This window comes from Cyrtonyx montezumae, unplaced genomic scaffold (genome assembly GCF_038088225.1).
Source record: "Cyrtonyx montezumae isolate F1298 unplaced genomic scaffold, pur_monq_1.0 scaffold_16, whole genome shotgun sequence".
In the NCBI taxonomy this organism is placed as follows: Eukaryota; Metazoa; Chordata; class Aves; order Galliformes; family Odontophoridae; genus Cyrtonyx; species Cyrtonyx montezumae.
Window position 1 is genome coordinate 8,599,737 of NW_027071892.1, and position 71,486 is coordinate 8,671,222.

The window sequence follows — 71,486 nt, forward strand, 5'->3', positions numbered from 1 at the left end:
ACTGAGGTCTGGGTAAGGTGTTTTGGATAAGGGGTGGAGCTGGCCCTAAATGGGGCTCTCCTAGCTCTGTACTTTCTTCTACGAAGAGTGACTGTGTGTGCTGAGCAGGTTGGCTGGCTCCATGCTGGGAAGGCACTGTGACCCCGCAGCCACACGCACTCTGGGTATGGCTAAGGCGTCTCTGGGGGTACCTTTGCAGCATCTCTGCTGTCACGTGGAAAGTACCCTCAAAGAGCCTGGAAAAGGTAATCTGTGTCTGCAGCCATGTGCTGCTGTAGGCTTTGGGTGAGACACAGCGCAGGGTTAGTGCTGAAAGCAGCAGATTGCTATTTGCGGGCAGCTGCTCTCCCTGGTCTGGGCAGCGTGAAGCAGCTCTGGCAGCACGTGGCTGACATGACAACCACTGAGGTATTCACCTAATGCAGCAATTCCACAGCTTCAGTGGAATTCATAAAATGTGCCTCAACAGATTCCCTGAATCATCGCAGCAGGATGTCAACCCCCGTGGAGACCGCGGGCGGGGGCGTCACCGCTGCAATAATTGTGTTTCCGAAGCGTGTCTCTGCTGCTCAGGACCAGCACTGAGCAGGAGACACGGGAGGCCGGGCAGTCCTGGGGGCTTCTCAATGCTCCTCGTGTTGGGGCACAATGGTCACCCTCTGGCCCACCCATAGCCAAGGGTGGGGATGTTTGCCAGCCAGGGCTCATTGGCAGCGCTGCATGTCTCAGGGTGGTCTTCAGGAGTGGGCTTCCATCTGCACTTGTGTTTGTGGAAGCTGCTTCGTGTATCACACAGAGGTATCCAGAGGATCTACTCTGAAGAAACGAGAGGTCGGAAGCACTGAGCTGCTTTATTGGCTCATTCACTTACCAGCACATGCGGCTCCTTCCTCGCTGTTTGTGCTCAGAATGGATTTTTATTGCTTAATTCTCTGTAAGAGAAGTGCTAGCAAATTGTAGAATCCTATTGCTTAACATGTAGCATTAAGTATTGAACTAGCAAAAGAATCAATTACAGGTTTGGTCACTGATTAGCTTGACTTTTTATGGAATTTAATGTCAAGTCTCATTGTAATTCTGCTCTTTAATTTGGAAAATACAGCACGTGTGGGAGGGGGAGCAGCTCTGCCCCAGCGCTCCTCCTGCAGCGTGAGATGGGATGGCTGCTCAGCCTCGCAGAGCTGTGCTGCCCTGGGCTCTGCAGTAAGGCAGCCTGGGGGAGCTGCACTCCAACTCCCTGCCCGTGGACTCCAGGTGCCCCTCCCTGGTGCTGCCTTTGCTGACCGACAAGTGCAATTGGATTTCCAAATCACAGCAGCTCTGATTAGATTCACTCTCCTTTTCCTCTAGTCAGAAAGCCCTTTAATTCCTTTTCTTTCAATTGTGCAGGGACCCTTCCGTCCTCCTCGGACCCTTTGGCAGAATATCTTTGATGTGCAGAGGCTGCACGTGTGCCACGGCAATAAACTGGAGACGGCTCCAGCACAAACAGCGTGAGAGCGGCAGCTTTTCCCTTCCAGCACTGAGATTTTGGAGTCTCCTCGTCTGGCAGAGCTTATCCCCTTGCAGGAGGAGATCTGCTCGCATACTAATTCATACCATACCCAAGCGATCCCTCTGCATCCCGAATGAGGATGGTTTGGGAAATTAAAGTTTGTAGGAAACGCATCTTGTGTCCTCAAGCAAGACATCTGTTTCTCCACCTACCGAGGGGAGGTATCACCAGCACCGTGATGGTCAGCAGAGAAGGGAAGGATGCCTTTGCTGGCAGTGGGGGATCTGCTTGGTGCTGGCATCCCGGGGATCGTGGTGCCCGGGGGTGGGGCGGTGCGTGGCCGCGCTGCACAGCGCTGAGCTCAGCATGGTCCTGCTGCTAGGCAAGCAGTAAATAACAGTAGTGATTATGGAAGCACTGTGCATGTGCCCCTAGGGCTCTGCGAGGAAACTTTTACGCTGAAAGCCAACTGGAACATTTTCCCCCTTGCCTAATTCACAAAATATGCCCATAAAAAACAATAATTTATCTGTACAAGGGCAATTCCCTGGGGACTGAAGCCGAGACTGATAGTTTGTGACTGCATCCCATCATAGCAGTGAAGCTCTGTGGAATTCCCTGGAACTCTGCAATAGTGATGAGGCTTTTGACATTTGTGTATTCAAAAATCATTAAATGCAGTGCTGTTCTGGGATAGGTCTGTGCCACCCCCAGCTGTGTCCTCCAACCTGCTCCTGTGCTCCCTGGGCTCTGGGCCCAGCTCACCCCCAGGTTTGCAGTGCTGTTTCCTTTCTTCAGGCTTGACTTTCACATCGTGGCTTTTCAATGTGCTTAAAGCAGTGCGGTGTTTAAAATTCAGCTATGTTTGTCGGAATTCAATTACCCCTGAAGATTACACAAAGATTATCAAAGTTGTAAACAGCAGAATATGCTCAGAGATCAATGAAGCGCAACAAAGACCATATTTAACAGGAGAAATAAAAGTAAGGGCGTGCTGGCAAAGTCTGACAGCGGAGCGTAATGTCGCATCATCACGCTGAAGGTTGGGAAGTAATTGAAATCTATGTTATAGCACAATATATCCCTGTGCAGATTTGCAGTCGTGGAGCACAGTTTCAGCTCTAATATCCGAGCAATTCGTTTGGTTTAAGGAGACACGAGGTCTGGGCAGCTCTGTTAAATGCCAGTTTGACCTAAACCCTTGTTGCAAAACAACTCTGTCCTTTGCAACTTCCAGGTACATCTGTTCCTTGGCCACTAGTTCCTACGTCTGTAGGACAGTACTGGAAGGTTGCTAATGCAATGAGGAGAAAAAAAAAGAGAGAAAAAAGGAATTTACAGCTTCTGTAGAGGTTCCCTGACCTGCAGAACCTTACTTTAATGATCTGGAGGAAAAATATCGAATCTGTATGCACTTTCTGGGAAATCTTTGTGTGTGTAGTACAAATAACAGATACAAGCTGAAGATCTTTTGTGCCAGGTATGCACATTAGTAGGAACGCTCACCGTGCATCCAGCACCATAATGAGGAATGCCTGCTTCTTAGTACCGAGTTGGCCTGAAGGAGTTCATTCAGAGTTGGTCCGGAGTCAGCAGCACTCTGCTGCGGGCACCGTGCTGGGGCACGGCGCTGCCCTGCTGCGGGCAGAGCTGTGCCTGGCAGCGGGACCGGAGCCCGGCAGCCAGCACTGCTTCCCAGGAGCCGCTGCTGTGAGGGATATCTGCACACCCCAGGGTTTCAGGCCCAGCCCTGGGGCTCCTTCCCACCAGCCCTCGTAGTGCCCGCAGAGCCCTCCTCCACCCGCCGCACCTCCATCGTGTTTGTGGCTTCCCATTGTCATTCCGCACGCAACGCGGCCAGCTGATTTTTCTTCCCTTTAATATATTACCGCTATAATACCAAGTCTAGCAGAACAATGAACTCCAGAGGATGGAGATGCCTTCCTCCTGTTTTGCAAACTAAACATAATTTTTATTTGCGCTCAGATTTGTGGCTCCTGCGGGCGGTGCAGGGTGGGAGGGACGGCGGGCACGGAGCTGCGGCCCCGCAGCATTGAGATGCAGCGGAGGACTCCTCCCTTTGTCAGACACCACGGGGGCTTCAGAAGAAACCCTTCAACCCAGATTAATTACTGTTATCTGTACCCGCTGGGGCCGGGTCCACCTGCCTGCCTCTCATCTGCCGCAGCGGAACGCACTGAAATTCTCATTCCCTTTCTGCTTTTCTTTTCTTTTCTCTCTCTCTCTCTCTCTCTCTCTTTTTCCTTTCCTATTTACTTCTGCTTTAATCTGCATATTATCATCAGTGCAAAGACCTCTGAAATAACATCTGACAAATGATGCCTATTAAAAAAAACTCCGCACTGTCCTCTTTCACCGCCTTCCAATTTGGACTAGCACTATAACTATGCATCAATAGACAAGCAATATTATGTTAAGAACATGATAAAATACCAGCAGCTTCATAATGGCAGCAGCCAAATGGTAATTTCTGCTTCAGAAATTGGTCATTTATTTTGCTGGTCTGTTCTTACGTTCAAATTAGATGAAGTTTAATATACTGTAAAATTGAATGTATTCTATCCTCTTCAACAAATATGGCATGTATGAAATGATTTATGGGTCCTACAAACCTTAAAATGTTAAATAATCTCCTTTTTCCTTGTGCCTTAAGTCAGCGATGCCAAATAGTTTAAGTACAGAGGAGCAAAACTTTATTAGCTCCCATCCTGATCATCACTTTATTTTGCTGCATTTACAGAGGCAGGAACAGTATTTAACATATTAGACTGAGTTTTAGAAGCAGCCATATTAATTGGTACATTAATTTTACCCCATTAACTGTAATTGGTAGGAAAGCAATTCTTCCCGGGTGAACGTTGTAATTTGTGTTCTAAATTTTTAATGAAGTCACGGTGGCACTGCAGATGCCTCAGAGAGGCGGTTCTGGACCCGGCCCTCGGGCACTGCTGGCACTGTCTGTCCCTCTCTGTGCCCCTCTGTGTGGGGCAGAGCCGGGGGCTGCATGCAGGCAGGGGCTGCTGCAGGACGGCATCCCTTTGGCTGATGCTGGTGGGTCACAGCTGAGCCTGGGGCAGCTGCCAGTGCAGGGCTGCATGGTGCTCTTCCAAGCATAGAGAAGCTCAGCCTTGGGGCAGGAGCACTTTGCCCTGCCTGGCCTGGCAGCACTTTCACCCCTCGCCTATAGTCTGTCCCCAAACCCAGGGAAATAATTCCCAGGGCAGCTGCCCTGGCTGTGGGGAGCAGTGGTGGAGGATGTGGGGAGAGCTGAGGGGCAGGAGGGTGGCTGTCCTGCTGCACAGTGACCTAAGAGCGACTTGTCTCCTTGCCCTCAGCTCTTTTCTTCCCTGATCAGCTGCTTGTCCTTAAGTGTAAGCTCAGAGCAGTGCAGGCTCCTGCAGTCCCCTGGAGCTGCAGCCCTGCGCATCGGGATAATGGAGAAGCATTTTATTCTGTTTATTTGCTCTATATAATTTTTCCTGCTCTCGCTGACCCTTCTGGGAAGCGTTCCACCCTTCAGTCTCTCTGCTGGGTGCCAGAATTGTTGAGCCGAGGCTATATTTGCATTTCATATTCTAGTTAAACCAACATCATCAAGGTCAGAGATGCTGTTGAATTGGAACAGTCTAGAAGGCAGCAATCCCCCTCCGTGGCACTCGCAGGTTTCCAGGAGCAGCACAGAGCCCAGGAGCTCCTGCAGGGCACTGTGCCTTTGCCACTGCCACTGTGCACGCTGTGCACAGGTGCACCCAGCGCTGTGTTCTTTCGCTTTGCATCCCCATTCACCATCTCAAGGCCTGCTCCTAACCAGATGCTGGGCAGACACTGGCCCAGAAATGGACAGAGAAACAGAAAGACTGAGAAAATTCTGAAAAACATGCAGAACCCTCTTGCTTTCAGAAGACAGCAGGAATTTGTGCCCCATTTCAGAGCACAATCCCAGTGCAGAGAGGTTAGTGTGCATCCACGTGTGCACGTGTGTTCCTACAAACATACTTTAAAGGCTGTGGCTGTACAGAGCAAAGCACCACAACACAGTGATTTTTGCATCCGTGCACATGCCTTTCCTTTCATTAAGGAACGTTTCAGGCAGAAAAGCAGCTGGATTTCTGATGTGAAAGGACAACCCTGCTCAAGACTGAGAGCTGTTTGGAATAAACGCCAGACGCTGTGTGATGGAGACATTGCACAGAGACTTAATGCTGGTCACATCTCTCTTCTCTGCCAGTAAGTCAAGGATGTGTCTTTGCTATTGTATTTGGTGACTCATCTTTCAAATAATCATCTCTGGGAGAATTTTGTGCCAAGATGAAAAAATGCCAGGCTCCCAGCAGCGCGCGCGTGCCTTTCTCTGCACACAGCCCAGGAGAGAGCTGTGGGCGGTTCTGCTCCTCCTTGCACACAGCCCAGCTGGGGGGCATGGGGCTGGCACTGCCCTAGTGTGGGGTGGCCCCACTTTGGGCATGGGATGGGAGCAGACAGACTCAAATCTTGGACGAATGCGGTGCTGCCTCTCGCTGGCCCACGGTTTGACCTGAGAGCAGGGTGAGGTGACCCCAGCTTACCTGCAGAGCCCGTGGGTATGGGGCAGCTGCTGGCACTGTGTGTGCCCACCTGGAGCCTGAGCACCTGGAGGCTTCCCTCAGTCCAAAGTATGCAGATGGGCTGAGGAAGTGCGGTGCAGGAAGCTAATTAATTCAACAGGCTCACTGTTCCATAACATCAAACGTACACAAGGAGGATGTGCTGGAATTAGCTTCCCCTGGAAAATACTTCCTTGCTGCTTAACAAAAAGTTACTCAAACTTTAACACTGAACAAGAATGTGAATAGGAATGATGCTGTAGGTACCACGCTGGCTGCATGCAAGCAGATGCATGCACAGGCAGCAGCACTCCTCTATGGCACCAGGAGGGCTCCAGCAGCATATACATGCTGGGTGATGCTGCAACATGCCAGCATTTGTTTGTAACCTGTGAGAAACCCATAGTGGAAATGGCATTGGGCACCAGGCTGTGAACACCATCTCTGCCCACTGCCTCCCAGCTCTGCGTCTTCCTCCTCCAGCTCCATCCCTACTGGGCTGTAAGCCCTCCATTACCCACAGCTCTGTCTGCACCCAGTGCTTGCCAAGGGAATCCAAAGGGAACTGCAACCACCATCTGAGGGCCCCACCAAAATGACTGATGGAGCTGTAGGTGCTTTACAGAGCAGAAAACTGCAAAGCCCCGCAGCAAGAACGTTTGCTATCACCTGGGCACAGCTGAGAAGGGAGGATGGGAGAGTGCTTCAAAACCAGGAAGAAAAAGGCTCTAACAGAAAAGATTTGACAGATGCAATCAGGTCAGGAACTAAAGTAGCTGAGGACAGAGAGATGCCTTCTGGCAGAGGGAGGAAGGAAGCAGTGGTGGGTCCTCTGAGCAAACACCCATCTCCAGAAGCCCTGTGCTTCTGCAGGGCTCACAGGGACACCACGAGCACAGGGCTGTGAGTCCATCATTTGGCCTGGATCTTTGCAGATATATTCAAAATGCAAAAAAATGTTCCCATCTGAAAGCGAGAATTTTTTGGATGAGACTTCGCTGGTTTGGGAGCTCCTCCACTTCAAATAGAGCGAGGCAGAGGGACAAGCCAGTGGCACGTGCCATTCCCTCGCTCAGATGGATGGAAAGATATTTTTCCTAACAGAATCAAAGGATCTTAGGTTGGAGGGGACCTTAAAGATCACCTGGCTTCAATCCCTATGCCAACCACCAGCCCAGGGCCCCTCCCTGGCCTTGGGCGCCTCCAAGGCTGGCCACCCCCAGTGGTGCCGGGATCTCTCCACCCAAAGAATGGGGGATATATAGAACTGGGATAAAACTCACAATTCTCTGAGATTTAGAATATTTTTAGTGTGAGTCTCTGGGAACATAGAGTTGTTGTCTTTTTTTTTCCTTTCTGTGAGTAATTCTCGTATTGTAAATCCAGCAAATCTACTTTGCCACATAAGTTGTCATGCCTTGGAGGAAGACACCAGACTTATGATTTTGTTATTAAGCCTTGCTGTAAGGAAATGTTAGTTGCACCATTTCTCAACCTTACTCTGGAGGGATGTCCTCCAACCAGATGGATGAGCTGAGTGTTTGTTGCTGTATCTGCACTTCAGCTATCTAGAAACTGCAAAGCCCTCCTCAGCAGGACCTGCTCTTTGTGAACTCGCACAGATTGTGTGAACTGGAGAGTGGCCAAACTGCAGCCAGGATCGAGCCCTTTTGCAGAGTCACTAATGAACTGCCTTTTCAAATTGCCAGCATGCCAAGGGGCGGCTGTTGTGGTGCCGGTGTTTAGGATTAAGAAGCCACTGCAGTTGGCTCAGGGGGCACTGAGAGCTTTGAAACCAAAGCCAACTTCTGAGCAGTGAACCACGAGCATCGCTGGTGCCACCGGGAGCATCTTCTGGTGAGGGTGAGGCACCTGCAGGCCTATGCCACTGTCCTGGAAGCACTGCCCTGTGTGTGTACAGCTGTGCAGCCCCTTGTCCCACCTGGCACCCCACTGCCACTGCTGTGCCTCCATCAGCACTGGGTCACAGCTCCAAGTGCTCGGTGGCACCTGGTGCCGCAGTACTGTGCGTCGCGGCCCCGCGGCTCTCCAGACAGGCTGTGAAGGATGCTTACCCCATTAATGGGGGTATATTTATAACTGTTTATCTCTGTCAGTTGGGTGGAAAATTGCCAGATGTGTCATTTGCCTTCATTACACAGACATCTCTCTTGTTATCTGGATCAGTGCTTTTGAGCAGTGTGTCACCACCGGAGAAAAGCTCATTTCTTCTGTGTGGTGTTGATGTTTGCAGGATCTGCCTCAGAGCAGTGCAGAGAGCGACATCCATAGAGACAAGTCTCTGTACAGGACAAATCTCTGTCCCTGCCACTCTGGCTATTAATCTTGTGGAAGGAGAGGCAAGGAGCAGAGCTGAGTGCTTCCTTCTCCTTAGTCCTACGCAGCAGCACAGTGCTCCTGTCCCGACTGCACACACTCCTGCAGAGGCAGCTGAGCCCTGCAGACATCTCACCTAACGCAGAACTAAGGGGAAAGGTAAAGAATGGATTTAACAGAAAGAGATTGTCTCTGAGCGTAATGTTTTTCCTTGTTTCCCATGAAACAGTGAGATTTCTCTACGGACAAATAGTCAGAATAGAGTCCATTACACTGCACGCTTTTTGCCTTGAAACACAAATAGCTGCATATCATATAAGTGTTTGTTATGAGGAAATGTGTATGCGAGAGAAAGTTAGACATTACGCCATTATTTCATGCAGAAAGCTATTGCTAAAGGGAGAGGATTACTTACCATATTAATTCGGTTCTTCAACTTCCCATCTACCTCTCTGCAGAGAGATTTCAGCTGCAAAACATGGTGCTGGGGTGCCCTTGCTTCCATTCCATCCCTCTCCCAGGCCTAGTGTGGGGGCAGTGGATGTGGGACTCTGGGTCCCAGTGGGCAGTGGGGGCATCTCAGTGTTTGCTATAGCTGTGCAGAGCTCCAATGTCCCAGTACATCGCTGGGTTACAGTGGAATTCCTGTTAATCTTTAGACAAACTTTTCTGGGGTAAAGCTTTCTGATCCAGCAGCTCTATCCCTACCCTAAATGCGTATGGGAAGTGCTCAGATCTATGTGGCCATTATTCCTTGCGTTGCACCTAAACCTTCCCAAATATCCCTGATGGTGGTACAGAGCTTCAGTGAAGTGGTCATCGAAGTATTTCTTCTGAGTTCAAGTCTTCTACCTAAAGGTGGCAGAAGGCACAGTGCCAATTAGGGGTAAGTGAGAGCATCACTTTGCTTTGGTGAGCCAGCCCGGCAGCCTGGGGGTCACAGCTTTTGGCACTGGGCACAGTGGTGCTGCTGTGCCAGGTTGGTGCTGGGGGGGGGGGGAGGGGGAGGGAGGAGACAGGAACGGGATAGGGATGGGGGCTGGAAGGAGCAGATCTGTTGTGCTGGCAGCTAGAGCAGGTCACCATGGATCTGCAACTTGGCCATCAAAATGATCCTTGGATTGCTCTTTTCATGAACTTGGTGTTAGAGAGCAGCTCTTGGTTCCAGTGTGTGAAAGTCGAAGACTGGAACCCCTGCCTGATGCTCTGATTTCCTCTGCTTGCTGATGCAGGTGCAGAAGCCTCAGCGCTGCACACAGGATAGAGGAAAGCAGTAAGCAACAGGGTCTTATATCATCATCTCGTATGCTGCCTCATTCAAAGGGCTCTGTTTGAAACCTGGCACCAACATGTACAGAACATGTTGCATTTTTGCTGGTACCTCTTCAATCTGGTTTGCGAGATGTCCTGGAGGAGGTGACCTTGGACGGCAGGCAGAGAAGCAGAGCTGCATAATAAGAGCATCTCTGCATCGGTGGCAGCCTGTTGGGTACAGGGCAGTTAATAAATAATGAGGATGTCAAAGAGAACAGCAGGGAATGGGATCAGGTAGCAGCTCTGCAGCCAGCTCTCTGACAGGAGCCTGGCAACGTCCAATTACAGGGCACTGCGCTCAGCCCGGTGTGGGGCTGTGGGATCCTGCAGCAAGCGAGGCTTAGCAGAGCTGCATGGCACTTAGCAGAGCTGCATGGCACTTAGCAGAGCTGCATGGCACTTAGCAGAGCTGCACGGGTCAACCCAGAGCCTCTCCTCTTGGGAAGAGAAAGCTGCAGCTCTGAGGCACAACAGTGGTCACACAAGGGCTGTCCCAAGGGTTGGGCTGCATGCACCTGCAGCTCAGGTGTTGTGGATCTGAGCACCCCTCAGGTGTGATTGATTTTCTGATGGCTCTTTAAACATCTGGTGAGATGGGACTGCTTTCCAAACAGCAAAATCTGCACCAAAATGATCTTGATTTGAATAATAAGTATTCTGCTGTTGTTTGGTAAATACACCCAGTGTTAATGGTGCCTAATGGTGCCTGTAATTGGTGTCTAAAGTTATTTAAAAGTAAATTTACTAGAAAATAATTAGCAATTTTATAGTTCACTACTTCCTAATTTTGTTGATAAAAGTTTTCTAGCGGTTTTATCAGATGACACAAGAAGGCCGTGCTGCAAAATAGCTTTTTTTTTTTTTTTTTTTTTTTTCCAAGCGAGCAGGAAATCGTGCACACAAAATAGGATTAAAAAAAATTTCCTCCTGATTTCTTTGCCTGGCAGCCAGCCCTCTCCCTGCTTTCATTACAAACTGCTTTATCCTCCATCAGCGGCGAGGGAAACCTCTCAGGTGCTGCCGAGGGATCTGCTCCCCCTGACCTTGAGCTGGGAGGGCAGCGGGTGGCTGTCCCCAACGCAGGGACACCCCCTGCCCATAGGAACACCCCCTGCCCACAAGGACACCACACTGCAGGGCTGCAGTCGGGGCCTTCTGCTGCTGCTCTGCACTGGGGAGTCCTCACACCCCTGGGACCGGGCAGTCCTGGGGCCTGGCTTGCCCAGGGTGGGGGTCACAGGTGGGGTCCCGCCAGGCTCAGGAGGAGGCTGAGGAGGAACAGAGCACAGAAATGCAGCTGCTACACCGTTTTATTGTTTAGTGCTGCAGGTTCCAGTGTGCAGTTGGAGATGTTCATACTGTGCAGTACAGAGGGACACGGACAGACAGGGACGCGTTTGGGAGGCGGTGAGAGCACAGTGCACCACGCAGCACCAGCCCTCCAGAACAATGAATCACCCGTCTGTGTATAAAATTAAATATAATTTATGCTTCGCTAATTGAAATCAAATACAAAATTCAATTTCCTGTGTATTGTAATGCTGACATTTGAATAGGTTTTTTTAAAAAGGTATTATTAACCTGACTCTCTTTTGGCAGTCCGCTCTCTGGCCAAATAGCTGCTCTGTCAAAGCATCACACACACAGACAGGGCACAGTGCAGCCGTGTCTCAGTGAGCAGAGCACAGCCCCACAGCCTGACTCCTCAGTGCCACGCGTGCTCCCAGCCATGGGCTCAAGGTCGCGGCCGGTATAAAAAATAAAAATCTGCATATATGGCAAGAAGCATGGAGCAGGAGGGTGTGGGTTCCCTGGAGAGCCCAGGCGTTGTCATGGGGGGGATGTGATGCAGTGCCCCAGCACTCATCCTCCTGCTGAGTACTCACACCGTGTTGCACTGGGGCAGCCCGCGCTCAGGAGAAGGTATGACATTTTAACAGCACATGACACACCATGAAGTTATTCCTATTACATCCAATTATCACACAATAATCTGGGGGTCTGAGGATCGTAAAAAACGGTTACACCAGGATAGGAGCTGTTTTTAGACCTAATCCAGGCCGATAGGAACTGATGTGACTTCAGCACGGAGCTGTGCAGTGCCCCTCCAGCACAGATCACAGTGCAGATTTTCTGAACGAATCTTTCTTCTCCCAGTCCAAGGCACCAGCACTGCTTTTAATGTAATGAACCACATGACAGACCATGAAACCCGGAGCAGGTTCAGCTTTTTAGCAAATGTAACACTGATTTCATTTGGTCAGTTGGATCAACGGGGTTTTCTTCCCTCTTTAATCACAGTTGAGTCCTGGTCCTCCCAAAGCCACCTCACACTGCATCTCAGCTTCTCCCAAGGGCCCAGCACCGTGAGGCACCAGGAGCCGTGCAGCAGCCGCAGTCCTACAGGAGGACAGGAGCAACGCTTGAGCTAGAAATCACCCGTACAAGGGGAGCATTTCCACAGCAATAACTGTGCACTTTTTCTTTTGCTCTCTCTCCTGCTTTCCTCTCGATAACGGTCAGGGAAGCAGCAGCTGCTCCAAAGTGCTGCTGCCTTGCTCTCTGCTGGTCCCAGCGCGTGGCTCACAGCACGCTGCTGAGGATTCAGTTAAGATATGGGTTTGTTCCATAGCTTCTACCAGGATTTGCAAATTTGGCTAAGCGTATGACTCGGTCATTTCCACTCGAACACACACATATGTTTGCGGAGCAGTGCTCACCCTGGGAATTAATTGCTTTTTTGTAAGGGATTCAGAAGTAGAGATGAAGGCTGCTTCGGGACTTCACACAGCCCATTGGCAGCAGCCAGCAGCAGGAGCAGGTCCCGAGGTGCACGTGAGCCACAGTTCCAGGGCCATGGTGGGAGAGCTGCCCCCATGGCCGAGATCCCATGCAGAGAGCCTGGCCCCCAAGCAGTGCTCAGGATCTGCAGCGAGGCCCTGGGATGTGGGGGGAAGGCCCCGATTCTGGTCTCACTGAGCAGCCCTATAAATTAGAATGGTTCTCTCCCCATGCATCAGAATGGTTCTCTTCCATCAGTGGAGCTGCGGTCACCAGTGAGAGGAGAATCGTGCCCAGGTGTTGTGGCACTTGGTAAGTACGAGTTTTAGTGCAACAAGTAACTGGAACATCTGGTGCAAATTATGTTTCTGTACAGAGTTCCTTTGCAGCATAACTGGCTTTATTCCTTCCACACACAAATGCCAAGGTGCTTGTGAATGCACGGCCTGAATTCACCAGATCTCATGCTGCTGCGTGAGCAAAACTTTAAGCTAGGGCTAGGGAAATCAGACCTCCTGGTTTGCAGTGCTGCTGGGTTCTGCACGCTGCCTCCTGCTGCCACCTGCATGGCTCAGGGACACACCAGCAGCAGGACGTGGACAAGAAGCGCCCACCACCCACAGCTGCACTCCCACCACCTTCTCCTCCTGCCCATTCCCTGATCCCTCAGGAGGGAAGAGCCCAGGCACACCCTGGAGGTGACACGTCACCAAGGTTTCAGAGCTGGCCATGCTGTTCACCTCCAGCTGCAGCCCTGACCACGCAAGTGTTGTGCTTACAAGCCCGAGCCTTCAGCCCTGCGTGAGTTCTGGGTCTCTAACGATGATTCACATCTCAAAAGGAAAGAGCTCTCTTCCCAATTTCTTGGCTCTATTTCTCACTTTCTTCCCGCTCCCACTCGAAATCTTGGCCTGTCATTTGGTAAAACATGACATTGAATGGTTTGTAAAACTTCCGCAGTCTGTGGATGACGTCAGGGTCAATTTTGGGGTGAGTCCGACCCTTGGATTTGCCCAAGCACCGGGGAGCACTGCTGTCCTCCGGCTTCTTTAGGCAGGGGAACCCCTTGGTTTTATTAAAATAAAAATGTTTCTCTGTTACAATCCTCTTGAGGCCTAAGAAGTCCTGGACCTTGGCCATCTCTCCGGCTGGGTCTGTGATCAGCCTCTCACCGCTGACAAAGAGGATCTGGGAGAGGGGGAAGTACTGCAGCCAGTTCTCCAGGTGCAGCGCATAGATGCCGATGCGGATGGCACTCCAGGAAGCATCGATCAGCCCAAGGGTCCGGTTCTTGAAGGCCAACACCTCGAAGGTGGGGATCTCTGGCTTCTTGGAGAGCGTCTGCGTGTAGTCCGAGATGGCGCGGGTGACGGGGTTGCGCACCACCACGATCAGCTTGGTGTCCTTGGCCATGGAGTGGATGCGCCTCGGGGCCTCGTTGGTCACGAAGTAGCTGGGGGTCTTCTCCATGGTGATCTGACCATCCAGCGTCTTGGGCATCACGTCCCTGCACAGAAGCAGAGGGAGGGGGTCAGCAGCAGAGGGCGGACACCGGCGGCCCCTCCTGCCCCACAGTGGGGACATTACCCAACCCATGAGCCTGGGGACCAAAGTGCTTCTGGTTTTGTTTCCCCTCAGACCCCAGATACGGTGGGCGCCCAAAGTGTTAAATTAGCCTCGGTAATGCATTATACAGTCAGGTCGCCATAGGCATATGTAGACAAAAGTTAATTGACAATAAACCTGCACAATACCTGTCTGTTCGGCAAGCCATCTGCTTCCATTTGCTCAATTAAGTCTATTCACTTCAGAGCCTTGTACCAGAGTGGTGCAGTTAGGATTACACAAGACCTTTTTGTTATGATGACATGCTTTTAAATGTCTCAGCTAATAAAACTTAATACAGAATAAGATCCCCTGCTTCTAGTACAATAATTAAATTTATTTACTATCTTGTGTGTGAGAAAGAATGACTTTTCTTTTATCTCTAATTCACATGCTCTGTCAATAATTAATTGCTGCTGGGTTTTGAGCTTCCTGTGCAAGCACTTTTATTAGCCAAAAGGAATTTGCCTACCGGATAAATTAGCATGTAGCAAGACTTTCCTGGATAGCATATTACCATACTGTAAAATGAAACTGCAGCAAGATAGCAGCTATGTCTAAGAAAACAAAGAGGTAAATGCTTGTCCCAGTTGCCCCCATAGCAAGGCTGAAGATGTGAAGTGATGTCCCTGCAAGCATGCTGCAGCCCCTTCCCAGCCCCGGCAGCTGTCGCAGCCTCACTGTGCAAGCACTCAATACCACGGTGCGTATGCTTAAAGGTTTTACAGGCACAAGTATTGATCGCTTTTTAAGTGTGTTCCAACAATATTTTTTGTCTGAAGCTTTTCGAATACTTGTGCATATGCACACCCACACAAAGTGCAGTTTGTTTAACGTTGATGTTTGCTGATTTGTCCCGAGCATCTGCTGCCATGTGAGGATGCAGGAGGTGGGAGGATGCAGTGGGATGGGGAATGCAGCAGGCTATGAGGATGCAGCCTGGATGTGTGACCTGCCAGGTCCTGCAGTGTTGAGTGGGTATGAGGCAGCAGCATGGAGGGAAGTGCTCGGGGTCTTGCAGGATTATCCCTTCACATTCTCACTATTTTTAGTTCAAACAGATGCTGAGGAAACAATGTGAATGGCTGGGACTGGTTCTGTGAGAGCTCCTTGGGCACCAGCGACCGCAGTGATGCTGACGTCAAGCAGCAGAGCACTCAGAAGCAGTCAGTTCATGGCATTATGCAGCTGAGGGCTGCCAGCAGTGCTTTCTGCCAGATGAGGCCCAGCCACGTTTGTCTGTCACTGGGCCTCATGATTGTGCCTGCTGAATGCCAGCAGCTGTGCCTCATCCCATCCCATCCTGTCCCTGCAGCAGTCCCTGAGTGGCAGTGACCACAGCAGTGCCTCTCAAGGTGTTTTCCTTTAAGAAAAGCCAGAAGGGATTAAGAGGAAGACAGCAGCAGGAGACTGAGGATGCTGCACAACCACAGGGTGGCATTCCTGGAGGGATCCAGCACTCAGACCTAATGTTTCTGCAGGAAAGGAGCATGGCTCTGGTGTGACTCTACTTCCAGGCTGCAGCCCTTAGGATAGCACCTGCCACTGGCAGCCACATCAGCAGTGCCTGGCAGCAGTTTGCAGCCCAGGGAGATAACACTGCTCCAACAGACCAGAGCATGTCCAGAAGAGCCCACACCTGCAGGAGGGGCAGCAGCCAAATGGCACAGGAGTGGCTGAGCTGGGATCTGGGGGCAGCCTCAGGAACAGGGAGGGGACCAAGGGGAAGAACTGGAACCAGAGAATAAGGACTCTTCCAACCTTGTGAATTTGCCCAGGGCATTCCCACAACAGATTTCTATTGAACCATTAATTACCAAAATTGATGTGTTACTCTCCTGTTCCTTCCTCAACAAAATACTTATTTTATCATCATGTGCAGCTAGCAATCTCTCTGTGTTTCCTTTTTAACTGATTCTATCACAAGTTAACCACAGCCCACTGCTTCTGGCTGTTCTACGTACAGGGCAAATCAACTACAGCTGATCTGGGGGCAACTGGGGGACTGTGGCCAGGCAGTGGCTGGGAGGTGTCCTGCGTGGGTCCCCTGGCTTTGGCACTGGTCAGTAACAGAAGCAGCAGTGTGCAGAACTCCTACTATGGTGCAAATGGACTCAGACAAGTAGGGAGCCCCATTACCCCACGGTGTTCCGTTAACTCAAGACCCGTGCTGCAGCACTGCACACTTGTTTATGCTTTCTCAGACAGGATAAGCTGTTTTCCTATGCAATTGTCTGAGCATACGGAGGGGCCTGCACAGACAGACTTGGCTGCTCTAGGCTCCTCTGAGTCAGGCACGCTGGCAGCAAGCAGCAGCCTGTCAAATGTCAAAATGTGGCCATTATGAGATGTTAAAAGCTCTGTTGGCCCGGAAGCGACGGACGCTCAGACAATAGTGCTCGAGGGGCCCATTGCCCCCTCCTGGTGTGACCCTGGAGTGGCACAGGCAGAGCCCTCCCTGCCCACCCCGCTCTGCTGTGCAGCACAGAGCTGTGCGGCCCTGGGGAGCTCCCGGCGCTGCTTCACATCGCTCACGGCCGCTTGGCATCTCCTCTACAACACGAATCAGTCTGGCCACAACCACTAAATTATTGTTTCAGAGTAATACATCTTTGTATCTGGGCTCCTATCTGACAAGATGCTGTTCTGCAAATGTCTGTGGATGCTGAAACTAAAAGCTCTGAGAAGCGAGGGCTGGCTGGGCTCGGCACCCTGTGCTGATGCTGTGCAGCAGGACAGCAGGGGGCTGCTGACAGCACGAGCATTCTGAAGCCACTGCCACATTTGCCCAGGCTCTGGGGTACAGCACTAGATTTGTTTGCTTCATGTTACAGACTGTGACCATCATTTGTGGGTTCTTAGATGACAATACGTTAAAACAGACCAAAATTAATCTGAATTCAGAGGAAGCACTGCTGTTCTCCTGCACCCACGCCATCATTCCAGAGCATCCGCTGCCTGTGCCGCTGGGTGTCAGCCAGCAGAATTCCCACCCCCAGGCTCTGCGACGCAGTGGCAAAGCCCCTTTGTGGGCAGGTTTGTAAACAAGGATTTTTCTCCCCTCTGCTCTGGAGCCAGGAGGGAGCCTTAATATTCTACTTACTTTGCTCTTACTTTAAATTACGGTCTCGATAAACTATCACAAAACAAAACAAAAAGCCTCTAAGCTTTCTCTCCACAGCGAGGGTGCTCCAGACAGTACACTGGCAGCAAGTTACAGGGCAGGCACCCCTCAGCCCTGAGAGGGACCTGCAGCCCCCACTCCCCCCAGAGACCCTCCGTCTGCGGCACGGCGATGGGCACAAAGTGCATCTGCTCCCCCGTCCCCGGCGGTTGGTGGCAAAGAGCAGCGGTAAGCCCTCCTCGAAAAGCCTGCTGCAGTAATTGTTCTTAACTGCTGGCTTCAGAAAGCTCTTTATTTTCAAAGGATACATTTTATAAATTTGTGAATTTGCATGTTGCCAAAATCCCCTTGTGGTTTATTTAAATCCAGATTATCTTGTTTATTCCTTCAGTCACAGCTGTCATTTATCTCTGTGTAGGCAGCTTGTGCACGATGTTGCAGGTTTCCTGCAATCCCACTCAAAAGGAGTCTTTGTTAACGGCATTTTCGTGTTCCCAACAAGAGGAAAAAAAAGCTCACGGCAGCTCCCAGGGCTCAGAGGACTGCAGAGAAGGACACGGACCTGCACGGGGCTGTCCATGGCCAGGGGCTGCCACGGGGACACCTGCGCGTGGAGCTCATCTCCGCAGCTCCTCTGCACAGAGCAAACATCTGCTTTTGTCTTCCAAAAGACAAACACGAAGTCATTTTCCATTTTATTATTAACACATTCTGGTATAATTGCTTGAGCTGTCAACTGTGACCTGCCAGTAATTCAGCAGGCGTGGGACTTTCAAGGGGAGAGCGGCATTGCAACCGAGGGCTGCGGTGCGCATTAAAAGCAGAACCTATTTGCTGTAAGCCCCCAGGTCAAATCTCTTGTCGAATTCGTTCAAACATAAATTTACAGCTGAATTTACATAGGTTTAATGTTTTATAATCTTTTTTGGTCTGTGAATCTATATTCAAGACTGAGTGCATTAGCTTAGAAATATTGTGCTTAACACTGAAAATAATTTTAATCTCTCCAAAGTCCAATCCTCTGCACATCACTAAACCTCAGAATCCAATCCCTTCTAATAAGAGACACAAAACTTGCATCTGTCGCTGCCTAATAGATTCATGCTGCTCTAATTCAAATGGCTTGCACATGTGTTTTAATAAAAAGCATTCAACAAATCGCGAGGCGCTTTCAGAAAAGAGGGTGCTAGCACAGAGGGGGAAAAAACCATCCCTGCGAGATGCTCTGTGGCAGCTGCATGACCTGGGAGCCAATGTGAGAGAACAGGGAGACCCCAGCCCTGCACTGACAGCTCTGCTCCTGCGGATGTAATAAGGAGTGCCTGGGACTGTTGTTTTTTTTTGCAGACAACAAGCTGCTTTCCTTTGTCCCAGAGTTCATCCAGCCATGTGGTGCTCATGCAGAGTGTCCTCATGAGGGGCAGTTTGAGAGAGCCCATGTGTACAAGGACGAGTCCCTGTGCTCCCAAGCCTGAGGTTGCTCTCTTCACACCATTCGCTTCCCCACCAAGCCTCCAGCACCTCCTGGGCTGTGTGTTTCGGAGGCACCCAGGGCATTCCAGCACCACTCCCACCGTCCGAGCCCTCTCCTGTGCGACGGCGGCGGAGCGATGGAGAACGGACTCCCGTTGCCATAACAACGGAGGTGCTAACATCGTGTTGACTAACTGCAAGCCGATCTGATCAGAGAATGGAAGTATCGAGTTGCTATGGTAACCGAAATGCCAAATTTGAAATTGTGTCAATAGCAAAGTTATCAAAGAGGAACCAAATGTAAACAGCGGGGTCAGAGCCTGAGCCTGGCCCCGGGGCACTGCGCAGAGCCAGTGGGCACTGCGTGCTGCTGCCAGGCGGGGGGAGCTGCCCTCGGGGCCGTGCCCACACGCAGAGCACTGCCAGACCATCCCTGCATCTCTCGGTGGCAGAGGGCAATGACATTGGAGTGCAGGCTATTTCCAGTGCCACGGTTCATTGGCCAGCGCAGTCCAGAGCCCAACAGACGAAAGGAAACAAATTTTGTCTCCACAAAATGCAAAATCTTTAACAGCTCATTGGCTTGTGCTGGTGTTGGCCTGGACAAGGAGTGACTCCTGAGAGCCCACTGTTGATTCTGTCAGGAATTCAGAGGTTTTATAGGCATCGCTCGGGATCTCTACAGTACTTGTACCATCTTAATGGCTCTCACCACCAACAGAACTGAAAGCATCCCCCTGCACACTGGGAAGCAGCTGAACCCACTCCAGGAGACAGACAGTGCCTGGCTCCTCCTGGGAAGAGGATGCCGGGACTGTGAGAAAGGGATGTGAACCTCACCCAGGGACGTTCCTCTCCTCCTACCACTGAGCACCAAAATCAGTGGGCAGCTGGCTGAGAGCAGACAAAAATATAAATACACTCTGATTTCACCAGGACCATCTGGCTCATGCATGATAGGCGGTAAGGACACTATAATCGTGGAGCAGAGAACTAAGCTGATCCATTAAAGTCTTTTAAGCAGAAGCGACTATGGAACCCATATTAATCCAGTGATGCTTTATGAACAGACATCACAAGGTTAGATCCATTCAGTTGCAATTAAAAATAACCCTCTCTGTTCAGGCTGGCTTGGATAGCTATTACTGCCTTGTGTTCCTCAAAGACTCTTATGTATATAGATTGTTGATGTGAGCACAATGTAATCTGAAATTATGATCTTAATGCTAAATCTTGCTTTCTTCTGTTCTTTCCTCAAGTGGATCTCCTTGGGGACATGGCTGTTGCCTTGTTCTGAAATCCCTCGCCCATCTGACAGCACGGCTCACACAGAAATCACACAGTTTCAGCTGAGTGTTGCCACAATTTCATTGCCTTCCTAATGGAGAGTGCCCCCAGCTGCGGACCTCCTCACCAGAAGCCATGGCGAATGCCCAGGGGTCTGCTGTCTCCGTGAGCTGCCCAGCTTATGAACACTCACCAACATTCTGCACGCTGCTGGCAGATGCTTTGCAGAACCACTCAGCATCACTCAGCTTCAGCTGTGCAAAGCCATCTCAGTTCTGCAGATGAAGATGCACGTTTAGCACAACATTGTTTTATTGAGGATGAATGCGACCTGATCTCTCCAATTTTCATGTCTGACTTACTGTTGGTCACTGCTCAGTCATGAAGCAGGTAGTGAAGAAGCCTGGAAACACATATTGCAAACCCCACTGCAGCTGTAACTGTTTTGACTCTCACTGCGGTTCCCTACAGAAGTGCAGCAATGCGATTCGTGGGGAATGTGTCAGCACTGTCTATCAGATCTGATTACTGTATTAATCACAGCCATAGCAAAGAAGCACCAGTATGAATGCCCCCTCTTGCACATGCCACAAACACAGACTCTGCTGGAGGCGGATTTCCAAGTCAAGGTTATCTGCTGCGCTGGGTCTGGATCTGTGCTCTCCCTGTTAGATACAGGCCTCTCTTCAGTGCAAGTCCCCTCCATAACACCTCATCTGTTTTACATCATCACACAAGGAAGAGAGAAGACCTGGATGTTGATGATGTTCTCCCCGTGGTGGAGAAGGAAAGCAGCACAGACAGACAGCAGCACACAGCAGTGTCACCAACACTGACACCAACACCACTGAGCAACTCATTCCTCAGTAGGGCTCACAGAAAAGGATCAGGCCTTTGTGAGGCAAACCCCATGGGAAAATATTAGCTATGGAATGAGTAAACTGATACAAAGAAGTTTTGGGCTGCCAGAATCCCTGTCTTGGTCACTCCCCAGTATGAGAGTCCTCTGGGGTCGGGGTGCTCCTGCTCCTCCTCACTCCTGCTCCCCCATCTGCTCAGAAGACACACGTCCAAACTGCTCTGAATACTGATGCAACAAAACTGTGTAATTGAGATTTTTCCTATTTACCAGAGATGGGCTTTTCCTGAGAAGGAAGATCACGAAAGTAGAACATTAAGATGTATTAATATAGATCTATACACCATGGGGAATTACATCTTCTGGAAAATTTACTTCTACCAGGAAAAAAAAGATCCTGAAAATAATGGCTGCTTAAGTGCAAGCACTGCTGCTATATCATGCTAAAAGCTTTGCAGAGGAAAAAAAAAACAGTAAATAAATTCCACTTTTCAGATGTATCTGGATGTTATCCTAACACAGTGCCAGAGTAATAGGAGAGCCATCAACAACTAAAAGGATGGAATTGTGATGGAAGGACAACAAGAGCAGCAATATCTGCAGAAGAGGATGAATAACAGAAGTGATTGTACACGCCCTGTGCCAAGCTGTGCACGCTGATGAGCCACGCAGAAAGAAGGGCTCCCACTCCACTGACACAGAAAGGTTTGACACAAAACAGCTGCCAAATGCTGTCACAGGAGCACCAGGCTGTTCAGAGGCAGGGCAGGGGCATCTAGCTCTGTGCAATTACGGGTTTGATTTCTAGTTTAGGAGAGATGGATCTGTGCAGGCACAGCAATACTGAAGGCCCTGGCCATGTGGATGGCAGGACAGGCTCCTGCACTACAATGACCGAGGTAACAGCAGATGTGGAGAAGGCAGAGCCAGTCTCAAACCCTTCCATTTAAACACTGGGTGAAAAAAACCCTCCCCTCTTGCATTAACCTCTCACTAGTTTCAAAACAACTTTCCACTTGTTAATGTGCACAGGGAGGTGCACGCAGGCGCAGCACATCCAGCTTCCACAGCCATCACACCCCGGTCAGGAGACAAGTGAGCCCCACAGTGACTGAGTCCTCCCATAGCACTGCCAAGGATCGTACAGATCTGGGATTGCACTGCTCCCACCCGGGCACTGCTCTTCTGACCCACGAGAGAGCGATGCCAGCTGGGCTGCAGCCGAGTGCACAGCCATTGACGTGCTCGCGTGGATTATTTTGGGGTTTCAGCTCATTTATTATGTATGCAAAAATGATAATACACTGGCATCTGAATGTCTTTTAGGCATACAATATCCTTATTATTCAAAATGTTTTTCCCTCCATAATTGAATGGTTTACCTTATTATTACTTTATGTTAATGACCCAGCATTTCCATTTTTCTATAGGATGCTTAATTGTAAGCAAAGTGCAATCAGAATCAGAGATGCCATCTGTAATTGACAGCACCATAATAACAGCCAGCATCACAGGAACAAAGTACCAAAATAAATGGAAGCAGGGAGAAAGTCATTTCCAAAAATACTCATGGAGCTGTTCTTGGCCAGGACAGAAAGCCCCGTCCACACAGTATCTTCTCCCCAAGCAGTGACAGTTTGGGCATTAACGCAGATAGAGTGCTATTTATATCAGTTTGTACATTTAATCAGTTTTTTTGCAGTTTTCAGCGAGATGTGAACTATATCCCTGTCCAAGGCATTTGGTTCAAATCAGCTGAGACAGAGAATAATCAAGATTTATGATTCTCATTCTGACTCGGATCACACAGTCAGTGCGAATGGTGCAGCAGAGCTTCCTCCCCTCACTGGGCGACGTCCCCACACTGTCCTCACAGGAGCCATGTAACGTCCACCTCGGAACCTGTCAGAATGCTGCTGCATCTCTGACATCGGCGGCTCCGGGTTTCCCTCCTCCGCAGACATGCACAGACCCTTCCGAGTGAAGGGTGCTGGAGGGGCACTGCCACCAGGTTAGGGCTGGTTGGCTGAAATCAATAAAATCACACCTTGCAAAATAAAAGCGGTTTCATCTTGTTCTGCCTCTCAGCACAGCTTCGAGCAGCAAGAAGGTTGAATTGTCCGCGGTGCACCTGACCTCCCTCCCAAAAACTGGCTCTGCTGGGGGAGCAGTGCTGCGGGCTCTGCTCACACTGCTGCTGCCCAAAAATCTGCCCGTCCTGCTGCGAGGTGTGTGGGGTCTGCGGCAGGGATAGGCCCTGGGAAGGGCTCAGGATGCAGACAGGGCTGCCAGCGCTGCATCCCATTTCCAAGGGCTTAGCACTGCTCCAGGAAGCCGTTGTCTGGGCAGCACCGCGGAGCTGGGCTCCTGAGCATTACGGATAAAGGCCATCTCCTGTTGATGGTTCATGAAAACAGAGCACTGTAAGCCCAGCAAGCAGAGCTTGGCTGTGGCCGTGGATTCACCCGATGCATGGGGTGACAGCAGCTCTGTCTTAATTGTGGCAGGCAGTGAGTTTGGAAGGGGAGCACGGCTCATCTCTCCTCCTGAGGGCTTCAGGGGTGAGGCAGAGAAATAGTCTGGAAGGGAAAATAAATGCTGTTTACCTGCAACACTGAAGTCTCCATGTAGGGACTTTGTCAGTGCCGGTGCATGTTAACATTTTGGTTTCTTTAGGGTTTGCTCAGCCATTTCTTCCCATACGCACTGCGTGCAGCACAGCTCAGGCTTAGCCAGGATTCTGTCTTGAGTTCACACATGGAGTATAACATTCAAGTAGGTGGAAAAACAGACTGATTCCACTCCAGTCAATAGAGTAAACAACGCCTGGTTTGGATAAACAGAATTACCAGTGCTGAAGAGCCCTGGGCAGCACTGCATGCTCTGATTAGTATAAATGCTAAACACAAACCAATTAACACTAAGTCTGCTTATCTCTTGTTACTTAGTACTAAAATAAAGCCTAACACTAAATACACATATTGATTTAGCCATTAAATCTAACATCACTCAAAATAACTCATCAAATTATTGAGGGGGAATAAAGGAAATCACCTTAATTTTCAGAAGCTGCTCTATTACGAACAGTGACTTAATTGCTCCATCCAGCACAAGGAAGTTACTGCTGAAACTACCACAGAACGAACCTAGGGGAACCAGAGGCAGCGCAGCCATCTCTGCGCTGACTTTGCTGCGGAAGCACTTGGCACAGCAGCCTGGTGCTATGCTGGCAGGCTGCGGGTCCAGGATGCATGCTCTGCCATGATCAGGAACAGCATTACTCCTCTGGTGTCAAGACACAGGCTACGCACATTCATCAGCTCCTCTAAGAAGGAGTACAGGACTTAGTGCCCAGCAAATGGCACTAACTGCTGGTGACCCCTCGGGTTTGGCCAGGTGTCCCTCTGCAGACAAGGTTAATAGGATGTGAGAGGCCACAGCTGCCACAGAACCAAGTGAGGAGGACAGGTGAGGGACGGCAGCATTAATCAGCCGGGAGCAATGCAACAAATGGTTATCTCAAGCTGTTTGGAGACACGGATTAAAAATAAATCTCCCTGAGTTTAATATTCTGCCAGTCAGCTCCTTTTTGTAGGTGGAATCTATTAAAAATTATCTTCCTGCTAAAATGATAAAGTATTTTTGACATTCAACAGCTTGCTTCAAGCAAAATAAGCGCAATAAATACACGGGATGGCTAATTGGCTCCAGCACACCCAGCACCCTGCACAGGAACGCAGTGCCAGCCCCCTCCTCACCCCCACGTGGCTGCTCCAGCCTCTCCCCATAGCTCAGAACAGCCGGGGAGCTCCTGGAGCAGAAACACACTTTGAAGGCTTAGAGCAGCAATGGCAGTGAGGGAGGCACGTGCTGCAATTTTGTCTTGTTGCACTTTGTACTTTGAGGTACTTAGTTGGCTGTAAGATGGAGAAGGAACTGCTTGGCTATGTAGTCTTCTCAATAAAAATTAATGCTTTAACAAGAAGCCAAATAGCTACAGCTAATGTACTTCTGAATGAGATCTAAATTTTATTCATAAGCATCAGTGTCAGGACGAAAATAACAGTTTTATGGACACTGTGAGCATAAACAGCTCTGCTGATTCAAAAACAGAAACTGCACTTCTGAATGAATCAACTCATTCATTTGGAACAAAAGCATCGTTTTAAATACATGCCTCCAATAAAAGAGAAAGCCAGAGACGATATTCTTCTCGCAAGCCTGCTTCCAAGAAACGCTCTGCCGAGAAGGGAGCCCAGCTCCTGGCAAGGGGGTGGCAATGGGGAATGTGCTGGGAGAAGAGCAATGGGCCGTGATTATTTTGGATGGATTGCACCATGTTTAGGTATTTGTACAGACTCCTGAGGACCACTTGTTGAGATGATGAGATGGTGTGTGAGGGGCTGTGCAGAGCCTCCGAATGTGTGCTTACACAGGGATGAGCGTGGCTGCAAAGCCATCTGCATGGAAGGCTGTCACCATGCAGCTATGGTAAGAGGTGCAGCAAACACCAAAACACCTGTGTCTCTGAAGAAAAATAATACAAAGGAGATGAGCCTATATCTTGCCAACGTTTCCAGGCATTGCTGTACCTGATCTTTACGCCCTCTCTCCACCGGTGCTGTTGTTGTGCCTGTCCCTGTGCAGCACTGCTGCAGTGGCTCCGGGCAGGACTCTGCCATGCTGCAGCTGTGTCCCACTGTGCTCTGACCAGGGCCTGTGACATGCTGCAGGAAGGGCTCTTGAGCAGCACGGGCAGATTTTGGTGGGAATATTGATAGCACACTGGTATGCGCTCCTAGACCAACAAAGCAAGTCACAAATGCTTCAAAGGCACTAGTTAAAAATAGGGATGGTATTGGAAAATGTGGAGTGCGGTGTAGCTAACAACTCACTGATAAAAGATTTTTAGAAAAATGCGTCTTGGAGAATGTGCTCATTACAGACAGAAAAGTCAGAAAGATGTCAGAAAACAGTGGCATAAAGAAAGCTTCACAGACACGTCTGACAGGATGAGGAGATGACAGCATTCTGGACTGGTGGCAGCAGCTGCAGTGCCAACCAAAAGCCAAAACTGGGTTGAAAAACACATTGAATGTTGAGAGAAATGCGAGTGTATGACCTGAGACACTGAGCTGCATCTGGAGCAGCCTGCACAGAGCAGAGGCTAAAGAGGACACGGCTCAGCCAGGCACTGCCTTTCAGCTGGGAAAATGTCTTCAACCTGGTTATTTCTTGTGAGGAGACAACGTCAGACGTGCAGCCTGGGGGTCTGCAGTCTGCTCTCTGGGTTATTTAATGATGTTTTGGGGCTCTTAAAAGACAGGCTGAATTCTTTGCTCCTGTTCTGGGAAAACAAGTCAGGGAGTAATTGATCTTTTCCTAACGACCCCAGGCAGCAGGAGGCTGCTGGTAACAAGGCCTCTGGGTGCCACACCAAGCAGCCATGAAACGTGCAGCCCTGCTGCAGCTTCACCCCACAGCATCCCAGTCCAGGCCTGACCCCGCTGGGGTTCCTGCGCAGCAGCTGGTGATGTGTCCCAGGGACTGCTCCCTGCACACACCACACAGACCCAGAGCTTGTGGCAATCAGTGCTCCCTGGGCTGCTCTCGGGCACCTGGCTCAGTGGGGCTGCGAGCCACGCTCCCACCACCGCTGCATTTCCTGTAACTGGGGTAATATATCTGTGGCCACAAATGAAAGATCAATATTTATTTAACACACACACTACCCTTTGGAGACCCTTAATTGTAAATTAATCATCATTAACTGACAGTAATTGAACATGCTGAAAGCTACCATCGCAGCTCGTCCTGCAGCAGAGGCCCTGGGGCAGCCGTGCAGCAGAGGGATTGGTGGATGGGGCTCTGCAGGCTGCCAGCACACTGTGACAAGGGAATCATCCTGGGAGCACACACAGGGTGCCCCTCACTGCAGCACGGCCTCACAGCCTTTGGTGGGACACATTGGTGCTGTAACCACAGTCCCGCATCCCATTGGGAAAGGCAGAGCTCTTCTGTGCTGTCCCCAGAACTGGGCTGATGCAGTGGCATTGGCTTTGTCACAGTGGGAATCTGTGCCAAAACTGCAGAGATCTGAACAGAAAGAGACATTTGGAGAGTAGGGGCTGGGTGAATTGGGTGCGGGCTCACCTGCAGCTCTGGACATAGGGGGAGAGTAGCCTGGGGGGGTGGGGAAGACACAGGTCACTAGCAGAATTGTTCTGGGAACTGTCACCTTTCAGAGGAACTTTCCCATTGGAAGACTTCTAACACATTCATAAGACCTGTATTCTGGAGGTTTTAGAGCAGCTCTACCTGTATTTTCTGCTGTAACAGTGATTAAGCAATAAAATGTAACTCAGTCCATGGTGGAGAGCGCAGGAGCATGCAGCCGGTCTCCAGTACCAGCAGGCTGTGCAGAGCGAGCTGGCAGGAAGAAATGCAAATTCTCATTCTATAAGGACAACAGAGGCACGAATGCTGACTTTATTAAAATGCAGAATTATTTCAGGTCCCTTTGTTTAGCACAGAGCCCAGAGGTAATTTATGCGCAAGGATGGAGCAGCGAGGGCTGTGCTCAGCTGCCTGGTGCTGCCAGCATTCCTTGGCTCGCACTCTCGGTCTGAAGGCTTTCCAGAGCTGGAAGGAAGGCTGGGGAGTGCACAGCCTCCCTGCTTGTTCTTGCTGAAGAAGTTTTCTGGTCCCCACAACTCCTACATAAGGCTCCTGGGGACTGGGCCATGAACACAGAGGCTAATTAAGTGTTCACACTGCTGCAGCTGCTCTGCTGAGGCTCTGTGCCTGAGCCCCCCCTGCCTGCCCCAGAGCAGCAGCCCATGGCGTTAGGGCACTGCTGCATGGGAGATGCCATCTCTGGAGGCATGGCCTTAGGAAAATGTCTGGAGGGCAGAGGGGCAAGGGACAGCCAACTACTGTCCCTCAAGGCTGTGGTGGGATGGGGCTGTGTTCCCCAGAAACTGCAGGTACCTTCACATCATGGGATTATTCACAGCTCCTGGGTGCTTGATGGGTTTGGAGACCAGGACCTGACAGCTCCTAGCAGAACCAGGGGCTGTGTGCTCCTGCACTGCTTTGGCCTCTGCACTGAAGGAAAGCAGCAGGGGCTGGCAGCAATCCTTGTACCTGGCACGGAGAAGGCAATTCGTCTCTTACCATGAAACAATAACTGTTCAAGCAGTCCATATACTGAGGTCAGACCCCTGGGGGTCCCTGGGAAAAGTTCATACAGACATCCAAACCCTGGGACACTCCAGGACATCAGAATCCCTCTCAGCAGAGCTTGGTGGAGGTGAGCCTCAGGCGTCAGACACGTCCTACACTGCACACAGCCTGAACCAATTGCTAAAGCAAACATTGGCTCCTGGGATTTGTTGACAGGGAGGTTTATTGAGGTGAAGTCTTTGCATAGGGTTATGTGTTCTTGTTTATGAGGAGCTTAAACTATGTCCAAGATCACGCTAGATGAAATCCTTGACTTCCACTGCCATCCAGGAAGTCTCATCTAGGCCGATTTGCATTTCCATCTGCATACTAATGCCACACTTATAATCAGCAAGAAAACATTCCCAGCTCATTGGTCCAAATGTAAATGTCTGCAACGGAAAGTAAACACGGGAGAAAGCTTCCTGCCATTGTGATGCTCCGAACAAAAGCTCACCCGTGCCTGCACTTACAGGATTTGCTGCATCCTGACTGACAGAACATTAGGGGCTCTGCCACGTAATCCTGAGATCCGTACATTTGGCATCAGGATGTGCACTGCCGGAGCTGTGTTTTGAGAATATTACAGTGTGCTTGACACAAAGCCCAGCTTTGCTGAGCCACGTTTATGATCTGATAAAAGCTAATACGGCCAGGTGTGACAGGAAGGCAGAGAGCCTGCTATAAACAAGGCATGGGAGCAGGTGAATAAATCTGGGACTTCTGCTTCCATGCACGAGAGCTGTAGGTTAGAGCTGGAGGATAAGAGCCATGCTCTGCGTGACTCCAGGGCATAAATCACGGCCAATCACCATACACCACTCACTGGCCATCACTGCCTCTGGTAACAGACTCAGCTTTGGGAGTCAGAAGGAGAACCAAGGGTGCTATAAATGTGTGAAAGAGGGAGGATGGAAACCAGTCATCCCCTGAAGTGAGGCTATTCTTAGGTGGGTAAGTTGGACACAGTTCAGATGAACCCGCCTTTACCATTTAAATCTTTCTCCCTGTCACAGCACTGTGACAGAACTCTTCCATATGGCTGTGGGAGGGAAGGCTTCCACTGCCACCATCTGTGGGGCCCATGTGGCACTCAGGGCTGTACCACAGCACCCAGCACCCATCCACAGCACAAACAGAGCACGTCCCACCTGTGGCCACGTGGCTGCACCAGGACCCTGACATCAGCTTTGCTTTCGAAACTCCACCACTCTCCATTTCTCTGCTTTTTGATCTCTTCACCACACATGCTACCAATTACGATGCAAACTAATCATGTTAATTTCCATCTCCGTTAGCAAACAGCCAATAAAATTTCCTGCACTTGCCAAGAGAAGGAGGGACCCAGTGCTGCAGAGATCAAGTGCATCTCTGTGCTTTGGAGAGGGCTCAGTGCACAGCAACAAGGGAACACAGCCGGAAGGAGCAGGAGCAGTCCTGATGCCGTGTGGAAGGAAACAGCCACGGCCCCAGAAGACAATTAATTCCGTTCTGTGAGCAGCTTCATTCAAACCCAGAAAGCATCGTGGCCACACCGTCACCATCCCTGCCTGATGCAGACCCCATGACCCAGCTCAGCTCTGGTGCAGGGGATCCTCCTGGCTCCATGCCCACCCTGGTGCTGGGTGCCATGCACAGGGTGCCCAGGGCTGAGCCTGGAGGCTGCACTGCATTCCCATGGGTCATAAACAGCCATAGAGGAAACATCTCCCAGATGTACTTGAAAGTTTTCTGAAAGTTCCAGCAAATTGGGGTTATAATAAAACATGGCTGGGGTCAGCTTGTGCTGTGCCAGAGGCAGACATTGAGTCCAACCACAGCGCGTGGCATTACAAGGAAATTAATCACTCTTGCTAAGCTCCTTTCCTACCACTGTATTACAGCCATGCAGCCCTAATTGTGCTTGTTAAGTGGAGTGTCTTTCTTGTACTTGGTCCGGGCCGGTGCTATTTCAGATAAGACAGAGTCTGAATCAATTCTGTCTGGCAGGTGATGCACTTCACGTCAGCCCATTCCTGGGGCCTCAGGGCACTGCTGAATATTTGAAGTGCCCAACTTCTGTGCAGAGAACACGGAGAGAGAGTGCTCCTGCTCAGCAGTAAGGGTGTTTTTCCACAAATGAATGAACCACATGTCACTGGTGCTTCACAGACAGGCCCTCCTCTAGCCCCACGGTGGCTCTGCACCTGCTCTGCTGCCACCCCTTATCTGCACCATGCCCCCCATGCAGCTCCTGCTGGGAATTAGCCAGGTGCTAAGCGAAGTTCTCACTGCCAGGGAAGGTAAACTCTGACAGTGCCCACCCTTCCATTGGGGCCATCAGATCTGGCTGATTCCCTGCCCTCTGACAGCCTCTGTCTCTGGGTAGATGTACCTTCTTGTTGCTGTGCTTTGCATGGGACAAAGCTGTATGCACGTTTCACATCCCAGCATCGCAGGTAATCCCATTAGATGTTTCTGTGCTATCTGGCCAGTTGGTAACTGGCCTATGTAAGGACAAGATGCCTTTGCTGACTGCAGGTAGCAATGCTCAGCATGAACCTGCAGCCTTGCCATCCCAGTAGCCCAGAGGCGCTGAGCCACAATTTGGTGTTTGCCCACATTCTGGGCTATTTACTGTGCCCTGTAGCATGCAGAATTTGCAGGGAGCAGCCTTGGCTGTGGCACAGGGCCCAGGCAGGAGAGTGGGTTCTGATCACTGCTCTGCTGCATCCCAGGGCACCCAGCACAACTCCACTGCTGCTCACCCCCTCTCTGTCAATTAAACCTGCGACAAAGTGCCCCTCAACACGATGCCTTACTCCACGTTACCTCCAGAGAAGACATTGCCTTTGGAAGATGCAGTACTTTCCTCTGAGTCTATGCATTCCTGCATGTTAGCTAGCGTGCAATCAGAAATGCTGAGCTCAGCTTTCTGAATCTCAGGGTCTGACCACAGCATCCATCACTTCTCTTGGGGGGGTTACGCTGTAGCTGTGAGTCAGGAAAATGGCTGTGTCTGGTTTCCGGGACAGGGGTGGGAATGCCAAAGAGGTTTTACATCAGCTTCTGACCACAACATGTGCAGAGAGACGTGCTGCCCCAAGGGAACAGCAAACTGCTCTGATACAGGGATTAGGCTTCAGAATCCTCATCGGGGAAAAAACGTTTGCAGATCTCTGGGTACCTCCACCTCTTGTGAGAGCACACAGCCTGACAGGTGCTCACAGGTGCATGCAGGCAGAGCAGCGTGCCCAACCCCTCACTGCATCACCTCCCCCAGTCCCACAGCACTGCCCGATGCCAGGCGTGCCCCTCTCACAGCCCTGGCAGCTTACAGGTATCCATCCTCAGTGCATCACAAGGAGAGGCACAGCTCTGCCAGGCAAGAGCTCGGTGGCAGCCCACCGTTTTGACACGAATGTTTTAACACAGCAGCACTTGTGCTCCCGATGTTTAGGCTGAGTCAGCAGCTCGCACACCCCCTGCTGCAGGGCTCTCCTCGACCAGCAGGAGCACAGGGAGCCGCACTCCACACCGCCCTGCTGTGCCCGGCCCGGTGCTGCTGTGTGCCTTGAGCTCCCAGCAGAGCTCCAGGTTTTGCTTTCCTGCTCCCAGGAGAGCAGCAGAGAGGAGCTTTCACCCTACACGGCGAAGGGAAAAAGCAACTTTTAAAAAGTCAATTAGCTCTCTGTCAATTAGCTTACACTGGAGTAGGTAATTACCTTATCACTTACGGTACTCCCACGCTCCTGGAGAAGACAAACATTGCTCCTCCAGTTGCACCACAAATTACTGCCTGGCACTTAACACCCGGCCTCACTGCCATGCTCCCTCTGGGTGCGATGCCCTGGTGGCCTGTCAAACTGAGCACAGAAACAGACCTGAGTTCAGGAGCTCCATCTCCAGAGGCACGCAGCTCCTGCAGCGGGCTCTCCTCACAGCGTGTGCCATGGAGCAATGCATTGCAGGCATCTCAGGACAGAAAATCTCCATAAAATATCTCCATAAAAAGTAAAACAAAATAAAAAGGTTTCACTGTAATCCTATTAATGCATCTTCACACAGGTTGGTATCTCCTGAAGAACACTTCCCATTAAGGAAATCAATTTAGTATTCGACTTTCTTCCTGTGGTGCATATTGAAGTGGGATTTGACAATGATGGAAAACAGATTTGTGTTAAATACTGCCAATAATGTCTCATAGCTCAAGGTTACAGCTTCTTGTGAGCGACAGACGCTCGTAATCCAACACGTTGAAAATACTGCACGCCACTATCAATTATCTGGAGTTATTAGGTTTTAAAATAAACTGCACATCCGGACTCCAGGCCATGTGTTTGTTTTACATTTCCCTGCAGTCGCTTTGCTCCGCTGCAGCTCTCCTGGGGTTGCTCCATGCCACGGCTGTGGGCCCCGCACGGCTCCCAGCGCAGCTCAGCCTTCGTGCTCTGGGCCACCAATTTCAGACCTGAATGGAGTTCCAGACACCAGATTTACAGCCCACAGGTGATTTATTTAGTCCCTTCTGTTCAGCTGAACACAAATTGCAGGGTTTGGATTTACCGGGTTAGTTGGGAATTTCAAACAACTGTTTTTCTTCCTCCGGTTTCTTAGAAGCCCAGAGCAAAGCAGTTTGCTTTGTGTCCTAAATCCCAGCTTTGATGCTTGACAAAAGCTTCCTTTTCTCCAATAAACAGAAATGAAGCTAAATGTTAATAGCTCCTTTTCATTGTCACTTTAGGAAGGTGGCACTGCGGGGGAGTGAGAGGACCTTTCTGAGCATCCTTTTACTTTGAGGCTCAGAAAGCATCCGCTGAAGAAGCCTCTGCCCCATGAGCTCCCAATACCAGGGAGATGCCCAGAGGGAGCAGCTGTGGAGCACTGCTGCCCTGGGATCTGCAGGCTGGAAGCATCCCAGCCTGGCCTAGAGGTGATCACCATCGGGAGCACAACCAAATCTTTTTCAGAACACAAAGGCATTTATTGGTCCTATGAAACCCAGAGTAATAGTGAGCATTCTTGACTTCTATGAGCATTTTATTAAGCAATTACAGATCTACAGACATTTCTCTTCTATAAAGTGTTCCTGCATCAATGGCAACAGCCTGCAAATATTCTAGAGGCATAAACACAGTAATTAATCAGGGTGCTGTAATGGCAAGAAATTAACATACGGAAAACACAGACAGAATATTGGAGAAAGTTTGTTGGCAGCAGCCCATGTTAATCAGAGTATTGCAATCCAGGGAAACGGGGAAACTCAGTGCACGGTGCAGGTCAGAGAGCCCAGCAGGATGCACAGAGTGGGCTTATGGGATTGACAGCCCGAGATCAGGCTTCTATCTCCTAGCATCAGTCACTGAGTGGTTCCTGACGGTGATTCAGTGCTCTGAGTTAAGGCTTGTTCACTCATGGTTCGCATGGCACAGCAGTAATGTTCTCACTGAGATCCTTCTCCCTGGTGAGAGCGTTTGCACCTTGGGCACATGGTCCCTGTGCACCCATCTGCCTCCCAGGTCAGGGATCATCATGCTGGGGCAGTGCTGGGGCTGCACGGGGGCTGCACTGAGCCTCAGGGAAAGTGAGGTGGGAAGGATGATCCTGTTCAAATCACACATCTGCCAGCGACCAGAGCACCATGCAGCCCCACACCAGGGAGGCTGCTGGCAAGGCTGCTTCAGAAGCAAGGTTGCTTCTGAAGGCTGCTGCAAGGCTGCTTCAGAACAGCAGCTGGGCCCCAGCCAGACTCTGAAAGAGCAAGAACTGCAAGGTGAAGGAGTATGATTACCACAAGTCATAAATTCTGTCTCTACAGCAGATTTTCCAAAAATATGGACTCGCCGTAGTAGCGTGAGAGCAGTGCTGTACCTGCTCTGACACCCCCTTAGGATTCCCCTATAGATACAGCAAACCCTCATCACAGATCTCACATTTCTCAGCTGAGGCTCAAGTATATGGTAGGTACCACACCTCTGCCCTACGCAGGGCCACTGCAGCAGTGCTGTGAGTGCTGCACAGAACCTGCTTGCTGCATGCACCATGCACTCTGTGCATCTTTCCAGGTGACAACGTGCGCCCATTGTTATCCCCAGCCTCTTTAAACCAAGAAGTGGGGCAGGCACAGCCAGAGCTCCCTGTGCCTGGTTGTGCCCTGCAGCCATGCAGACTTACAAAGCTCTTCACAGACATTAACCCAAAGGGCTGGGACTTACTCAGCTACTGCCAGCTGCTTCCTCCACTCATCCAGGCGGCTGTGCCCTTCCTGTCCTGATGCTGAAAGCAGAGAATGCATTGTCTGATTTTACAGTAAATGCCAAGAACTCGGTGTAGTAACAAGTGTCACTAACACGTCTTGGAGTGCGACTTGTGCAGCTGCAGTACATGGCAAGGTTACCTCTGTCTGCCACCGCCGGGAAGGCAGCCGTGTGTAGGACACGTCCCCTCGTACGCTGACAGATCATTTGCTCTGAGCGTCCTGTTGCAAACAGATGTCTCTGTGCAACAGAGCAGCCACCCGAATGCAAAAGCAGTTTGTTCCTGGCGCTCCATAAAGATGTTATATTTGTTCCCAGAAGTTAATCTTTAAAGATTTTTAGGGCGATCAATAACCGGCGGATGTATGCAGAGCAGTGTGGAGCTGCATGCGGGAGCACCTCGCTGCCGTCCGGGCACAGAGGTGACGGTGGCTGCACACCGGGCACTGGGGATGCTCTCTGGGGAAGGGAGTGCCTGTGATGCCTTGTGGGCTCCCTGCCCTTGGGGATGCCAGGCACCAGACGCATGTCACTCCTGCGAGTGATTCAGAAACACACCCCAGGTCACAGCAAAGCCCCCTCCCATCCTTCGAGAATTATTTCCATATTCATGAGTCTTATCAGGCTACTCAGGCTGCCGTGCCATGCAAGCAATTGAGAAAAGCAGCACCAAACAAAGACAGATTTTGAAGCCATTGGGGAATCTTTAAAATAGTTCCTCAAAGACTCTTGCATCGCACCTGTCCTGCCTGGTTTAAGCCTCTGTTCCAGCACTACAGGTCCCAGGGCAATGATGCTGTCCCAGCATAGCTGGCACAGAGCTAGCAGTGACACTCAGTGTGCAGCAGTGCCACCAGGACAGGTCCTTGCCCAAGTGAGTGATGCACACCAGTAAAGAGGAACTGGGGCAAACCTGCTGGCGCTGAGCTGTCAGCCCTCTGAGCAGGGCTTCCAGCTCCTGCCTTGAGGAAAGTGAAACATAACACACGCTTAGCAAAGAAAGTGAATTTATAGCCAGCACTGCATAACGAGCAGGTGTTTCCACCAGCAGCTCAAATCAGCAGGATCTGCAGAGGCACTGCTGCTTTGCCAAGGCAGATATAGGGGCTGGGGATGCAGGGAATGGGGGGAATGCTGCCCTACCCAGTCCTGGGTTGTTGTGGCTCTATCAGCCAGAGCAATGCCCACAGCCAATGGGATCCCCTCAACATGCTGCAGTCAGCGCATCGAAGCTCCCTCACAACTTATCTGAACTCTTCCCAGATGGCTTTTATCTTTAAACTACTGTGCAGCAATACAAAAAAAAAAGATGACAATAATTTAAGATCCTCTTTGACTGCAGGCTAATACCAATTTGCCCCATTTGCCAGGGATGTTACTTTCCCTTCTTAACACAGCCTTTGTGATTTTTTCAGCGTTTGCAGATAATCTCTTTCTCCTCATAAATGCAGCCATAAACTTTCCTCATCTGCCCCTCTAAAGTGGCCAGTGAGGACCCAGCAGAATGCTCACAGAGATGAGGTGGGCTTGGGGGCCCTTCAGGAACTGGGTCCACCACTCCTCAAGCTTTAGCAGAGAAGTGAGGCCAAATGCAAAGCAGGGGAGCGTGGATTTCTGCACAGGAAGGGTGCTGCATACCCCAAATCCTGTAGTAGCACTCAGCACGCTGCAGCCCAAGGGGATCCCACTACAGCCCATCGCTCTGCCTTCCTTCTGTATGGTCCCTCAGCCCTCCAGCTCTTGGCAGCAGGAGTTCTCAGTCTCAATTTTCACACTCTTTTGATTGCTAGATGTATTTCCATCCTGGCTCTCTGCAACTGCGGCTGCAGCCTGGAAGGTCTCCATAGGCAACGCTCCTGGCTGGGTATGTGCTGGGAGCAGGTGGCCTCCAGATCCGTGGGACTGCCTGGCGGGATGTCAGCTCCTTCTCCATCTATTTCAGCGCCTGCCCAGCTCGCACTGCTGCTGCTCAGAGCTGTCTGGAAGGAAGAGCTGGTTACAGACCAACAAGGAACGGTTTTCATCTCCTGAAGAGATTTTGAAACATCAAAAGCTCTTCCCACACTGATGAAAGAGCAACATCCTGGAAAACGTTATGAGCTCTCAGCGCATTGTTTGAGGTCTGCAGAAGTGCAGCCATGACAGATTTCAGTCCTACTGGTGCGGTGGTTTGGTTTTTTTTCATATTCTAGGTCTGAAATAAATAAACCTTTACATTTTGACTGACATTTTCAAACCTGTTCAGTAGAGCAGCTGAAAGAAAGCGTTCTGTCAACAATGAAACTTTTCCTCAAAACACTTTAAAATCCAAACATTCATCAAAATCAGCTCTAGTTTGCAAACTGCTCAAGCTTTGACTTAGCGGCTGTTTCCTTCTTGTGGCTAAAGAATGGCTGAGGAACATTCCCAGGTGTCTTTGCTGAAGATTCTGGGAGAGCAAGGGGCTGGCACACATCTCTGATCCTCAGCCAAGTTCTCCAGCACCGGATTAGAAGCATCCTTCTTCCTCTTGCTGGAGCACAGACAAAAACGGCGTGTTCTCATAAAAGCCTCCAGCCATTAGGAAGACAAAATGGTAAAATGTTCAACAAAGTGTGGTCCTCCTGGCTGTGGCTCTGAGTCCCTGGGATATGCTGTGGCAGCTTGGGCATTGCTGACCCTCGTTGTTCTCCACCACCATCAGCAGGTGGGTGCCACCGTGGGAATCTGGGTGCACCATCCTCAGGCACCAACAGATCTTTCCATGTAAGCAACACAACAAAAGCCTCTTCCTCCACACGAGAAGCGGCATCTGGTTTTTCTAGGACTCGCTTGGCTCACTGTAGGTGCCTCCATCCTGCAGATGACAAATCGCCTCCTGAAAGTATGGGCTGCACAGCGTCTCTGGTTGAGATTTCACCCAGAACCACATCCCCAAGAGTTATTATCAGTTTCATTAGATTAATGATTGCAGAACCACCGACAGCATAGCAGATGAGGCATTTACTTTTGCATTCGCGTACAGTAGCAACCAGTTGCATGGTTTTGCTTAAATCAGGACAAGAGACTGACTGGAGACTGACACGGCGAGGAGTGATTTCTTGCTGGCTTTAGCAGCAAGGAGGCAGATTTATGATGCTTAAAAAATACAGACTGGACTGGGAAACGGACAGAAATCTTCTTGGTCTGTGCATAACGACACACACACAGCTTTAACCCCTCACATACTGCGAGCATCTTCCCAGGCTTCTCAGAATTAGGCGGATGGCAGAACCCCCTAACATAATGGGGTGAGGAAAGCAAATTAGAAAACATCCTCTCGCTGCCTGCTCTGTCATCTGTGCTGTTAATAGTCATGAGTAGACCACATGGCGGGCATGCTGAGCTAAAAGGAAGCTAAGAGATTGTTTGTGCCATTAATACATCTCATGATAAATGATGTGTAAAGTTTTACCGCAAGGTCTTAAAGAGGCTGTGAGCAGGAAACACCAGCAGAGGGAATGCCAATTTGGGGAAATGATCCAAGGGCCAATGGGAGGGGCAGGTGAAGGGCTGGGAGCAGCCCAAGCCCAGAGAAGCAAGAGGGGATGTGTCCCCTCCTCCAGGGCCATGCCGTGCTCCAAAGCTGGGCAGGGAGCTTAAAAAATGGGGGGAAAGGGCAGAGAGGGGCAGGGGTGGCACACACAAGCTGCCGAGGTGAAGATTCCCAGAACAGAGAATGAATGCTCTTGCTGTCTCATAAACTCTGTAGAAACATGAAGAGAATTGAGCAAATGACAAAATGGAGATGAATTTTGGGGAGTGGAGAGATTGAATAACGAAACAACGAATCAAAATATGCAGTTTATGCACGGGAAAGATATATCTTGACAAGGACTAATACTTCATGTGAAGCAAATAGCTCACTGGTATCAGATATGCACATTTTAAAAAGTGGTTTTAGGACAAAAGTCCTGGCTTCTCCTGCTCTTCACCAGAGCCCCTGACGAGCACAGCTTCCACCTGCACTCAGCACCACTGAGTGGTGAGTCTCTGCTCACTCCTCCTTCTTTCCTCCCCCATCCCTTCCTGCAGAGGGGCACTGCCCAGCTCTGATTCCAGGCAGTGCAGGCAGTGCAGCACAGAGCAGGGCAGCACAGAGCAGGGCAGCACAGAGCAGGGCAGCACAGAGCAGGGCAGCACAGAGCAGGGCAGGCGGTGCAGGCAGAGTCAATCCTGCCGCAGAGGAACACAGCACACGGAGGGACTTGCAGAACCCACAGACTATGACAGCACTCCCCAGCCACCAGCGTGCCCAAGTCCAGGCTCCTGTCACTCTCACCTTCACGTCTTTGAAGGACTTTGCCACGAGGCAATGAGGATGTGTTTTAGAGAGCACGCTTAGCAGGCTCCCAGCGTGTGCTCTGTGCCAGACCATCTGTTTGTGCTCCCCATCTCTCCTCGCCACAGCCAGAGATTTGCACAATCAAACACATTTCACTGTCACTGGAATCTTCCTACCTGCAATGAGGGCTGTAAGCCTTATCTGCATTTAGGAATTGAGCTAAGCCAGCAGATCCCTGCATATTTTCTCTTTGAAACTATGCTCTGGGAGCGGAGCCACTTTAAAGGAAAGCCCTACATCTCCAGCCTGCAGATAAAGCTTTGCACCATACAAGACATTTCGATGTTTTATGCTAGATTTTGGCATTGCACCAGAAGAGCTCTGAGTTATCTTAAGCTTCATAAATGCAGAGATAAAGCATTAATGGGGAAAGTGTTCCTAAGTCAAGGGTTAGAGACGCACAACAAAAAAGGTTCTTATGGGGTACTCTCCCACCAGCTTTGGTGGGATAAGTGCATGCTTATACTCCCACCCTTGGGGTGGTGCACTCACCAACATTAAGCTGAGGAGCTTATGGAAACCCTACCCAAACCAGGTCACCCTGGCTCCTAAGTATGTAAAAGCATCGAAGAGTAGAAATGCATTTTAGACTACAGTGATTAATTAGGATGATGGATAGGGACACAAATCTGGTTACACTGCTTCCTTTGCACAAACGCAAAAGCTGCTCTGAGTGGAAGGATCCAAGATGTTCAGAACACAGTGCTGCTCCGGATGCTGGCGGCTTGCACAGCAGTGGGGGCTGCAGGATGCGGGCTGTGCATGGAGGGAAGGGACCATCCCAGCAGGGTTGTGTTCCCATGGCCATGGTTAGACTGGTGCCAGCAAACTGGGTCTGCCTTTGCGCCCCACCAGGTGCCCATTTCTGCAGGGGCTGCATGGCCGGAGCTGAACAGCTAAAATAGGCGGTCTGGAAATAATCTTGAAGGAGAAAAGTGAGGCAGCTGCTCAAAGGCTTGTGCCAGCCTGGAGCTGAATCTCACTCAGGGAAAGTGCTGCAGCAAAGGAGACCCCGCATCTGATCAGGGAGCTCCGTCGAGAGCTCGAGTGTTTAACCAGCAATAGCAAAGGAACCTGGAAACAGAAAACAGGAAAGAGCAAACGGCTTTAAACAGTGGAAATGTTCTGCTGTGGAGGAGGAGGACTGAAGAGGGAGGATTAGCCGTTTATAAATACAAGCAGCACTGAGTTAAAAGGCTAATTAGAATAGCAAAAAGAAATACAGCAGCACATTTCAGAGAGTATTTCAACTAACAAAGAGTTTTTCAAATCTGTTTGCAAGAGTGAATATGAGAGAGAAAATTGAATCCCTGTGAAATGGTTTCAAGAATTGGAGGAGGAAAAATGTAATGGCAGCTCTCAGAACACCCGTCAGGATCCTGATGTCTTCATCTGCTGCGAGGGAAGAGTGCAAGGCGACTGCCCCCAGTCCTCGTGTGCTGCGAGGAATGAGAGCTGATAGCAAAGGGTCGGTTTGAAGAGATAAGGCACACAGGGGGCACACAGGGGCTGGGTATCCTTCCTCAAACCGGTGGAAGTGAACAACCTCATTGCTGAGGGTTCTGCTGGAGGTGCACAAGAGCCCATGCAGCCCCTGTGCTCCACAGGTCCCCAGGAATCCCTTGATGAGCACAGTGCACTCCAACTGCTCCCAGCTCACCGGGCACATCCCGCCCTATGCCAGCAGGCAGAGCTGCGTGCCCTCAGCCAGGGGCAGTGTACAGCAGAGTGTCCCAGGGCAGGGATGAGCCAGGGCTCACCTCCTCTGCATGGGCTCCTGGTGATGCTGACTTCAGTACAACACAGTTCCCCAGAGCCCGCTACTCTTGGAGAGGAGGAATCAGCACCCCCAGAGCTCACATGGGGGTAAACAGCTGAGGACAAACTGGATGGCTTATGCTCTGCATCTGGTCGTGATATCACCGGTGGCTGCTTTGACCAAGCCACAGGTCACGATGACATCAGGCCTTAATGGAACAGAAGGGTGACAGCCAGGGATGATTCAGGAGCCAGAGCAGGACAGGTGGTGGCAAGGAGCAGACATGACCCATGTGTGTCTCCTCTCTGCCAGACTGCACCAGGCAGCCATGCACAGTGTGAGGCTGGGGAGCGGGCGGGCTGGCAGGGAGCTCTCTGATATTAAACTAATTGCATTGCCTAGCAAATCATAACAGCAGCTCCGGTAGTTCTCCAAGGATGTGGAGTGGCATTATGAGCATTAATTGACTCAGACTCACACCACACGTTGGCAAGGCAGGCACAGCACAGTCATGCAGTGAGGCAGCAGCAACTCTGGACCCAATGCAGCAGTGCAGGGATAGTGCCCAACTCCAAGGACCTCACTGGCAGAGGAGCAGCTCCCTCATGGGGTGCAATGGAGCCCAGGAGCTCCAGGGCTCTCCTCTAATTACCTATTCCAGCTCCCCACACACTTGCATCCATATTCATGATGACCTCTTGGAACAAACATAAGGCAAAACCACGAGGAGCAGTTTTGCTGATTGGCTGCCACCAGACACGACCCCTGTCCTGCCCTCATCACCTCTGCACTCCTCTCCTGGTGCACCTGCTCAGGGCTGTCAGCAGCCTTGTGTTGGGCAGCCCCAGAACATGGAGCAGTCCAGGCATGAGCAGCCCTATGGAAGCCGGAGCCAGCAGGCGGGTCCCAGTTCTCCCCACACTGAGACACACAGGCTGTATTCAGCAATGTTCCCTCTCTCCTGGAGGACCTGTGCTGTCCACTCTGCAAAAGCCACTCTTTACTAAAAAACAACTCCTTGGTGTGGGCAGCAGGATGGCAGTGGTGGATGGTGCCCAGAAACAGAGAGCTGCTCTCCAAGCAACAGCAATGGGTACCATTTTGCACCACTGCACCACACTGCTCCCTCGGCTCTGCCTGGCCGAGGCTGCCCGGCCCCCAAGGGTCCCTCCCTCTCCAGCAGCCAGTGATAGAAGCCCTGTGCCAGGTCCAAGCTGGCCACTGTCTTAATCCTCAAGCTGAGAATGTTTGGAGATTATGAGGCTCCGACCCCACACTCTCGTCCGGTCCGACTCTACTTGGGGCATCTGCCACAGCTGTTGCCACAAAGCAGGATCCTGGGCTGAGGGACCCCACCCCTCAGTGACATTTGGTGCGGACCCTCATTCAGTGCACTGCTCTGGGCACTGCCATCACTCCAGCACAGGAGGATTTTGTTCAGAGCGTGGATGGCTGCAGCGAATGTCAGCTTTAATAGCACACTTCACCTTAGCTGGACGAAGAACCACTTTGCCCTGTGGCAAAGCCACTGCAGCCGAGCTGCAGATGCTCACCAGGTCAAACCTGGCCATTTGCAATTCACACTACCTTAACATGGGAAAGAAACAGTTATTTCCCCTAATTACATGTTAAATGCCAAATAAATGCCCTATCTTGTATGGTAATTGTAATGTCACTGAGTGATTAATGCCTGCTCTACAAGCCGAGAATCCACACATTTGCAAACTGCAATGACCCAGCTCTGTTGTGTTAGAACTGTCAGGGACTCTAACGGGCTCTGCTACGCTAATGCAGGGAGCAATCTGGGTTTGCCAGAAAACTTTTGCAGCAGGACACAAGCTTACGAGAGACATCTGTTCTGCAGCAGTGCCAGGAGCTGCAGCTCTGCTCGATCCAAGACCTGCCCCCCAGCTGGGTGCAACCTGGTGCTGGGCTGCGCTGTGCAGCTGCGTTGAGTGATGAACCTGGCCACAGGCACGCAGCAGGCCGTGGGACTGCCAGGCAGGAGCTCAGGGCAGCCCAAAGTGCAGCACAGGACATCTTGGCTTCTTCCGCACCCTCAGGGTGTCCCAGCACAGACGCTCCATGCAGCTGCTCCTGCCACAGCCAAGTGAAACATCACAGCGCTGATCAATAGGAGGCTGAACATTAACATTGATTCTCCAGACGACCTCACATTCCAGTGCCCCGACCCTGATGATCTCCACAACTTTCCATTACGACTGGTAAACAAGGATGCTGTGCTGTGTGCACACGGGGTCGGGCTCCCTGCATCGTGCTGTGGAACCTGGGGCCGATCCGCACGCCGCCGCCAGCTCCTTTCCACTTGGATCTGCACATATACGAGGATCTCGAATGGTGACACCTGCTAATTACATTGTAGAAAATAACAAAAGGAAATTCTAGAGAAAAGCTCCGCATTTCGCCTTCCTCCCCACATCTATGCTGTGGTGATTTCTTTTCTGCTATGTTTTTTTTTAGAGAAATAAGCTTTTATGCATTAAAAAACTCCCCGGTGCAGCTGGTACAAATGCAGCGTAACCTTGAATTATACGTACCAGGGCTGGCTTTCATTATTTATTAGCAAGATCAATTAGAATATTCTGTTTGCAGAAGAATATAATCCAATATGTACTTCAAGCACTAACAGCTAAATATATGCTTATTTAAAAATCAATCTAAAAGTCAAGGTTTCCTTTGTAAATCCTTACTGCCGATTAAAAAGAAAAAGCTCTGAGTGTTACCACCTGCTGGATACCGCAGACTCAAGGAGACAGTTATACATTTTAAAACATCTCCAATGGGAATTGATTGTAAGAAGCAAACAATTGCAGCAATCCTGGCGGGGTGGGCATGGGGCAGGCGCGAGGCTGTGGGATGGTGCCCCGTGCCCGGAGCAGCTCTCCCAGCAGAGGTTCATTTTTCATCGACTCGCCTGGGTTGACACGCAGCCAAGGCAGCAGCCTGGAAGCCCGGACCTGCACGCTGCAGTGTCCTCTCCTCTCTCCACAAGGAGCAGGTCTCTAAGATTAATTGTCATGTATTATTTATTGACCTCGGCCGTGACCTTGGTGTGGAGTTGCTTCTTCAGTGCTGTTCAGTGTGCGGGGCTGCAAGGACCCAGCGCCCGGTGCTCCCCTGCTGCCCGCCCCCAGCACTGCCTTCGTTCCCCCCCCAACCGGGAGCAGCAAGCTGCCAGGTTCTCCTTCTTCCTTAAGCTCCTTCTTTCTCGTCTTTTATTTCTAAATCTTATCTCCAGGTAAAGAGGGTATTTGATGGGATCAAAAGGTGACCTTTAACAAGGTTAGCAGAGCCTCAAATAATACCCTGTGAGTTCACGCACACTCGAGCATTAAAGGGAATGGTCCTCTGATCTCTGGTTCCTCAGTGGAAAAGTTGTTTCACAAAGATCTCTGCTGAAAGTCCATGCAGAGCATTGAGAAAACTTTCTTAAAAAAAAAAACAAAAAAAACAACACTGAGCGTTGAGCACATTTCGTCCTCCAGCTTCTGAGGAGCGATCATTAAAACTTCAGAGGTGTTTCTGTTAGCAGCTCCCACGCTCCCACCAGTTTCCAGGGCCTTGGCTGCTGAACACAGAATCATAGAATAATTCAGGCTGGAAAGACCATCCAGTCCAACCGTTCACCTACCACCTACTACACCCTAACCCTTGTCTCTAAGTACCACATCTGCCCTCAAATTTCTCCAGACACGGTGATGCCACCAACTCCCTGGGCAGCCCGTGCCTGTGCCTGATCCCTCTTTCAGTTTCAATTCTTCCCAATATCCAACCTGTTGCAATATCTAACATCTCGTATCCTTCACTCATCTGATCACAGTCCCCCAGTGCACCTTTGAGAGATGCATCCCCCACTGCTGAGCGTGAGAACCCACCATCCCACCACCAGCCTCATCCTGTGTGTCCATCCCAGGGGACCGCCAAGACCAGCCCTGCCAACTGGCAGCAAAGGGGTTAAAAGGCCTCACTGCCCCTTCTAGATCTGGGCTGCACTTGTTTGCAGGCTGAATTTCCCAGCAGTCATGGCTTTTTACTAGCGGATCTGCTGTAGAACCATGTTGTTATAGATTGCAAGTTCCTTAAAGGTCAGATAACACAATACAATTGAATCATATTAGCCAGCATACCGACTTGGTATTTTACAAAGAAAACCCATAAAGCTGATTGTTTGTTGCAGAGAAACATAGGTTGTATAATAAAGTCAGCGTAATTGTCTCCAGAAACAAACAATCAGTTTAGGAGGAAAAAAACTCGCTGTAATTGTGGGTCGTCGTGCAGCTGCTGTCAGAGCGGTGCATGGGCGAATATCGAGTGCGGATATTGCGAGTATATATTTTACAATTTAGGTTACAGTATCTAAATGCATTGCAGAAGACCTAGTAGGGAAATAAACAATTTCCAAGTGTATTGTTGAGAGACAAATATTCAATACTTCATTTAATGTATGGTTTGCAGTTAGCGGTTAATCTAAGACAATGCAGAGCAAGCCATGTTTCACACTGCTATTAAGGAAATGCAGAATTGATTGTGAGAATGATTGAAGACTTCTAAAGAGCACAATTCCCAGGTCGGTGATGACCCCTCCTTTTTTTTTCTAATTTGTCTGTAATCTACTCAGACAAATCCTTTTATCACGTTTACTTCCTTTCCAAGTTACAACCCGTGTGATTAATTACTTAACTTTGCAGTCCTGCTTACCCCGCTGGACTCTCTAATTTTTCTTCCTTTTAAAAGAGTTTCCCTCCCCAAATAGACATATTTCCTTTCTGAGCTCCCGGACTCCGTTCTGTTCAGACTTGTCGTTAATGACCCATCACATCAGCCTACAGCAGAGCTCCCCCAGCTGCCAGCAGACTTCGGTTCCCCATTACACCGGAGTGTGGGGCTCCCCCTGCCCCAGCAGAACCTCCCCATGGGGAGATGGGAGGGGAAAGCACCCACTTCCCCCAGAGCAGCCCGACTCACCACTCATGCAGTGCTTCTCAGCCCTCCGTGGGCCTGGAAATTCTCTTTTGCTTTTAGATTTAATCTCATAATGAAAAAGGAATTGGAACCAGTGCAACTGTTTGAGACTATCCTAGTCACAGAAAGAAGAGGAATACACAAAGCCCCGTCTTTCATCCATCCCCAACAAGTCTGATGGCAGCGATGTGGAGCACACAGCCTGCGCCGGGCAGACACTGACCTGCCTTCCCACAGCACGCCATTGTGTCCCAGCCAAGAGCAGCAAAACACACGTGAAAAAGCAATTAGATTTAAATCTGGTTTCCTCTTCCTACCTTGCCTTCCTCTTTTCTCTACTTAGATGCTCCTCAGTGTTGTAACTAATATGATTTGTGTTTAGCACAGTGTGAAACAAGGATGATTTATGGGTCTGTTAACACCACACAGCTACCTGACGCCATCGCAGATCCTGAAAGGGCACTCCAAGAGCAGATTGCTAAGAGAATTCTGGCACTCTGTATAATTATTTATAAACCCAGCCCACATAATCACCACTATTCCGACTCTCACAACATTTGTGTGCTTTCCTTACGCCGTGTTGTGCATTTGGGGGAGAAAATACCACTCGTATCCTGGCCCCAGCCCCAGCACAGCGCGCACCCAGCCACGGCGGAGCGACAGTTCAATAAACTGGGACGCTGGATTTAAATTGATGTTTCAGCTCAGATTAACTTGTGCCTTAGCTAAAATAAACGTGGTACAGCCTCTGCATTTCATTACCAACAGCCGAGGCAAAGGTTCTGCGTGCTTAGGAACTGAGCAGAAACAATTCCTCCAATGTTTCCAACAGACCAACACGCCCAGAGCTACTTGGGCAACTCGGATGCCAAAGTCATCTCGAAAATCTCTGGGATTGGTCCAATTTTACCCACAGCTTTGAGACTAACTCCGTCAGTGAGGATCCCGTGCCTCACACGAGCAAATGCCCTTCATTAATTCTTAATGCTGCCCCAAGTGCATCCAGCATCCTCACTTGGCAGCCCTCCCCCTGCAGAGGGGCAGGCAGTGAGCACGGCCCCCTCCTTTCCTCTAACGTATAACAAGAAGCCAAATGAAATAATGAAACAAACTCATTTTAATGCCACAGAGGGAATTGTTTTATTGCTAAAGCAGCAAATAGAACTAATTGAATCTGCTGGAAAAAAAAATGGAGAGAAGGAAAGGAAAGGATAGGTCCAGTGCACAGACAGAAAGGGCGAATTGGGGTCTGAATATTCATGGGCCTGGAAACTGCAAATCCTTGAATGCAAAATATCTTCATAACTGATAATACTGCCACAGGCAATGCGTGCATAGTGCTCGGAGAGAGGAAGTCTAGAATGTTTGCATTTACAATTTTTACTTTTTCTGAATTAATATTATGGAGGAATTTCTCTGGTTCATTAAACTGCTTCGCACCTCCCTGGTAAAACAGCAGGCTGATGTCCCAGCACCATAGGCTGGGTTCAGTGCTCACCTTTGGCCAATGTGCAACTGGGCTGGAGCCAGCACCCATGCACCCCACACCACACCCAAACACTGTGTCCCCACACTGTGTCCCAGACCCACATCCCCACATCAAGTCTCAGCCCCAAGGCCCCGTCCCACTGCCCAGGGGCAGGCAGGCTGCTTGCTGAGCCTGTCCCACAGGCTGCTCCTCCCGAACCATTCCCATTTCACAGGCAGCAGCTAAACCTGCCACAAGCTTTTAAACTCTCTATTTTCAGTGAACCTTAATTTTTAGTGAACCTTAATTTTCAGTGGCGACATATATATAAATGTAGGGGTTTTGCATTTTAATTAAGGCAGCATTCGTGTTCTTCATTACAACACTAAGTCAGGCAGCAAGAAACACCAAGGATATAAATCCTGTTAATGAAGAAGGAACTACGCAGTCTGCGCTGTACATTTAAGCACAGGGGCACCAACATACAAAATGACTGCTACACAACGTGCTAGAGAAGGGCTGGGCTAGAAATGCAATTTGTGTCCGTTCATAAAGCACCACTGAAATTGCAGGACACAAATCTGCATCCCAGATAAACCTGTTCAGATTTTCTTAGTTGCCCAGACCATGGTAGAGACATGGGTGGTCTCCAGAGACAACCACAGCCCAGGTTTCAGAATATTACATGGGAAAGAGGTAATAATAAAGCACCTTGAGGTACCTTCACCAGCAGTGGCTCGAGCAGAACAGTCTGTAATGATCTAATAACACATTTCCCCTGCTGCCATTCCAGCCTCAAGAAATCCAGGGTAGTTGGAGCCTTAAATCCATGCCAGTCTTCCTTTGTCATTAATTGTTAGGTTATTTGTATTACACACTTTACATACCGAGTAGACTCCAATTTCATGGTGGACTAGATTGCAGAAATGCCTCTTTTAATCTCTTTAATTCTAAAGTAGTTCCAAACTTTAATATTTTTAATGGAGTATGCGTTTACTCACATCGAACAATATCACCACAATTTAGGAGCAATAAAAGTCAAGCTACTGCCAGTATGATAAGCTTGCTGCTTTATTTCCAAAGTTCAATCAGTTAACCTAGGAGAGCAATAGCTTTCCTACAATGAGTAACGATGCAGAATAATATTTAGATAGAGATAAACCCTTTTTGCATAGGAAATTGCATTACGATTTGCTGGGTCTTAGAAATTTTCAGCTAAATGTGTTAGTTTACCAATGAAGTTATTGCCTCAGGCATTTTTCCACTGCACTTTGATTTCTGGGGGGGGGGGTTTCCAGAGGATTTGGAGCTGAGTAAGGAACCTTTATTAATCTTGATGTAGGCATGTGCAGCACACCCAGCAGCACAACCACACTCCCTCCTCCCACGTTGATCCACACGCAGCAGTAACCAAGGAGCAGCCAAGGGGAAGAGCAGCCCAAGACTCTTGCCACATGGAAAAGGCCAGACCCAGACCATCAATCCAGGTGTAGAGTGGGTGCTCTTTTTTTGGGGATGGCACAAAATGCTTCCAGAGGATTTCCAGGCCCCTCCGTTTGGTGTCTGCTCACTCCTCAGAGCCCCTGAGCCCAGAGCCCAGCCTGCCCAGTGCAGCCCCCTGGCCCTGCTGGCCCCCGCACGGTGGTGGGAGCTGATGATCTGGGATTTGTGCTCTCCAAATGAATAGATGAGAAATGAGCTGGGAGGTGCAAGTGCTGACAGTGCAGGCAAGCAGCGGTAGAATCAATGTTCATGCTCCCTGGGGGAAGGACCAAGGAGGAGGAACCAAAGGCCAATTAAAGACCTCCAGCAGCAACGACTTCAGGATCCATGGTCTGTCATCGGCCCCTCATGAGTCAGCACTTAGGATAGAAAAGGCTTGGTGTATCTTTAAACGAGTGGGACTGAAGCTGAGAAATTCCTCATTAATGGCTTGCCCAAGTGGTGCAGCCCTGTACCCATAAGTAGCCTCCTCCGTGCCACTTCCCTCAGCCAGGAGCTCCCAAATCTGGGGAGCAGCTGGCCAGAGGAGCCCTGACCCCTCTTGGAGCCCCTGCCCCCAGCTTACGCATATGTTTTTGTCTTTTCCTCAACTGGGTGATCTCAGTTTGTGCTGTCAGCTGCTGAATCCGAATGCGAATTTAACACACACTCCTGACTCTGACGTTAGCTCTCCATGAGCGTGCTAGCTTGCTCAGCTTAATTATATGAATGTCCATCAAGAGCAAACACAGAAAGGGCAGAGCTGAGGCTAAAATAAAGTTATTTGCAGATGTGGATGAACACTAATAGAAAGTATATTATATTACTGCACCCATCTCAATGCAAGATGAAAGCATATATTCTCTAAAACAAAGGAGAGCTACAAATTCAGGCTACCAGAGCTACTCATAACCAAAATGATTGCCTGCTAATAAAGGAAGGGTCTAAGTCTACTCCAGTCTGGCTCTGAAGGGAATGGAAATCAGATTTTTGCCCAAAATGTGACACAGCGATCACTATAATACAAAATAAGGTCTGGCAGATGGAGCTATTTTTATCTGAAATTGGTGCTGTTCAGTAGGTTGGTGGCTCTAACTGATGTCCCTTCACTATTTCCTCTGACCTCAGCTGCCCTTCCTCAGTTTCTTCGTGGTGCTGATGGAATCAGGCCAGGCAGACTCTGGGATACCCGGGAGGACCTCGCATTACTTAGCTGGGAAATCAATTGCGAATTTTGCATCCACCCTCAGCGTTTGGCCTGTTTATATTGCCAAATAAATTCTTTAAAGAAGTACTGTACTTCACAGGAGAGCTTGTCAAGGTAAATACCTTCATTTACATAAAATGTGACTAGCAATTGAAATGTTAAAGCCATAAAGAGCAAGTTTATGATCCATCCTTGATGCTTGGATGTATAATATGACAAGGGGGAAAATAGTGCGCCTTGCAACATTTACTAAATTGGTGTGTTGACTCTGGGGATGAAAATGGGAGATCTGAAAACACTGGTAGTTTTTCCATAAATAGGAATCCTTCCCACAGCCTTCAGACACATGGCTTTTAAATACTCTAGCTCAGTCTGGAAGCAGTAGTTACCCAAACAAACCTATCAACCAAACACCCAACCACCTAACAACCCAACCAATGACCCAACCAGTCACCCATTGACCCAGCCCATCAGCCACCCAAACCAGAGCTGCACCAGCCCCATAGGGCCACGCAGGCAGCAGAGCCCTGGCCTCTTGCAGTGAGGTCCCCAGTTCCTCTCTGAGGCTGAGATGACTCTTGTATTTAGGCTTTTATCTAAACTTCTTGAAAGGGATTGGAAGCCAATTTAAACCACTTCAAATTCTAACTAATATATATATATTTTAAAGTGAATAAAAGGATAAAATGGACTGCTGCCTTACTTACATACCACAGTGAAATTATAATACCCACATTTAACGCTCTGGAAAGTTTGATGGTGCATGTTCTTTACCTGAACTCAGCACTAACATTTCAGCCATTCATTCACACTCTTACCCTTCTCAATTCATTGAAACCACTTCAAGCAAAAATCATTTGAAAGAAATTACCTCTGTGTATTGCACCATGAGCAGTGAGAAATGTCCCACATGAGCCTCTCCAGCCCCCAAAGCAATAAAATTTCTGCTGAAGTGCATGATATAATAACTCAGGGAAAAGAAGTCCCCATGACAACAAGAGGTAAGAGAAATCCATGAAAAGCAAAGGACTCAAACCTCTCTCAATACATGGTGTCACCAATTTGTACTGGAATTTTTTCTTTGAAAATCAAAAGGCTTTGTCCACAACTTTCTCTGAGAACCTGTTGTTCCTTCACCGCCAGTCGGTGCTTCTAACTGAGCAGAACAAGCCTCAGTAAATCAAAAAAACGAGCCGGGGTCAGACTCATCATTTAAACCCATGAATACAACCAACTGACTCTTCGCCTTTCTCTTTTCCAAGGCGGCTGTTTTTCCCAAGGCCTATTTTTGGATTTTCTGTAGTGTCTACATGCTTGAGTGATACTGCATTCACACACAGAGCGAAGCTCACAAACTTTGACACTACAAATAACACTTAAACCATTAGAAGCAAAGCACTGTAGCATTTACTTAAGTGGATTATTGAGCAAAATCCTACAGAAAGTATGTGCTTGAAGACATAGTGTAATAGTGAGATTATTGCAGGCTCCCTGTGTGCTCTAAGCAATGGTCCAAAAGCCACCAAGCCCCACTGCTGCTTTGCCCAGCAGCAGGAGGCTGTGGCCACCCAGGACTCCAATGGCTGTGCTTCCTGCAGCAATCCCCTGCCTGCGTGTTGTCCTCACACTCATCTCACGCTCTTTGCAACAATGAGCGAGCACAGTGTGGAGAGGCACAGGGTGCTGAAAGCCACCGCCATTCCCATGGCTACAATCAAGTAGCCTGTGGTTAACCATCATCAGGTGATAAAATGCTGCAAAGAAGCCTGATTCATTCCTGCATCCCAAGCATTGATCTGAAACCGAGTGAAAAGGCTTGGAGAAAAATGCTGGCCAGGGAGGCTGATGTGGGCTCCCCTGGCACTGCACTCAGGGAAGGGGCAGAGCTGTGTGGGTCTGGTACACGGCAGCTCTGAGTGTAAAAGAAATCCCACACCTGCTGCTACAGTAACCTCTTCCCAACCTCCAGAAGGGAGAATGCAGGGACAGCCTCAGAACAGCCTGGTCCTGTGTTCACGACCATCAGCCCACAAGCCAACCAAAATCCCTGTGCCGGCCTTACAGCGTCTGGATGCGGGTGCTGGCTGAAGGTCAGTGGTACATGGGAGTGCTTGCACTGCATGGAAGACTTCAGCAAGGAAAAGCAATGCAAAGGTAGGACCTAACCCACACCAAAATGTTTGAAAGGTGAAGAGAACAAGGTATTGGAAGAGCTGTGTTACATGGAAACGCTCCTGCAGTCTTCAACCCAATATATTGGATCCACAGAGGTGGGAGGGCAGCTGAGTCACTACATTTCAGCAAAAGCCAACTCACAGCAGGTCCAGGAAAAAAATCAATACCTTTTCCCCAAGTTACCAGAAGTGCAGAGGGCACAGTCCACTAGGAAGGTGTTTTACAGAGATATACAGCAGTTACCAGCAATGCCTGTTGTTAGAAAAAAAACAATCTGTCCTTCCACTGTAGGTGTTCCTATAGTGCCCATCAGCACAGAGCTGATGGAAGTGGTTTGGTTTTCAGAATACCCTGTGCTCCTGGCCATGGTTTGCATTACTTACACCAAGGCAGTGGCACACAGAGCAACACACAGATCTGACCGTTACCAAGAACACTTGGAAAAAAAAAGAAAGAAAATACAAACCAGACAGGCCGTGAAAATAGCATTAGACATGCAAACTGTTTCACTGCTTGTCATAGTGAGTGCTCCCTGCAGTGGCTGCAGCAGGACCGCTGCGTGTATAACTCTATGCCCATGTAACTGCTCAGCACGCGGGGGCCTGGGGCAGAGCACCAGCAACGTGGTCTGATTGTGGAGACATTGCCACAGCTGAAGGCTTGGCCAACAGTGGGCATGTATATGCAGAACTTAACTCCTGGAATGAGCTTTTGGAATAATTTTCAAATCAGTGGACTCAGATCTCTGTTCAACGCTCTCCTTGCATTATGGAGATCATGTTTTTGTTAAATCGACACACTTGTTTTCAAAATACAGTTCCAAGTCCTCAATCATCTGCTAAAACACCAGATGTCAAGTCAGCCTTCAAAGCACGAATGGACAGAATGGAACCACCTCCCCTTCCCAAGCCCACAGGTGCTGGGCTGTCCCACTCATCCCAGAGAGCAGCTGAGATGCTGCAAGTGCTCAGACTTACAGCTTTGGTCACTTGCACGAGAAGAGCAACAGTTAAGTGTCTTCTGTTCAGGTTCCTTCTCCCTACCCAGGTGCTGGGTCCCTAGGAAATTATCCACAGAAGCTAACACACATCATGATGTGTTGGGTACAGCTTAAGGAGAGCTCCATCACTGAGCCTGTCCTTCAGACAGCCAGGCACACATCACAGCCACTGAACAACCCTGGCAGCACAGAGCAGGGCGACCTGACACCCAGCTCCCACCAGCACGTGGAGCTGCTCCTCCCCATAGCTCTGCTGGGCAATGGGTTATGTGCTCAGCAGTCAACAACAAAGCAAGGAACTCAGACTGCTATGTCCTTATTTCACTGCAGAAGTAAAAATAAACTTGACCACATGAAAAACTAACAGCTTACCATTTGTAAAAGGAAGTGTTATGTGCAAGATGTAAACAAGCGATAAAAGTCACTGTAAGGAGATGTTGGTATAAACACTTCAGTGGTTGCTTTTATTTATTTTTTTTTAATAAAAAGAAAACAGAAATTTCTGTGGATAGGAAAACTCCTCAGTTCCTTGGGCAGGGAGCAGTCAGCCCGCTGAGTGCACCCGGTTCATCTCAGCTCAGGGCAGGAAGCATTCCCTGTGGGTGCATGTGCTGCTGTGCCCCCACTGTGTGTTGTGTGATGCACTGCCCTGCTCCTGCTCAGCTGCAAAGCTCCTCAGAGAAAGGAGAACGGTGCTTGGGATGGGCAGGTGGAAGACAGCTTTAGGTTAAAATATCGGGGCAAATGCTCAGGGCCACAGTGATAATTAAGCAGCAAAGTAATTTATTTATCCCATGACCAGAGAATCTATCCTCCATCCTACTATGCCCAGGACCTCACAAATCAGTCCTGACCCAATCTTTTCTTCATCTCACACCTCCTGCCAGCGCAGCATATCACCAGCACCAGGAACCAGCTGGGCTGGCCACAGAGCTACTGCAGGGATGAAAAATTTCACAGCACTTTTCTGCAAATGAAAACCCGCGTGTGCTGTTTGCTCCAGGAGAGCAGTTCCATCCCCTCTCCAACCCTTTTTGTTCAGCATGATTTTCTAGATGAAAAAGCAGCTTGTCATATCCTCTACTTGATCTTCTTTACCCATTTTGAATAAAACCAAACCCATTTATTTCTATGCCACTCTTCAGCCTCTTCCAGAAAATTTGCTGAACTTATTTATTGAGGCAAAGCTTTCCTACAGGGAAAAAAAAAAACAAACAGTAAAAAAGAGACCGTATCTGAAATAATTTGGCTTAAGTGTATAAATAAAATAGTGGCAGTCAATCCTTTACTCCTTCCCTGAGTTGGTACAGCATTCCAAAAAGAGACAAATGTACTTTCGCAGCACTGATCTCCACTTTATTGAGTCCCCCAAGAAAATCCCTCCGTATTTTGACAAAGCCAAGTGGATGCTATACCGAATGGATGTTGCCAAGACTTTGCTTTCACAATATCCACATGAAGTTGCCTAAAGTTCCTCAGATTTATGTAATGTTATCATAAAAACAGTGTGTGCTACTTCAATAAAGAGTGCCCAGGTAAGACATGCAGTAACCAACTTGCTGCACCAGTTTTTCCTTAATTTTCAGAGCGCATGTGTAACAAAAACACAGAACCCATCTGCTTAGCCACAGTTTCTTGGAATGAAACTAGTATCGGTTTCTTGCAACTATAAGCTGAAGAACCACACTAGCTCGCAAGCTACACTAACACCCTGCATGCTTTTTGGTTTGAGATCAAAGAGAGAAAAAGGAAGAGAAACAGCAACCAAGGGGAAAAATCACCACCTCCAACCCCTGAGCCAGCACAACTCGTTGCTCTGCTACACCTGCACTCAGCCCTTCCTCGCTGCGGTTCAGGATTTTCTAACAGTCAGAACTCTCAGTATGAGAGTCTCTTAAAATGTTACACTATGTCAAACGCTCGGATTTTGAGATTTCTAATTAAATCTTGTAATGAAAAAAAAAAAGAAAAGAAAAAGAAAAAGAAAAAGAAACCATCAAAAACTTTCCGACGTAGAACTTGTTGAATAAGGAGTAAATCGCTAAGAAAGCAGAGCGAACCCCGCAACTGGTGCGACAGAAGCATCCTTCTCCACCTGAAACCCCACAGCATCACCCGGAACAACGTGCTCCCTTCCCTCTTTCAGCGGTCGTTAATTTCTGACCCATTCGGGCGCTGTGCAGCCGAACCGCCGCGCTCAGCCCAGCGCCCAGCAGCAGCCGGGGACGGCTCCGCACCCATCGGAGCACCGCGCTGTACCACCGCGGCTGCAGGAGAGCCGGCCCCGGCCCCTCCCGCCCCACCGGGACCTCTGAGCTCCCCCAGCCCCTCCCGGCGGGGCTCCGCGCGCTCACCTGTACCACTGCAGCCCTTTCTCGTAGTTACGGTCGAAGAAGTGGGGCTCGGTGCCCACAGCCCTCACGTCGGGGTGCGCGCGGATGGCCTCCAGCAGCGCCCGCGTCCCGCCCTTCTTCACCCCGATGATGAGCGCCTGCGGCAGCCGCTTCTCGCCGTAGTCCGGCGTGGTGCCGCGGCTCCCGGCGCGGCTCAGCTCCTCGTCCGTGGTGCTCGACTCCTGCGGGTCCCTCTCGAAGGCTCCGCTCTGCGCCGCGATCACCTCCCCGGGGGCCAGCGGCGACCGCGTCCAGGCTCCCGCGTCCCGGCTGCCGTTGGAGGCCCGCGGCGGAGCGGCGGAGGCGCTGGGGGCAGCGGCGCTGCCGGGCGGGCCGGGAGGGGAGCGCGGGGCCGCCGTGCCCGGGAGCGCGACCGGGGAGCGCGGGGCGCCGGGGACCGCCGTGGCGGGGAGCGCGGCCGGGGAGCGCAGGGCGGCCGGGCCCGCGCCCCCCATCAGGCTGTAGCACAGGTAGGTGAGGCAGAGCGAGAGGCTGCACATGCAGAGCAGCTTCCGCGCCGGGGGCACCTTAGAGCCGCGCCCGCCCGGCACCCCCGGCTGCACGGGGGGGGCCATGGCTGCTCCCCGCTCCTCGCCCAGGGCAGCGGGCGCACATGGTGTCAGCCGCCTCCCGGCCGCCCCGGCCGCATGGGGCGCCGCTGCCCCCCCGCCCCGCCGCCGCCGGGGGGGAGCCCCGCATGGCACGCTCGGCGCCGGCCCCCGCCGGGCACCGGGGCGCGCCTGGGGCTCAGCGCCGCCGGCTCCGCGCCGTCGCCTCCCGAGTTCCTGCCGCGAAACTTTGTGCCGGGTGGGAGGCGGGAGCGCGCTCCCGGCGCGGGGAGGGCCCGCCCCCGCCCCCGGCCGCGGTGCAGAGCGCGGGGAGCGCGCCGGGCCCCGCCGAGCGCCGCGCCGGCAGCGCCGGGAGCACCGGGGACAGCGCCGGGAAGGGCTCAACCGCGGGCAGCGCTCCGCAGCGCCCGCCCCGGCCGGGTCCGGCTCTGGGGGTCCGCGGCCCCGCGCCCCGCCCTCCCCGTTTGCTCCCCCCGCGCTCAGCGCCCGCTGCCCTCTGCACCGCCTGCTCTGTTGCTCAGCAGAAAGCAGCCCAGTGCCCCCAGCCCACGGCTCCCGTACAGCTCCTCCAGCTCCCCACCGACGAGCACCCCAAAGAGGTCCCCCGGGAGTCTCTGCTCCTGCTGCAGTGTGCAGTGGGGTCAGGGACCCCCAGCTCTGTCTCTCTGCAGATGGGGAGTGGAGCACGCAGATTCCATCATCTCAGTGGAGCTTGAGAGGTGGGCTGCAGCCCACGAGCAGGGGCTGATAGCTGCTGTGCTGGTGGAGCAGATCTGAGGGCCCCTCTCAATGTATTGGACTCACAGCATGGGGACCAAGAGCTTAGTTTGGCTGCAGCACATGCTGCTCTGGGAGCCCTGAAACAGGCAGTGTCCAAGAGCCTCCTCCGGCAACTCTCCGGAGCAGCCACCATCTCTTGCCAGCTTCTCATTCCAACGTTTCTCCCCTCCAGCTCTTAGCTTCAGCACTCCTCACAGAAGAAGCTGCACATCGACTCAACCCCAGGGCCACCTCCAGCTGCTGAGCACATGCTGGAGAAGCGCAGAGCACATGCCCAGCCCCGTGTGACCACAGTGCTGGGAGCCTCATTCTGCCATGCCCACCCCCTGCAGGGAGCTCCCGGCCGGCTTTGAATCTCTGTTACTTTGTGATGCTCAACTGGGAGCACCTCTGAGCAAATGCCATTGGAATCTCAGCTGAGCAGGATCTCACGGCAAAAGCAACAATTGAAAAAAATATTGATTGCCAATATTAACCAGATACTGAGCGCTGAGAAAAATTATTCATCAAATAAGATGAAGAGCACTGACTTTCCCCATAATGAACAAAAGCTCAATGCTGCTCTCAGCTGGACATGTGTTCTCTCTGTGCAGCTCCAGTTCTGATAGAGATTATTCCTTTATAATATATTTTTTATGGTACTCATGAGACCTCTGAAATGCAGCGCCTTGTGTCCTGTAAATCATTTCCTGTAACTAGTGGATTCCTTTTCAACTGCATTACAGTAATGTGAATGCTGAGGGACTAACCTGAACTGACAGAAGCGAAGTCATGCATCCCTCAGCCCTTTTCCCACCCCAGCACTGAAAGCAGGAGCAGGTGGGAGGCACATCCATGTGCCGGGCTGCCCCGGGGCTCTGTGGGGCAGCGCAGACCCCATCATGGGCAGCCTGAGCCCTCAGAAAAGTCTCTGCGAGGATGGAGGTCAGACCTGGTCCTGAAACCAGATCCCCAAGTTTGGGTCACTGGGGAGAGCAGCAGATGGTGCTGAGCTGGGACAGGAAGGCCTGAGCAGCATGGGTTCGCTCTGCGCTCTGCTGAGCTCGTATATATGTCCTTAGCCTGAATGTCACATCTGTGCCATGGTATGTGTGGGTCTGCCTTACGAGAGATGAGTCCTCCTCGTGCACGGAGATACATTCATTCTAAATCGGATAATCCACTGAGCATTTACTGAAGCCAGCAGGGCTGCTCTCCATTTTCACAGTACCATGCCAATGCCAATAGCCCCGCAGGTTCAGGGCTCCACTTTATTACGGCAGGACTGTACGAAGAGCACGCCGAGTGATGCTGACTGAAGTCAGCAGATGCACCATTCTCACTGTTCAAAACAGCGTTTCCTTTCCTCACCCTCCACATAAAAACATAAAATGAAATAGTTTGGAGTTTTCAGTTCCAAAAATAGAAGATAAACCTCAAAATAGGCACCATTCATTGAAGTGACAGTGCTTTGGTCTTCCTTGTACCAAGCACACATCTAAACCACAGTGCTTAGCGAAATGCCCTGCTCTGACATTCCTGTGCCTCTTCTCCTGTGATGTGCTGCACAGAAGACTAATAGGATTTGCAGGCAAATCATACATAACAGAAAGAATATTTCTTCTCGGGCACCAGCTTCCAGCCAGAGGAAATTTTACAACCAGAATCTAAAGCCCTCTAAAACAAGTGGTTTAGCCTTCAGTACCTGCTGCCTGGGCTCGGGCTCTTTTTATTCATCACAAAATGTGTATTTTTCCAGTATGGATGTCAAACGCATCCATGAGCAGATCCGAATGTTATCCAAGCGTCTGCTGCTGTTTGGTGAGCTGATGCAGTGGGAGCTGATGGAGTGTAACACTTTATTTGACAGTTCTGCTTTTAAAGGCTTGTGTATTTACACTGCATACCCACACACTTCGATTCACATTAATTAGCAACAGAAACGTTTCCCAGGCCTTCAGGAAGTGCCCAGCCCAGCGAGGTGCCATCAGCCCTGTGCAGGAATTGCCAGAACAAGCCAGAGTCTGTCAGATTCACCGTAACTATTGTGGCACGGATCAAGCCCAGTTACTTTGGAGAAGGATGGAGGCACACTGTGCTGCGCAGCCACCAAGCAGCCGCTGCTCGCTGCGGTTCCCTCCCATCCCCTGCCGCTCAGTGCAGCTTGGGGATGCAAGCCTGTCCCAGCACATGAGCAGGAGAACTCCGAGAAGGAAGAAGATGAACCCCGACAGCAGTCAGTGCTGGCACAGAAACAAATAGGCATCAGTTGGCACCAATACCTTTTGGCTGGAGATGAGATTGTTCCGAACTGGAAGAAATGTTCTGGAACAGATGCCTGAGAGGAGCGCAGAGGGCAAGACATGCAATTAGCTTTAAGATTCAGCTTGAAATGGACTTGATAGCATGGCTGGTAGCAGTGGGAGGGAATGGGACGTGACGGCCCAGACTGGCCTCTCAGTTCCACGCTCCTGGTATGGTTCGCAGAGTGAGAAGACCTGCGACTGGAAAGCGGTCCTTAACCTATCAGATAAACAAGGTTCCTTGATAGCTAGCTGGAATTAGACACATGTGAATGAAATTGAAGTGTGCAATTCTAATAGGGACAGGAATGTACTCTTTTTTTTACAAGGGTTGTGGCAATTACCCATCTTTGAAGGCTTTGCATAGCAGCCTGGAAACTCTTATGGGAAATCGTTGTACTGGGCCAAGCTGCAAGCTGGGGCAGGATTCCTACAGAAGCCTCTGCCCTGTGAATCTCTGCATGCTGTTATCCCAATTATTGCTTTTACAGATTGTCATCCTTATTTCCCAATGTTTACACTTATTATATATAATCATTCCTAGATTGTTTTTTTTTTTCAGAAAACTTCAAAATTCCTGTAATTCTTCTTCATTATTTACTTGTCAGAGGAAGCAGTGAAACACCTTGAAATGAGGGAGATTAATTCATTCGGTGCTCTGCCTCCTTCAGGGAATGAATGAAGTCTGTAAATATACGCTGAATAGAAAATAAACAGTAAAAACGCAATGTCATTTAAACTCTCATCCAAGAAGGCACTCAAGATGCTTTTCAGTGGCGTTCCACAATGTCAAAGCATTTTTCCATTCATGGAGACAGCTTTAGGTTTAAAATGGGTGTTTGTTCTGATGGCTTTTAGCGGTGGCTCCTGTGAATCTGAGGAGCCTACATCCGTCTTTGTTGCCTAAAATTAACAAAAGGTGGAGGACGAGCATCTCTGGGCAAACCAAATCCCCGGTTTTACTAGTGCCTCGTTACAGTTGCTATAAAAGAGGGAACACTCTGGATCTCTCAGGCTTGGAAGCGTGTATGTGCAATGAATACGCTGTGGTCTGTGATTTATACAGCAAATAGTTCTGCAAACACTGTAGCCAGAGGGAAAGCCGTTTTGTTGGAGAGGTGGATGCTGGCAGAAGGCAACAGACAAGGTAGGACAAGGGGCAGGCACAAGGTGACGCACGCACAGAACCAGCTCAGTGGCCCCCAGGGCCCTGCCAGCCCCACAAAGGCCCCTGGCTCTGCACATCATTCACACACCCCAGCCAAATCTCAGGGCTGAAGGCCCCACGTCACCCCATGGCTGTCAGGGCACGAGCTGGCTGCTCCTCATTTAGGAAGGTCATTGCGAGACCATCCCATCTGGCACGTACTTAGAGTAAGTGGGTGAGTGGCATTATCTGCACATGATCAGGAGATAATCTCTTGTTCTAATCCTGGCTCTTGGAGAATTAGGGCAGGGTTTGCACAGGAAGCCCTTTGTTGATCACACCACGGGATGACACAACAAAGCCATGCTGAATACAGGCGTTACCTGCCTGTCCCCAGCATACACTGTGCTTTCTGAAATACCCCTCAACTGTGGCACCTTTCCCTCCAGGAAAGCAATGTGATTTGGCTGCTGAGCTGAGTGCTGGGTTGCAGCCTGTCAAGCCCTCACCTCTTTGATACATGTCTATGGTGTATGCCCATGGCCAGAGATGTCTGGCCAAAGCAGGTTGCCATTGAACCATCACTGTCTTACTGGCTCTGCCCTGGGTGCTTTGGCTCACACTGCTCTAAGGTTCCCATTGTGAGACTGTAGTACCATATCTATCAGGCAGGCAAGGAGGAGAGATGGGCAGCCCACCCCTGCAGTGTGTCTGAGAGAAGCATCTTCCCCAGAGCCCTGTTCCACAGCTATGCCCACTGAGGTGTTCTGCCTCTCTATTGCACACTGGTCCTTGGGCCACAGAGCAAAGGCACCAAACCCTCACCCTCCTCATCCTCTCTCCATGTAAGAAATTCTGGTGCCAGCAGTGCAGTCTGCTTGAACTCTCCTCATAGCTGGGAAGGCTGCATCTCAGACGTAAAACAAGAAGTTTTGTTTCTCTCCAGTTCTTTAAAATAATAATTTATTCATCCCTAATGAGCTGCAGTCCAAGACAGAGCAGAGGGCACTGAGTGCCAGAGGAGGCACAGAGCAGAGCAGAGAAGAGCACATTTCAGGGCACTGGCTCGGGGCACCCTCAGTCAGGGCCTGCATCCTCAGTACTTGCACGGCTCTGCATTGCCCATAGGTACCAGAGCATCTCCCACCCACATGCACAGCCCAGTATCGATATGAGGCTTGCACAGCTGCATCATGGCTCTGAAGGACAAGGCCCCAGAGGGACCCGTGGGTTTGAGCACTGTGGGAGCCATAAGCGTGTGCATGCTCAGTGACCGCTATGGAGCTGCTGCATGGTGTGCTCACAGCTGCCCGAGGCTATTTAAAATATTTCTGCTTCAAAGCAGCTCTGCTTCCTGCCAGGCTGTGCACTCCTCCCCTTCCCCTTCAGCACTCCAGATTCTGCTCTACCTTCATGAGGCTCAGCCCTTGGCACTTGTGCTCTTGCAGTGAGGAAGAGCCATGTCTCCCCCGGCACAGCTCACACTGCTCCTTGCTGCATGGTGCCAGGAGCTGCCAGGTGCCTGGCTGGGGGCAGTGACACTGCTGTTGGGTGTGGAGCTGCCCCCACAGAATGAGCATTGGTTGCTGCAGGGCTCCAGGCACGAGGCTTCCCGGAGCAGCCCACAATCCGCTGCTCTTCATCAGCCGGAGCAATGCCCAGTGGGAATCCCTAAATAATCTCTGTTCTTCCTCACACGTTCTTTCCCCTGAACGGTTCCTCCTCTACTCACTTGCCACTCAGTCAAACCCTGCCAATTTCAGTAATTTAATCTTTGCTCATTAGATGGATCCTCCACCTCCTTCATCATTTCTGTAGCTCTTCCGTGAGCTGCCTAATTTATCACTCTCTCCCTGGTAACGAGGTACCCAGAGTGTTCTGCTAAGATTTATTCTTCGGAAACACCCATGCCACCTCCCTCATGGGCTCTGCTCTCGTGGCTGCTTGGGGACTCTTCTTTCATAGGATTTTGAATTATCTTTCTTGGGCTTGAACTAGCATCAATAAATGATTAGGACTCTTCATTTATTGGGTTTTGCTACCACATTTGCCTTCCTTAGGTCACATATGCTCCATAGTCTAGAAGAAGAAACTTGTGCTGAGGCATCCCCAACACACTGTGCCAAATAATACCTGAATTGCAACTGGGGACATGAGCTATGCTCCAAGCTTCATCTGACCAACCAGAAAGCAGTCCATGAGTGAGGCAGCAGCTAATGCTGCTGGGATGGCATATACCAAGGTCTGAAGTCACTTCTTTAGCAGACAGGAGTTCTTGTTATCTCTGGTTAGAGATATCATTGAGATATGGTGTTTCACAGACCTGTTTGTTGTTTCATCATTATCCTGCCACCAGTGTGCTGCCAGCACAGGCTCAGCACCCTGAGTGGGAACTGGCGGAGAGATAAGAGCTGGGGGCAGATGGGCACAGCAGGCACTGGGGGTGCTTTCACCATTGAGACCCTTTTGCCTAGGATTTCACACCCTGCTCTCCTCCTCCCCACCCCACACACTGCAGGAACAGCCCTGCTGACCAATCTGGTGTTCATCTTTCATGATCATCTCCAGCTCTGTTCCAACATTTGGCTTTGCAGCTTTCTGACACAGCTGAGCAATACAGGCAGTCCTGTCTGGGCTTTGTTTTACTTCTGTGATTTGAGCAGTGGCAGCTCATAAACTTGAGCAAGTATCTGAAATGCATGGGGAAAGGGAAAGCAAAAAAGACCCCACAACATGAATGAGAGGGGATAGGGTTCTGTGTCTGGCATTTTGTGAGCCAGAAATCCACCACACAACGAACCAAAAGCAAAAGGATTGCCTCACTGCCCATTTAAACCAACTTCATATTAATCTGTGCTAGGTTTCTAAAGACTCGGGCATAAAGGTCAGACAGTCCTTGCCAGCCCATAAGCCTCTCTCACAGAAAAGAATTAACTATGGCCCTCATTATGGAAAACAGACAAAATAATACAGCTATACTACCTCCAAGAGAAAATAGATAGTGCAAGTTATTCCATCTCCCCTTCCAGCGCTATCAGTTTAGAAAAGCCAGGCTATTTACACAGAGCATTTTGCTTCCAGTATTTTTTGAAGTAAGTGAATTTTGTATTAGTTTAAATGCAGGATAAATCAGTGAAATAGGAAGATCTTTACACTCCAATAAGATGCTATTACTCATAAGCATATTGCACTGTAGCTTGTGGACTAAAACTATCAGTGCATGACAGGACACCAAGGGCATGAAGCACCCGGGATCCATGAGAATTAGCAAAGCACCTTCTGTATGACGAGGTGATATGGGATATTGATTGATGTGATGGTGCAGTGCTGAGATAATACCACCAGCTCCCGGGATCCCAGATGCTTGGGACAGTTGTGGGAGCTCCAAAGCCCGTCACAGGAGAAAACTGTATTTCTTCAGTTTTCACAGCAGTTGCAGGAACACAGAATTAAGAGCTGTGCTGTTTAGGACACCATGTCCACTGTTACTCTTGTCAATCACATCCATCATATTGGCACAGAAGAACCACGGGATGGACCTCAGCCCCTTACTGGGCACACCTGGTGCTGAGGTCCTTCAGATGGGTTTGTGGCATAGACCAGAGTAGGGTGCACAGCATGACTGAATGCACAAAGTGTGGGGGAAAGGCGGCATGGATTTATTGCAGAGAAAGACTGAGCATCACCACAGGATGTTCAAGGAAGGTATTTTTCTTTTTTACATCTTCATCCCCACTGGTGCTTCGAAAAAAAGCCCCTGTACTTTGCAGTGGCACAGAAGAGGTCCATCAGCAGTGCAGGACAAGGACCCTGCAGCTGTCTAGTGAGAGCTGTGCACAGGACAGCCTGTGCCCTGCTGCCCACTGCATGGGTCTGTCTGAGGAAGGGGAAGCAGAAACTGGGCGAAGACATCTCCGTGCCTTGGACATTGCTTCCTAATAGTTGTGTAGCCACACCGTGCCTAGGCCATGTGCTCAGCTCCTGCTGTGTCTGGTGCTGCTATTGCCAGTGGTTTCCAGGTGTTTCCCAGAGGGGGGATCTCCCCTCCAGCTGCACCTGGCTCCCATGTTTCCAGCTCTGCAAGCAGAGGCGTCAGAGACCTTTCGGAGCAGTGGCACAGCCGTGTACTAGATGCAGAGCAGTGCAGGGGATCTCTCCCTGCTCCCTTGACATCTCTCACCCTACTCCTCACAAGCTGCTTGGATTTTGTGTCAAGAGGGTGATTCTGCAAATTAAATCTGTTCTTGTCTCCTCTCCGTTGGCATGGCAACCCAGGAGGATAGACGGCACAGCCTTGCTGCAGCTCTTGTGGCTCTTGTCCCATCTGCATGCAGCGTGGTGTGGTCGGCTGCTCAGCCCAGCTCCTCTCCCAGCTATGGTTTGAAATCCCCACACTGAGGACCCAGGATGGCGCAGGGCACAGCTCCATGCAGCTGCCAGCACCCAGCCCTGAGGGCTGAGCCCAGCCCAGGGCAATGCTGTGCCAATCCAGCTGAGCCCCAGGAGCCCCACAGAGAACCACAGCAGCAGCTGCACATCAGCAGCCAGCTCCCACCCTCAGACCCCCCAGCTCTAGCAGGGCTCTTGTTTTCCCTGCTGCCTTGATAAACGAATTTAAGCATTTTCCAGCTCAGCAACTAGAGCCTTTGCTAGTCTTGCATTTGTGTTTGATTAATGAGATAGCCAGTAATTTAAACATCTCTTGAGGTCTCTGTCTTTCCTAAGTAATTCTGAAGTTATTGCTGTTTACATAGAAGAAAATCATATTGCCTCACAGAGAGCATTACTGCGGTGATAAGAGTGGAAATTGATCCTCAAGGAGCAGAGGCAGTGGCACTTCCAAGGAGCTCAACGTTTCCCTGGGGGAACTGCCACCTGCTATGGGCCTGGGGATCCCATCCCTAAATGTACTTCTTCACCCCCAGCTCCTCAGGAATGCAGCTCATGTCCTCCTGCTGCTTCATTCTCAGCACCAACAAGCTCATCCTGCCTGTGGTGGGAGCTCCTTGGCTTTGAGTTCCTCCACGCTGGGACTGGGAGGTTTCATTCCATGTGTAGATGGGTTGTCAGATCCCTCTGAGATAAAAGCATTAGCAAAATTATCATGTTAAAAGGTTTTAATTATTAGGGACATGTTAGGAAGACAGCTGGGATTTGCCTTCTGCTATTCCCACCAGGTCTGCTCAGCCCTGGTTTTCTCACATCCTAGCACAAGTGTGGAACTGTCCTGCAGGTCAGAGCCACCAGACTGCTGTCAGGAAAAAGCCCAGTCAGGGAGGAGAGTGCAGACAACAATAATGTGGGGGATACTTTTACAAATCAGGGCTTGCTCCTGAGCAGCAGATGTGGGATTAGTACTTATGCTGAGACACACAGACTTCTCTGTAACCTTGAAGCTGCTTTGCTTGAGAGGATGGTGTGCTGCAGCCAGGAGTCTCACACAGCCTCCAGCCTGACTGTAACTGCAAGGGGAGCCTGGGGCCAGCTCAGAGCCTAGGTCTGGTTGGCAGAGCTACATCCTGCCCTGCTGCCATCCGTCCCAGCCCTGCTTCCATCTGTCCCAGCCCTGCCTCGAGCTGCCAGAGCCACCTCAGGCGCATCTTGGGTAGATTCCTGCCTGCATGGAGATCTGTACTGCAGGCACCAGTGCTCAGCCATGGTGGATTGATAGGCAGAGGTGGCAGGAACAGGCAGATGGTGACTCCTGGGCATGGCTGATCATGGCTGGTCCCCCACCCTCCCATGGCAGGGCTCAGAGCTGATCTCACCCCACCTCCTGCTTGGGAGGACGTGAGGCCAAACTTTGTCAGCAATGCAGGGTTTTAGTACCTCCTTGTTCTCCAGAAGAGCTGTTCTCAGGTGCTCTCTCGTGGCCCTGTATGAAATAATTTCTATTTAATGAGCTCAGTTAGCTGCAGATTAATCGAAAACAATTTAGCACAAGTTCCTTCTTCATTATAAAAACATTCCGTTCTGTCTTCTCATTTCTCAAACTGTCTCTCTGTGGTCATCTCTTTTCTTCTCCCCATTCACTTCATGCTGCTTATATAAATTACCTTCCCTTCATGTGCAGGCCTGCAGACAAAGAGTCTCAGAACCTCCCAAACTGCAGCACCTCCTCCCCGCACAGTGTGGCCCAGGGGGATGCTCACAGCTCCTGCATGGCACCAGGCACAGCGGCACCTCCTCCTGCAGTGGGATCACAGAAGCAGTGAGGAGCAGTCCCCAGAAAGGAGGGGCAAGCAGCTCCTGGCCCCCATCTGTTCCTCACAGCCCCTGCAGGCAGGCATTGAGGTGAGCGAGATGCCCACAGCCCCTTTGGTTCTGTCCACCCTCACCCAGCAGGCTCAGGGTTTTTTCTGTCTCACTCTGCTCACCGCTAGGTTTCATTCTCACAAAGCCCAGCTGTGGAGCTTTGAAGTCTCCCGGTGCATTTGATGTGCTCACTGCAAGAACGCCTGTGCAATCCCACTGCAAACCCAGCCGTGTGGAGAGGCCCTCGCTCACAGATTTTCATCCAGGCTCTGGAATTGCAGATCCCTTCTGCTGCCTGCCATGCTGCCATGCTCGGGAGCTGCTGTTGCAGCACTGCACTGACAGCTCTACAGCCCCGGGGGTGATTTTGAACGGCCCACACTCTCTCCAGGTTCGGGCTGCTGCCCCATGGAGAAAATTCCCAGGATATTCCCTTGCAGCTCTGGGAATCCCTGTGACAGCATAGTTACGTCTCAGGAATAAAGGAAATTTTAATTATCTTTGTTATCTCCCAATAAATTATCCAGTGCATCATGCAAATAATTTCAAGCTCTCCAACAACAGGAGAGGGCTTGGTGCCAGGGTTGGCATCTCAGCTGTCTCCGTGCTGCAAGGTGGGGTAGCCCTGCACCTCCTCCTGTTTGGTCACTGCTGCATCCCCTGCTCCTGCCACTGCCCTGTCCCCATCACTGCCCATTCCTGCTCCAGGGCTGCCCCTGGGCTTAGCTGCCCCAGGCTTGCTGCCTGTGGTGTGAGTACATCTGCAGGTGACTGACGGCTGCTGCAGCCCATCGGGCACCGAGCGATTCCCCTAACCCAGGCAAAGTGCAATCCATCTCATAACCTTATCGCCTTGTGGTGTTCGAACCTGATTTACTGTTATTGGCAGTCAGCAACCTTTGCCATTTATATTCAATGCCAAGCTTCAATTTACAGGATACTTTCTGCTTCAACTCACCCCAGCCTCTATCTCCACCTTACACATTAATGCAGGATATGCATGGAATTCATCTTGGAATTTATTTTAAAAACGTCAGCCACAGTGGCTTTAATACGTCCCTTCATCAAAACAGCACAAAGCCCAATTTAAATGAAAATGAGGAAATTACGGCCTGTTATGGGAGCCTGCTCCCAGTACAGTTCCTTAGATCTGGGATCTCCCCAGTTGGCACAGAGGTGATGCGCATCAGCAGTCAGTCCCAGAGCACCTTTAATAGCTATGAAAGTATGAACCTGAGAGGAAGAGCTCTCCCAAGGGAAGAGCAGTTCCCAGCACAGTGCTGCTGTGTGAGGATGGAGATCCCACTCCCCACCTGCTTTTAGTTTAGATCAAGGCCAAGGAGCAGCAGCTGGGCACACAGAGGAAAGCAATAACTGCTAATTAGTATAAAAGAAAGAGAGCTGCACCACTCCCTTTGGCTGTGTTTCTGTGTTTGGATGGCAGAGGGAAATGGGGTTGCGCTGTGCCAGGCCCTTCCCTGCAGCACCCCGTGCAGCTTGGGACGGTGTCTGCTGCTGGAGCATACTGGGGCTGTCTGTTAGGACCTCAGCTCAGTTCTCGTGGCTATAAATATTTCCAAGTGCAATTTGCTCCCATAGAGGTTCCAACATTAATAGGAGGCTCAGCCAGCCTGTGCTAGAATCTTTGATGTGAGCCACAAAAATTTTGGGAAAGAGAAAAGCTGTATCAGGAGCACTTAATGGGCACTTTGGCCCTTGGTTTTATCAGGTTTCAGGCAGAGCACTCCCCAGCTTGGCAGTCACCCCCTCGTGAGAGTTTTGACCCCTCCTGTCCTGGCTGTGGGGAGGGGATGGGAGTTGGCTGCAGCCCGGTGCACTGAGCAGTGCCTGTGCAGGCTGCTGCCTTTTCTAGGAGAGAGTAGAGAATGGGCTTAGAGCTTAAAAAGAAATCTAAATAACGTGGTGGTGTGCAGCATATAATCCCCCTGCAGAATAAGCACAGCTAAAAAGCTGCGAGCGAAAATGAACATGAGCAGAAAATAAGCAATTGTTCAGCAGGCTCTGCTGCCCTGAGGCCCTTCCAAAAACTCTCACGGGATGTGGGGTGCCCTGAAGAAGGGCAGTGGTTGGGTGCTAAGCGTGGGATGGAGCATGCTGCCATGGGAGGGCTCCATGCACAAAGTCAGAAGCAAACAGCAAACACTGCTGCAGGAAAGTGCTGTTTCCCACACTTTGCAGCAATTAATATTCTTTTGGAGAGCTAACCACTGCTCCTCTGAGAAAGGGACAAAGGAAATATCATTGACAAATTTTTCAGCCTCATTACAATATTCAGTACATCAAATGTGCCCAGTGTACCAGAAAATACAGATGTTGCGGCTGTCATTTGGGATAACCTGATTATCCTTTATTTCTAGCTTTGTTCAAAATAAATTAGCTGTGGTAGTCTGTTCAGAGAGATAATTGGAGTCAGGGTAAACTCCAGAGTGTGAGGAACCTCTGAGTGCTGGGCTGAATGCAGGCACAGCCAGGCTGCAGCCCCAGCCCTGTGCGAATACACAAGAGAAGTGGCCAACAGAGTGAGACTGCAAGGACAGCCAGCAGCAGCCAGCCTCTCCTCCTGTGCTGGGCACATGCTGCATGCTGTGGCAGTGCCCACAGCCCAGGCACTCCCTGCTCACTGTGGGCTGACTCTGGGCAGCACTCATCCCGCAGCTGCTGGGAGTCACGGCCGCTCTGTGCTTAATGAAATTCCCGTTCATAACATTTGCTGTCCTACAAATCAGTACCAAACACACATGGAGCCCTTATGAGGAGCTTGGCTAAAGTGTTTGCTGAGGATGCGTGGGGTCGGTGCTGCTGTGCAGCAGTGCCATGTGTCTGCCCCATCTGCAGGAGGAGCTTCGCGCTGGGTTGGCTATATTCAGTGCACAGAGGCAATGAAGTGCTGAGATTTACTTCTCAGAAGACCTGCACCTCTGCTGCTGGGCCTTGCTACGGCCACTGTGTACACTGTAGGCAGGAGGGCTGGCAAGGAGGCTTCCTGCTGCCCATTGAAACCACCTTACTCCATTGATGCACGGACAGGAGCTGTGCCTGGGGCGGTGCTCAGTGCAGTGGGGCATAGTGCAGTGGGGCACAGCCCCCCACAGCAGCTGCAGAGCAGAGCTGGGTGCCCACAGGGCCATCAATATTCCGAGTGGAGGCAGGGCTGGCGGGGCTCTGCCTGCAACCATGTGGGAGCTCACACGAGGAGCTTTATCATTCAGCGTCTGTGTAAAACACTTTCCAGAGTCCAAATTCTGCTATGGAAAACCTATTTATCACGCTGCCCTCCCATTCTGCTGATGCACAGAGCAGAAGTTGCCAGCGCACTCTGACAGCGGCTGAAGGCAATATGATAGATATGTAGCTAATAATCAATCAATACTTTTGTTTAGGCCTCTGTCTATCAGTCTGGCATTGTGTGAACTAATTAGATGATAAAATGTGATGAATGTGTATTAAAGTCAGCTTCCTCCTGTTAGCACTCCGGGGACCCTTTCCATTTTCTCGCTGACCTTTTAGATCTCAGCTTTATTGTATGTGAACGCAATTAAATCAATTTGTCAGATATTTGCATTGCTCCTGCTAGTTCAGAATTCAATTAGTCAGTGTCACTTTACCGTCCTTGCGAGCCTTCACAGCATCTCATGTTAAAAGAATATAAAATCACGTTACCCCAAACCTAACCACCCTAAGATGCTGCTCCCGTGGGTGCCCCGGGGCTGCCCCATCCCATCAGTGCCACAGCCCACGTGGGACAGTGAGCGAGCACTGCGTGCTGCACCGAGCTGGGATCCTGTGCTGCACTGGTACTCACACAGGGAGAAACAGACTGCAACAGCCACGCTAGAAGGATTTTAAACAATATTCAAATGAGAGCCAACCTTGGCAATTATTTTTCTTCCTGCTGTTATGAAGTGATGGCTCCTTTATCCATATTTTATCAGCCAGCAAGGAACTCTGATCGTTAAGATTCTGTTGCTTGCTTAGATCCAGGAGAGCATATCCTGAAAGTCTGTTTGAAATTAGCATACAGCAATACGTCTGCTGTGCCAGGGCTCCATTCCTCACCCTCCACGCCTGAATTTAGTTACTCCTTCATGGCATAGCATCTGCTCAGTGCTCCGTTAGCACTGGGACTCCCTCGGGGCTGTCCCTGGGCGCTGGTGGGCGGTGGTGGGCTCGGAGGGACAGAGCCTCGGGGCTGGGGGAGAGCAGGGAGGGGATGTGCGATGAGCTGGGCAGGAGTGCAAATTGGGGCACTGGAATTGGATGTAAAAACACTGCTGTCGGCACTAAAGTTTACGGCTGCTCTGCAGACTAACAGCCCTCCTGCTTGGGGTGGTAAAATAAAGTTAACACTGAATCCATTAAATTCATCTATCTATAGTGTTTGGGGTGGGGGATCCAAGCGGGGGTCAGGGCCGGGCTGTCAGTCCTCACCTGGGAACATCCCTCCTGCTCTGCTCCTGGGACCTTGTTTTTGTTGCCAGTGAGCACCAATTGCTGGGTGTTCCGGTGCTGGTGGGGAACCACCACCCCGGACAGGGGTCTGTGTGGGCACAGGGGCACAGAGACTCTCCCTGCACCTCGCAGCATGCAGACAGGAGACAAATGCCTCCTGGGTCCCAGTGTTTGGATACGGGAGCTTTGCTTGCACAGGCTCACCTTCCTCCTATGAATATCTGAACCGTGGTAGGTATAATTAACAGATGGAACCAGCTAATTATGTCTTTTGCATGTGAGCAGAAGATGTAACTGTTAATTGCTATTTGCACATTTATTATTCCAAGCACTGGGACTGTTGGCATTTACAGTGACATGTGCCCTGTTTAAAAACAAACAAGTGATGCTCCTGTCTGCGCTGTGGTACGATTTAAGGCCTAATAAATAGAAGCTGCTATGGTGCCCTGTTGCTTCAGCAGTGGGTGCAGGGGTGGGTGCTGGCAGTGGTGGCAGCCCCAGGTCCTGCAGCACATCTGGGCACAGCCATAGCCCGGCAGCAGACCCAGATCTGGCTGAGCAAGCTGCTGCAATGCCTCCGCCTCTACCTCTGGAATATGAACAAGAAGAACTATTGCGTTTTCAAAAGTAATGATGAAGGCTCTGGTTTTGAGTAAGCATTTGTTTGAGATCAATGCTCAGAGCGTATCTCAGCTCCAGGGTTAGTTATATAAATTCTGGACATGAATACTGGAGGAATTTTCACCCTTAATAGTAAAGAGTTGAGATGGATTCAGTGACCAGAATTACATCAGGGGGGTCTGAGCTAATGTTC

The 71,486-nt window shown here is 50.4% G+C and overlaps 1 protein-coding gene across 1 annotated transcript; it reads right to left on the reverse strand.

Annotated features, from left to right (window-relative positions):
• Positions 1-12,733: 12,733 nt before the first annotated feature.
• On the reverse strand, positions 12,734-55,744 carry HS3ST4 (heparan sulfate-glucosamine 3-sulfotransferase 4). Its single transcript, XM_065733034.1, has 2 exons — positions 55,131-55,744; positions 12,734-14,038 (listed from the first exon to the last, which is right to left on the reverse strand). The coding sequence occupies exons 1-2, from the start codon at positions 55,742-55,744 to the stop codon at positions 13,402-13,404; spliced, it is 1,251 nt and encodes a 416-aa protein (XP_065589106.1). The 3' UTR covers positions 12,734-13,401.
• Positions 55,745-71,486: the final 15,742 nt, after the last annotated feature.

Coding starts and splice junctions, on each gene's coding strand:
- HS3ST4 (XM_065733034.1), bottom strand. CDS start 55,744: ATGGCCCCCCCCGTGCAGCCGGGGGTGCCGGGCGGGCGCGGCTCTAAG. Junction 14,039..55,130: donor AAAGGGCTGCAGTGGTACAG/GTGAGCGCGCGG, acceptor GCTTCTGTGCAG/GGACGTGATGCCCAAGACGC.